At 41.6% G+C, this 70,887-nt stretch overlaps 5 protein-coding genes across 7 annotated transcripts; 2 read left to right on the forward strand and 3 right to left on the reverse strand.

Annotated features, from left to right (window-relative positions):
* Positions 1–8,422: 8,422 nt before the first annotated feature.
* On the reverse strand, positions 8,423–16,638 carry CDKD1;3 (cyclin-dependent kinase D1;3). Of its 2 annotated transcripts, none has more exons than XM_082907745.1 (8): positions 16,218–16,638; positions 14,025–14,323; positions 13,827–13,935; positions 13,424–13,549; positions 11,356–11,591; positions 10,985–11,287; positions 9,567–9,699; positions 8,423–8,813 (listed from the first exon to the last, which is right to left on the reverse strand). In XM_082907745.1, exons 1-7 carry the CDS (start codon positions 16,326–16,328, stop codon positions 9,627–9,629), a joined length of 1,257 nt encoding a protein of 418 aa, XP_082763871.1. In that variant the 5' UTR covers positions 16,329–16,638; the 3' UTR covers positions 8,423–8,813; positions 9,567–9,626. The 2 variants fall into 2 exon arrangements, with proteins under 2 accessions (XP_082763871.1, XP_082763872.1); XM_082907746.1 differs by having other exon boundaries at positions 8,423–9,248; positions 9,481–9,699; positions 16,218–16,553.
* Positions 16,639–21,423: 4,785 nt separating this feature from the next.
* LOC114264640 (uncharacterized) lies at positions 21,424–24,357 on the reverse strand. Its single transcript, XM_082908619.1, has 2 exons — positions 23,543–24,357; positions 21,424–21,427 (listed from the first exon to the last, which is right to left on the reverse strand). The coding sequence occupies exons 1-2, from the start codon at positions 24,355–24,357 to the stop codon at positions 21,424–21,426; spliced, it is 819 nt and encodes a 272-aa protein (XP_082764745.1).
* Positions 24,358–31,480: 7,123 nt separating this feature from the next.
* On the forward strand, positions 31,481–32,926 carry LOC114284853 (glutathione S-transferase U7). The gene is made up of 2 exons (XM_028227801.2): positions 31,481–31,899; positions 32,345–32,926. The coding sequence occupies exons 1-2, from the start codon at positions 31,591–31,593 to the stop codon at positions 32,708–32,710; spliced, it is 675 nt and encodes a 224-aa protein (XP_028083602.2). The 5' UTR covers positions 31,481–31,590; the 3' UTR covers positions 32,711–32,926.
* An 8,994-nt stretch (positions 32,927–41,920) lies between these two features.
* Positions 41,921–44,542, reverse strand: LOC114284852 (microbial collagenase). The gene is made up of 4 exons (XM_028227799.2): positions 44,080–44,542; positions 43,301–43,483; positions 43,129–43,188; positions 41,921–42,338 (listed from the first exon to the last, which is right to left on the reverse strand). The coding sequence occupies exons 1-4, from the start codon at positions 44,344–44,346 to the stop codon at positions 42,048–42,050; spliced, it is 801 nt and encodes a 266-aa protein (XP_028083600.2). The 5' UTR covers positions 44,347–44,542; the 3' UTR covers positions 41,921–42,047.
* Positions 44,543–48,512: 3,970 nt separating this feature from the next.
* LOC114284849 (ATP synthase subunit beta, mitochondrial) lies at positions 48,513–57,462 on the forward strand. 2 transcript variants are annotated; one of them, XM_028227796.2, is made up of 9 exons: positions 48,513–49,219; positions 52,635–52,710; positions 52,832–52,920; positions 53,021–53,138; positions 53,398–53,501; positions 53,636–53,794; positions 53,899–54,123; positions 54,212–54,523; positions 57,123–57,462. In XM_028227796.2, exons 1-9 carry the CDS (start codon positions 48,752–48,754, stop codon positions 57,234–57,236), a joined length of 1,665 nt encoding a protein of 554 aa, XP_028083597.2. In that variant the 5' UTR covers positions 48,513–48,751; the 3' UTR covers positions 57,237–57,462. The 2 variants fall into 2 exon arrangements, with proteins under 2 accessions (XP_028083597.2, XP_082763873.1); XM_082907747.1 differs by having other exon boundaries at positions 48,527–49,219; positions 56,050–57,225.
* Positions 57,463–70,887: the final 13,425 nt, after the last annotated feature.

The following is a 70,887-nucleotide window of genomic DNA, read 5'->3' on the forward strand; positions in this document are numbered from 1 at the left end:
TGCCTGCTCGGATCATAAGCTCCCTCAGCAAAATTCTGCCCAGTCCCAGATTTAACAGACTCATTCTTTCCTAAAATCTGCCCTGCCTTGTCTTCGATGGTCACCACCACCGGCTCCGATTGGGTTTTGGAGACGTCCACCATGCACAAAAGGTCAGTGCAAGCGGGGAGGAGCACCTCCGGCTTGGGTAGGTGGGTGGGCGTAATATAGATGCTAGGATCGTAAGACACGACCCCAGTCTGGATGAAATTAATTCTGTTGGGAGGGGGAGGTTGGTTATGTGGTGGGAGAGGGTTGGTTGTGACATTGGGTTTGTCTGGGGGTGCGATCACCTGTTTGTCAATAAGATCCTGGACCTCATGACGTAATCTGAAACAACGGTCGGTGTCGTGACCGTGTTGTTGGTGATAAGCGCAGTATTTCGATGAGTCAAAGGAGGGAGGGAGTGGATTTGGTAATGGCTTGGGTTCCAGGGGTTTCAAATGGTTTTTCCTGATCAGTATTCCGAGAACTTTGGACAGGGGCATGTATAATTGGGTAAATGCTCTTTGGCCCCGAGGTTGGAATCTATCGGTTCGTGTATTGCTTCCGGACGCGCCGGAGAAGGGTGTGGCAGTTGTGGGCCTTGGAGGAGGAGGGGGAGTGGTGGTGACCATACCAACTTCCGAGGCTCTTGTATTAGCAGCGCCACTCGGGCCCGCATTGTTGCCACGATTGAACGTCCTCCTCGGTTGTTCTCTGTCCTGGTCAAACAGACCTTGTCTCATAGCGTCTTCAATTTGGACCCCCATATCATGCAAATCTGCAAAAGTAGGAAAGGGGACTACGATCATTCTTTGCATCAGCTTGGGGTGGAGATTGCGCACAATCATCCGAATTTGATCCCTGTCAGTGGGCCTTAGAGTCATCGTTGACGCCTTTGCCCTCCACCGGATCACAAAGTCCGAGAAAGATTCCTTAGGCTCTTGCCTTGTTGTTTCTAGATCACGGGTTGTGATCTCGATCTGCGTATTATAGGAATATTGTGTGACAAAGGCCTCAGCCATCTCATCCCAGTTTTTCTTCACCTCATCCGATAATCTTGCGTACCAATGGGAGGCCACACCCGACAGGGTTCGGCCGAATAATGAGAGCTTCTGTTGTCGTGTAAGGCCCATTGGCCGCAAGACATCCGCAAACAGTCGGATATGAACCATGGGGTCACCAGTCCCGTCAAAACGGTCTATTTGTGGCATTTTGAACCTATCGGGGAGTGTCACGGCCTCCTCGGTATATCCATCTCCGATATCCGGCATAGCCTTAGCCCCTTGGGATTTCTTAAAAAGTTTCTCCAGTTTGCTCAATTTCAGAGCTGTTTGATCAACCTCGAGCTCGGATGGAGAGTCCGGGTGATTGGGTGTATGGACCTTGGACAGTTGTGGTGGAATCGGGGGCGGAGTTGGCCCCGTTGGAAGACTTGTGTCCTCTTGCAGAGTCTGGATGGTTGGTAGGGTATTCTGGGTGTTCGGAGGAACGTCATGAACGGCAGGAGCCTTCTCAGGTAATGGGGCCCTTGCCGGGGGAGGGACTTGTTGCGAAGCAGATGCCTCATTCTGCTGTTGCAGTCTGGTAATCAGCTCAGCCTGATGGGTCATAATTTCAGACTGTTGCTTAGCGAGTTCATCCCGGCGAACGGCATCTTGCTGCATGGCCTGCATAGTTTCTTGCATTTGGCGCATCATCTCCTCAATTCCTGTTGGTGCCGTCATACTGTCTTGATTTGTCTGAACTACTGACAGATTTGTCTCAAGGGGGATCTTAGTCCAACTGTCCACTGGTGGGGGATACCACTGTTCTGGTGCTCTCAATTCAGATGTACTGCGCTTCCTTTGTTTCCTTCTTGTAACAGGGGGTAAAGAATGGAACACTGGCTGTCCGTCGATTAGATCCTCAGATCGGTGGAGCCGACGACCTCGCGTCCAAGGTGCTTGGGGAATGCCTGTTGGGTCGGAAGCAATCGTGCTAAAACTGACCTAGCAAAAGATAAATAAAGCGAAAAGGAAATAAATAAACAGATAAACGGGCAGCATAACAGCTTAAAATAAAATGCAAGACACATAGTCGGGCATAATCAACACACAGTCAATAAGCTGAAGTATACACTGTCCTCAAACACTGATTATCATCCCTGTATCATTGTTCCCTAAAACAGAATCTGATATCCGCAGATAAATATTCCTCAAATACTGGCTGACGTCCGCAGGCCTGATACCCGTAATAGAAAACTGATGCCCGCAGGCCTGATGTTGACAATGCTGAACTGATGCCCGTAGGCCTGATACTGTCAATACTGAACTGATGCCCGCAGGCTCGATACTCAAACTCATATACTGATCTGATGCCCGCAGGCCTGATACTGCCGATACTTGAACTGAAGCCCGCAGGCCTGATGCCCAAACTCATATACCGATACATGCATTCCTGTAGAGACGCACTCTAAAGCACATAACAGATAAGTGAGAGCCAAAACACCCCTATGTTGGGGTAAGGTTTCCCTGTCCTATTTTGTCAGGAGCTAAGGTTTCACTAAGCACATAGCGGTTTCAAAACAACCTATAAACGGGTAAGCAACCTGTCCTAATTTGGAATGGTCACTATGGATCCGAATATGCACTAGGTCGAATGGTCAAAAAGGGTGCCCCGGTAAAACCGGGGTTTGTGTTCCCATACTGGCAGAGCCCACAACCGGTCAGCCTTATGGTCATGCCTTGACAAGACAAGCCTCCGGCAAACCGTTCAGGAATAGCAGATGGCAAACACGGTGTCCTAGGCGCACCAATGCAAATGCAATGCAAAGAAACACACAAGTGTAGTCAAAAACAGATATCATGAGTTCGAGTCAAGTTCTCTAAATCCCCAGTGGAGTCGCCAGAAACTGTAACAAGCCCGCGGGGGACCTCGCTACAGCTCGGACTCGACTCTTCGTCAGTCACGGTTCTAAGTCTGAACCAAAGAGTCCAAATCCGGCAAATCGTTTTGAGAAAACAGATTTTTGAAAGAAGTGCCAAACATGGACTGCTTTGCCAGATACAGAGTCGCCACCTAAATATTTTAATTTGGGAAATTTAGGAAACCCTGACTCGGTGCCAAAAGGCCACGTGTCCGTCATTACCAAAGTTGCCTCGGCTCGGGAACTCGGGTACGATTGGGGAAGGTCACTTCGTGAGCACCCCCGCTCGCCCGGTCATAGACCGGCCTCTACTAATCATGATATCAATTTTTGAAAACATTGTGAATTCTTATTCCGGTTATTAGCCTAGATTACTATGTGATGCTCACAGCATATAAATATAGACTGGATCGCCCGAATTGGAACAAAACATTTCATGTTTGTTTTTGAAAGATGGTTTGCTACCCGCAGGTAGGCTTGAAACATTTGATGATTTATTCCAATTCAGATAACCCAACCTTCACCCACAGGCATTCAGGCAGTTATATCAGATAAGCACATAGCCTCATGGTAAGCATCCTATTCTTGGCAACACTCACACGCATGCAAGGATGCTAAAGCATAAAGCTTACCGAGTACTCCAAGCCAAAAACAGAAACTACATTAGAAATCATGCATGATCCTAAGTATACAAAAATGCTTAATGCAACACATGCGAAAATGCAACTATAGTAGGCTCGGCTATTCTAAGATGATATATGAAATGCGACAACTAACATGTATTCAATTTTGAAATTGAAAGTACAATGCAGTTAGTATGATGCGCCGAGCCCGGTGCATGCAATACAGATGAATGAATACAAAACATGCTGTCATACTGTATGCTAATTTAAACATGCCCTAATCTAACCATCATAAGCAGGTAAATAAAAGGGAAGAAAGACGTGGGGTTGGAAGACATACAACACACACACGCACACTTATTACAGTTGCGCCCTTGCTCGGAGGGTCCGAATAAATATACAGTCCCAATATTATAGTCCCCAAAATAAAAGAATATTACAGTCCAAAATATTACAGAATTCTAATTAATTAATGAATTAACTAGAAAGCAAATAAACTGGCGTGCAAGCCAGGGGCTGTCTTGCTTCTGATGGATGATGCATGTCCGGACTGTCTTGCGCGGAAATCCACCGGAATGCCCCAATTAGCCTCTGTTTACACCTCTTCTTGAAATTCGTGCCAAGCCCCCAAAGGTTGCTGATTCTTCATTTTGCTGCAACAGAGAGCAGGAAAGGGGCATAGCAATGTATTTGCACAAATGTATGCATGTCTCGATCCTCGTGCCACCAATCACGCATACCGAGGCATGATGGCCGAGGAGTCGAAATGCACAACTCAATATAGGATGAATGCACATGAAACTACAGCTAAAACCTAACTCCATCATGAATAATCCGGAGTGTCGGTGACTGGGGAATTGAGACACATTCCGTCACTCGGAGTACGAAATGTACCTCGTTTCCCGTGCCCGGGCTAACTCCTATCCCGGATACGATGCGATATGCATGATATGCATGAAATGCAATTAAGATACAACCTAGTATATATTATGCTATGGAATGAAATGCCTCGAAATGCGTGCACGCAGGCACGCAAACCGAGAAAATACAGAATGCTATGAAAATGCGGTGCCTCAAAATACGTGCACACGGGCACGCAAACCGAGACGATGATATGTGTCTCGAAGTACGTGCACGCGGGCACGCAAACCGAGGCAATGATATGTGTCTCGAAGTACGTGCACGCGGGCACGCAAATCGAGGCAATGATATGTGCCTCGAAGTACGTGCACGCGGGCACGCAAATCGAGGTAATGATATGTGTCTCGAAGTACGTGCACGCGGGCACGCAAATCGAGGTAATGATATGTGTTATGAAGTACGAGATGCCTCGAAGTACGTGCACACGGGCACGCAAACCGAGGCAATGGTAAATGCAATGAAAATGAGATGCCTCGAAATGCGTGCACACGGGCACGCAAACCGAGGCAATGGTAAATGCTATGAAAATGAGGTGCCTCGAAGTGCGTGCACACGGGCACGCAAACCAAGGCAATGGTAAATGCTATGAAAATGAGATGCCTCGAAATGCGTGCACACGGGCACGCAAACCAAGGCAATGGTAAATGCTATGAAAATGAGGTGCCTCGAAATGCGTGCACACGGGCACGCAAACCGAGGCAATGGTAAAATATGATGAAATGACATGGAAATGACAAATGGGCTTATACCAACACGAGTGAGCCTCAGCCACACTCACATAGGATGCCGACGGGTGAAAATGAAGTGCCTCGAAATGCGTGCACACGGGCACGCAAACCGAGGCAATGCATACGCAATGCAAATGACATGGAAAATGAAGTATGGACTTATACTAACATGAGAGAGCCTCAGCCGCACTCACATAAGATGCCGATGGCAGAAAATGAAGTGCCTCGAAATGCGTGCACACGGGCACGCAAACCGAGGCAATGCATACGCAATGCAAATGACATGGAAAATGAAGTATGGACTTATACTAACATGAGAGAGCCTCAGCCGCACTCACATAAGATGCCGATGGCAGAAAATGAAGTGCCTCGAAATGCGTGCACACGGGCACGCAAACCGAGGCAATGCATACGCAATGCAAATGACATGGAAAATGAAGTATGGACTTATACTAACATGAGAGAGCCTCAGCCGCACTCACATAAGATGCCGATGGCAGAAAATGAAGTGCCTCGAAATGCGTGCACACGGGCACGCAAACCGAGGCAATGCAAAAGCGATGCGAATGACATGGAAAATGATATGTAAGCATGCTAATGGAATTTCAGCAACAAAATATGGGGGAAAACAGTCCCGAAATGAAGTGAAATGACATGAAATGTAAGGAAATGACCCGAAATGCAACATTAGGCATCCGAAATGGCCTATAGCCATACTAAATATGCACAACATGGACATGCAATGCAAAGACAGAAGCTAGACAGTCCCAAAAGATGCACTTTCGCAGTCATGAACATGGCCAAACAGCAAGCATAGGTAAGGGAAGCATAGCATGCAAGAATGGGGGCCAAAAGAGGGGTAAAGAAGCAAGTGGTATAAGCAAAACTCAAACTGAAAAATTTCCTTCTACAACACTGAAGATGGACCAAAAATATGAACATTTACAGTATATGGCAGCCTCAAAATCAGTATACAAACATGCTAAAAATATGATGCAAAATAAGGCTCAAAAGGTGCTAAAACATGAAGTGTATAAAATAATCACCAAACAGAAAAAAAGTGTGAATGAAACATGAAGTATAGGCCAAAATAAGACCTCTTTCAGTTCGGACCAAGGTCCAAAAACAGAAGCAAAGAGAGCTATTAATTTATGCAAAAATGGGGCTAAATAGGGGATATAACTACAAGTGACATATGGAAACACCAAACAATGTTGAGCCCTTCTCCAATGTTGAAGAGGGGCTCAAAATATGCCTCATATCAGTTTACACCATGCTCGAAAATAAATTGCTCATAGGTCAAAAAAGGCATACAAAATCATGACATACAACATGGTCAATGAAGCAAGTATATTATGGAGAGCTCAAACAAGGTTGAGCCCTTAATGAGAAGTGATGATGAGCTCAAAATATGGTCCTTTTCAGTTAGGACCGAAGCTTGAAACCAAAAAGAAATGAGGCTTAGAAATAGATCAAAGGAAAGGGTCAAAAGGATCAAAGTGGAACTTACCCTTGAAGATCTAGACTTTGGTTGCTTCTTGGATGGATTTGCTGCTCCTTTGGCCTTCAAGAACCCTTCCTAGCTGCTGGAAATGAGATAGTGGTGGTAGAGTTTGGTGGTATAGAAGGAATGGAGGTTAATGGACTTAGGGTTTTTGAAGAATTGAAGAAGATGAAGATGGAGTTGGCTATGGAGTTCTTAAGATCAAATTTTCTAACCCCCTAGAAGAAGGTCCTCAGCTGGTTATAAGGTCAAGAAAGGGGGTGTAAAAGGGGGGTCAAATGGAGAGGAAAACTCTCTCCCAAAATATCCCCCGGATACAGAAAATATCTGGGGGATATTGCCTCACAGCTGGAAGGGGCACAGTGAGGAGAGCACGGCCGGCCGCTCACTTTGGCCGGAGGTGGCCGGCCGGCCACACCCCCTAGCCGGCCGGCTAGGGGTCAAAAGGGTCAACCATCTTTTCTGGCCGGCCAGGTATTGGGGAGGTAGGCCTATGTGTGTACAACACAACCATGTAATTGAAATTCCAAGAAAGTGGGCCCAAGGGGTTCAACAGTGGCTCGGAAAGAGGGGTTCAAAAGGGTCAAGTGACCTTAATGGCCGGCCATGAACTTTTAGGGGCCTCTCAGATGTGTAGATCACAGATATGTGGTTCAAAGTTCGAGAAAAAGGGTCCAAGGGGTTCAACATTAGCCCGGAAGAAAGGGGTCAAAAGGGTCAGGTGACCTTAATGGCCGGCCATGAACTTTTAGGGGCCTCTCAGATGTGTAGATCACAGATATGTGGTTGAAAGTTGGCAACGCTGGCTCTAAGGTATTCAACATTAGCCCGGAAGTTGGAAAAATGGGCGCCGGGAGGCTCTGGAGGAGAGATAACTGGTTGCTGCAACAATTGCTGGCCTCCCACCCTTCAGTGACCTTCCCTGTGATAAAACAGAGGTACCTGCCAAAAATGAACGAAAATCATTGCAAAACGAATGTTCCGGGGCCAAAACACGCATTTCGAGGTCCCGAAAATGGGCTGTTAAGCACCGAAAATTGTATTTGACCTCGAAGTGGGTTTCTCAGCCCTCAGTGTCCCTCAAAATGGATGAAATAGGATGTATGCCAAAAAATCAGAGCAAACGGAGATGGTTAGGTGGTCCCGAACCGAGGCACACGGCCTGACGGCTCCGAAAACCGGGAACCGGACTCCGAAATGGGCAAAATGGCCTACGGCCACCAAATGTAGCCTACGGACATTGAGAGATGGTCTACGGGACCTCTCCCTCCCCTCAGGAAAAGAAACGGAGAAAATCGAGTCTGGCTCGCAAACCGAGACAAGGCACAGAAAAGGGTTTGGAAGTCCGGAGGCAGGGCTCACAGCCGCGACTCTGAAACTTCTGAACAAGCACATTATGCAACATCACCAAGCGCTTAATCGGTGACGTCTGAGTCTTAAGGTCGGTCAAAAATGGGGTGTCTACACATAGTTGTGTTTTCCAGTATTTACTGATATAATAATTGGCTCTGTACATTGTTTTCGAGCAACAAGGATTAAAGAAGATGGCTGAATTAACCCATGAAGTTAATTCCCTAATGCGGCCATGTATTAAAAACTTGATCCACAATCCAATAAGACAAATAACTAACTGTTAAGCTCAAAAGCATGATGTGAAAATATAGAGCAAAATGAAGGAGAAAAACGAAAAGTTTCATGGAAGAAGTAGAAGAGTATATTTCAGAACAAAACAAAGGCACAAGTAAATTACGAAACATTGAATACAATGTCATGGAACAAATAATGTATAGAATGGCAAACTTTGATACCATCAACCAACAAGTTATGAAAAACAAACATCTATCATGATAAAGGTCGCCCTAAAACCGATTTACATACAAAATCAGATGTTGGGATTTTATTACACTGATTCGTTGATCTGACCATATTCAAGCATCATTAATTATAATAAGAAAAATCTTCAAAATCGTCTTGCAGAAGCTAGTGTACACTTATCTCTCAGGATCACAAAAGAGGGTACTTTCTATTTCTTCACCGAATTTTTGGGACTCTCTCTTCAATACTGTGATATGACGATGAGCTATTTTCACTTGTGACTCTGCATTCCCCTAACAATTTCAAGAAGATAAGCGTTATAGAATTCACACAAAAATTTACAAACTCTGTTTGGTTCACTATTAAAAAAGCCACTTTTTAGCCATTTAAGTTTGTTTTTTGTTTAAAAAAAGCCACTAGTTTAGATGACAAGAAAACAAAAAAAAAAAAAAAATCACATTTTTAACAAAGACCCACCCTGTTTGGCAAATGCTAAAAAAGTCACACTTCTCCCAATTTTTTGGCTTTAATGAAATTATTTTAGTTTTCAGGTCCTCCAAGTCTAGAAGGATCTAAAAAGAATTTTAAAAATTCCAATAACAAAAAGCAACTTTTTTAATATTTGCCAAACACATTAACTTTTTTAACAATTTTATCCTCAAAAAAAATGCATGAACTTTTTTAACAATTTTATCCTAAAAAAAAGTAAAAGAGTGAGAAAAAAATTACTAATGCCTCGTTTGGGAACAGGCTAATTTAGTAACTTTTTGGCTATTTGGCTAAAAGGGTAGGTAAAAAAAACTTGTATGTTTGGGATGACTTTTTGGCTAATTACGAAAAGATGTGCAAAAAGTAGAGAGAAAAGAGAATCTTTGACTTTTTGGTATGGGTTGTTGGCTTTTTGGCTAATTTAGTAACTTTTTGACTAATTGGCTAAAATAGCCTCTTGCCAAACGAGGCCTAAAAAAGCAATTGTCAAACCGGCCCAAAAGGACGTCATAATAACCAGGAAGTTAGTTTAATTATTACAGAGCTCCATAGCATACCTCATAAAGCAGTGATCCCTCACAATAATATCCAATCTATGAATAGGTGTATATATTAGATTATTCTTCGTCTTCTTCTTCGGGAAGTTGAAACTCAAGATCCAATTTCCTCTTTAGGTGTGATCTGTCAGCACTGCAGGAGCAGGCAAAAGAGAGGGAAAAAAAAGCTCTATCAATCACAAGCAAGATTACACACATGATACATTCTTGCAAATTTCAACTCAATGACAAAGATGATATTAGAATCCATATTCAATTTCCTAACTTTGCCACCTGATAGCCAATATTAGATTGAATGCAGTTTGTGAGATGCTCTCGATTACAACACTCTCAATTTATGTCAACATGGCATCATGCACTTCCAAAATTACCCGTAGAGTTACAAAGTTTTTGCCATTAAGTTCGTTGAGTAAAAAATGTGTTTACATATATTTATTTGTCCATGACTTTGTGATTTTCCTGGAAGAAATTTTCTGATTGGTAACATTGCTAATTTTCTGTTTACAGAAATTAGGTAACATTAAAAAAATTGAAATCAGGAAACATGTTTGGTAGACAAAAAAATTTCAGCAACAAAAGAAAACAAAACAGAAAAAGAAGTTTGATAACTATAAAAATTGTTTTTGCTTTTTTATTATTTTAACATTAAAAATAAAAAATAAAAAAATAAAAAAAAACCTAGGAAGGGGTTGGGGGTGGCTATGCGTCATGGGGAAGAGGTGTGAGGAGGTGGTCAAGGGCAGGGAAGGGGTGGGAGTAGCCCTGGGTAGTGGGGAAGAGATAAGGGGTGGCGTGTGTGGAAGGGGTGGGGATGTTTATGAGTGGTGGGCTAAGAAGTACAAACACACAACCAAACATGTCGTGCAAGGGGTTTGTTCGACATGTATGACCTATTATTTTTTAAATAAATGTAACCCAAACATGCTTCAAACATTAGGAGTACAGACACGTTCGTTGCTTAAACAAACATGAAACACATTACAAATTTGAAATCCAAAGATAAAAGAAACACAATATAAATTTATACCTATTAATTCCTTCTTTAAGCTTTAGAAATTTGTGTTAAGTCGTATTTATTATCTTTGAATGATATTCATTGCATGATATATAATAACTATAGAAAACTACATACTTGGTGCATGCCCCATGTGTCATGCCCGATATTTTTTGAAAATTCGTGTGTTGGCATCTTTGTGTCGTGTTGCATGTCTATGCTTCTTAGGTGGCGGGAAAGAAGTGCCGGACCGTCACCAAATTATTATTAATTAGCATGCAAGATTCCAACTCCATCTTAAATCAAAATGTAGTTCCCTCTAAACTTAATTAAGATATGTATCTTGGTGGAAGTTCGAGGGGTTGAGACCTACATAATGCTCAGATGGTCATTAGGTAAACATCAAATAGATAATTTGCTTTACCTGTTAATAGTAGGTCTAGTAGGAGGTCTTGATCCAAAGACAGAAAAATCTAGTGGCATCGGCACGTGTTCAGTCCTCTCACGGGCTGCTGGTCTGCCTTCTTTCGCATCATCTAATTGGTATTCATTTCCCTCAAATCCCTCATGATTTGGCATCACTCTTCTTGACTTTCTGGGAGGGGACAACACAGTAGGACCCTCATGTATATTGAAATCCGAAACCTTTGAATTCAGAGATTCCTTCTTTGGGGGAGGTCTTGGGAGCAATGCTGGTTCTGTAGGAGGTGGGCCAGATGAGAAGTACCTAAGGGAAAACAAAAATGAGAGCCAGAAACTCTAAAATTTCCAAATTTAAGTGACAAATTTGCATACCTATGCTCTAATGCCTGGAGCGCAGAAATTCTCGCTTTTGGGTCATATGTGAACATCTTTGACAAGAGATCTAAAGCATCATCACTAGCCATTGGAAATAATTGACGAAGAGGCTGTCCAGGAACATATTGGTATTCCACGTAGTCAGGGAGGTATTTTATATCAGGCCACTGAGACGGCTTTGGAGTCCCAAAAGCAGCAAAGATTTTTCCCAGTTGATCAATATCACTATTACCCTAAAAAGGACATTTAAAAACAATCAAACCAACAAATCATTTAGGAGAATGAATATCACTGAAGTTAGATGTTAGTAAGCTGTTGTTGAAAAATAAAAGAAGAATTAACCCACACATTTAACATAGTAACCAATCCTAGTACCCAGGGAATTATATAAAGAATACAGAAACGAAGAAAACATCTGGTTCAGAATAGTTGAATAAAGTCAGTAAAAAAAAAAAGTAGGAATGCAATATGTATTGATGCAAAAAAGAAACTGATGGATGACAGAGAAGGTTCATGATGAGCTCAAAGAAAAATAATCTATGCTATATTATACAAAGTCAACACATTTCGTTTGATGCTGAAGCTTGGTCACATTTTTGTATTCCCACAATAGCCTGCAACCACCAACTAATTCAAGAGATGTATTAAGGGTAATTTAAAATGTAAATTCAATACGCCTTCCAGAAGCCACCACTTGCATAAACCTCATTATTGAGAAACTGAACAAACCCACTCTTTCACGTGATAACTGTCATATAGGTGGTGGTCACACACATACAAGCGCACCCATGTATCGTTAAACACAACTACTAATCTAACTCAGCAAAGTCAGAAGAGCATGAAGTAGGACACAAGTGCAAGTGGCAAAATTGGTGTCTGGATGCACTTGTGCAGTGTTTCCCAGTGCAACAAAAAATGGTAAAAAAAGAACTTCCTCATCAAATAGCTTGAAAAGGTTCTAAGCATCTTCCATTCTAGATCTTCCAAGTCAAGCCATTTCTAGAAGGCAGCAAAATGCCAACAATAAATCAAAGTGCAGTGGTCGTGTGACTGAATTCACTTGCATATGTCAACCAATTCTTTTTTCCCCTCTTTTAATAAGGTGGTACAATTTCAACCTTTAAGCCCAAGCAGGCAATTTTCAATTCCCACACTCCCAAAAAAAGAAATTAATAAATCAACAAGGGAACTGGTTGGTTAATCAGAATTTGACTTTCCACATAAGGAACACTCCCCCATGTCATTCAATGATTGAAAGAATGATTAAACATGTGCCAAAGCATAGATAAATCAATAGGAAGAGGAAGGGGGGGAAATTTGAGATGCGACATGCAACACCCCATCCCACATTTGTATGACCCACCTCTTGAATCCCATGTGAGCAAGAGCCAAGTGTTGTGCAGAGCTATATAAGTGAGTCTACACCCCTTTCTAGTAATAACACGTTTTTAAGTTGTAAGAGCCTAGCCCAAAACAGTTAATCTTGTTGCGATTCAGGATGGAGGGAAGAAGAGGAGTCTGAATCACTCAATAGTTTCCTGTCATCATAACTATGGCTAGAATTCTATTTTTCTGATAAGTCAGATCCATGGCTAGAATTACACCAGACAATCCCAAAGAGATCTTTAGATAGAAGAATCTCGAACCTTTTCTTCATTGATTTAAAAGACCCATAACTTAGAAGGACTATGATTCTGAAATTTTAGAACTAAGAAACTCACTTTAACAACCAGCTAAAACCAACTAAAAACCACAAATAATCCTAAATAAAGAAAAAAAACAAATTAATAAACAACCAAAATTAGTCCAAAATAGCATCCATGATACTATGCTTCAATTTTTAAATGGTCCAAGAAAAATATCAGACAAAAATCAGTAAGCACAAATGAGAACCAATTACCACACAATAATATACAGAACTCTCATACAAAATTAGCATAGTTATAAATATATAACAAATATAATTACAATTCAAAATGATCCAACCCAAAAGAAACCAATTCTCCAAATTAACAAAAAAAAAACCCTGACGCAGGAAGTAATAACCACGATAATCTAGATTCACCTGCAGAAAAGGTCGACGTAGGAGGAGTTCAGCAAATATACAAGCTGCAGCCCAAACATCCACAGCAGGACCATAAGCCTTGGCTCCAAACAGCAGCTCAGGTGCCCTATACCATCGAGCAAAGACCTATTGAAGAGTAATCAAAGCACAAAATAAGTTGCATTTTCAAGTTATGCAAAGACACATGACCGAAAAAAAAAAAAAAACTGACGTACAAAACAAAAAGAATATTGCTCAAGATGAAATACAAAGATGAAGTCATAACTACAATGAGAACAATAACTTTGTATAGAGTGGCATGGTGATTTGGGATGTTGTGTTTCAAAAGTCTATGCACCTTAAATTGACAATCTACTTGCATACTTGACATGGATCACTGTTCAATACAGAAGGATAAGCATACCTGGTGAGTGAACCTACGATCCGGGCTCCCAAATATACGAGCTAAACCAAAATCCGCAAGTTTAAGCTGTCCACGAGATCCTATCAACAAATTGTTTGGTTTCATATCCCTGAAAAGGACAAGCAATAAATATTCAAGACCAAGTAACACCGAGCAAAGACTTCAAAGAGGTTTCTTGGGAAGAAAAAAGAAATGTACCTATGCAAGACCCATTTCTTGTGGCAGAAAGCAAGTCCCTTCAAGGTCATTTGAAGGTACGATTTTATATCAGATAGTGAAAGAACAATATTTCTATCACGAATGACAGCTTCTAGATCCGTCTCCATGAACTCAAACACAAGATGCAAATTCCCCTTATGAGGGAATGCATCAATCAACTCGATTATATTTGGATCCTTTAGCTCCTTCAGCAATTTAATTTCTCTAAGAGCTGTGAAATTCACCCCTTCCTTCTGCTTCCCAAGCCGAATCTTTTTAATTGCAACTGTCTGTCCTGTCTGTGCAAACAAAAAACTAGATTCTCAGCCAGTTACTTTGACCAAATGAGATTAAAAACAGTAAAACTGTTGATGTAAATGATACCAACATGTTACTAGGATGAAACCCAACCAGTTTGAGAACTGATACCAAATCTATTAGTTACAATATCAAGACCAACATTTAACATTCAAATTAAAACAGTTTGTCGAGTCTTATTATGACATGGGTTGATAACTTGTCTAAACCTTCTTTTCGTTTTTTTGTTTTTGGTTTATTTATTTAACGATAGATAAACTATATTAAAAGGGCATAGAGGGGACACAACCCAATTACAAAAACTAGGCAAAAAGAGAACACAAATCCCAAAACCCGAACGGTCTATAAACCAAAAACTTCTTATAGGTGAAGAGAATCTACATAATCCACAACATGATCAAGACTAGGCACAACCCTCCTTGAAATCCATCTTTATAGAATAGACAAAAAAGAAAATCTTATGCTATAGATGGGATCCTCCATGCCTTGAAAAGTCCTTCTGTTGCTCCCTCTATAAAACCACATCATGCACAAAGGAGTAAGCTTCCACACCCTACATATCTTTCTCCCAACCCCACCTCCTCCACCAATAAAGAAAAACCCCCTTCACACTATTTTGCAAGATCTAATGCATGCCAAAAGAGCTAAAATCCACCACCACATCTCCCTCATCATCCAACAATGAATCATGAGATGGGAAACCATTTATTTGTCCCTCTTGAATACGCAACACAAATTCACCAAGAAATGCAGACATTAAGTAAAGTTATCAATAGTAAGAATCTTCTCATAAGACGCATTCCACATAAAAAAAAAAAAAAAGAAAAGAAAAGAAAAGAAAAGAAAAAAGACTACCTTCGAGGGGGCACAAGACTAATTACCTTTCCACATAAACAACACCTCCCAACATCCCCCCCGATAAAGCTCCATAAAAGGATTTCCTCTCCTATTAGTTGTCCACCAGAAAACATCTGCATCATCGCTAAAGCCTCTAAATCCATAAAGAAGAAGCAGATTAGAGAACTGATGCAACTCACAATCTTACAAATTTCTTCTCAAACCAATGTCCCAAAACCTCTCACCACCAGAACCCCAAACTTAGTCATCCACGGAGGCCTCTCTCTCTGTCAATGGCAACAACAAAAATGGCAGGATAAATCTTTTTCCAGCACATCCTCTTCACACCAGTTCTGGTACCAAAACTTCACCCTATCACCCCTCCCCACCTTCCCCCCCCCCCCCCCAATGAGAAAAGTTCATCTCCAAGACAACCAATCACCCCAAGAATAGCCATATTTTTCCACAACCACTCTCCTCCAATATCCATCTCTTTCACAAGAAAAACACCGTAGCCATAGGCCTCCCAAAATTCAACCTCTGAAACAGTATATAAAGTCTTTTATCGACCTTTGAAACTCTAAAACAGTGAATGTCACTTGTCCACACAAGTATTCATAAAAACTCACTCACCCACTCTGCAGCTGCTGACAAGAAATTTCAACATCGGCTAAATTTTGAACACAAACATTAACTTTCCATAATTTTAAGATTAAAAGAAAAAATATATATCAAAAAAAGAAAAGGGCAACCAACACCCTCAACTGAGCCTAATGCCATATGGTTTTGGGTTTAGTCATCATCTTCAACTTCTGAAAACAAATAAAAGAAACACACAAAACCCTAAAATATTCATTTTAATAAAACCCTTTCCTCCAATTTCTCACCCACCAATCTATACAAAATCAAAAGCAAGGGGAAAAAATGAAATAGGAAGAAGACCCAATTTTTGCTTTTTCCTCCATTTTCTGAGAAACCAAACACCCTCAAAATAGCAAAAAAACAATCGTTCGTAGATCTAAGAAACCCTAGACATACCTTGGTGTCAATAGCTTTATAGACAACTCCATAGGTTCCTTCGCCGAGGACTTCGCGCTTGAGGTACCGATCGGCGACCTTCTTTGACAGCAAGTGATCCACTTCAGACATTGTTAACGTTGTTGTTGCTGTTGTTCTTTGCCGACTCAGGTATGAAATTTTAATGACATGGTAGACTCATTGTGGACTCAGAAAAAGTCGTGGAATGTTGGATTGATTGGATTCCTCCATGAATTGATTGAGAGAGAGAGAGAGAGAGAGAGAGAGAGAGAGAGAGGAGCGTTTCGGGTTGCTGGGGTGGCTGGTTTTGCAGAGAGGGTTAAAGAAAAACGGCTATTTTCGGTGTGGGTTAATGGACTGCTTCGTGGTTTGGAGATTTCGGATCTGGATTCACCCGGTTTAATAATTGGATGGATCGTTTAAGGCTGTGTTTGTTGTGAGGCTAAATCATAATTTGTCCTTTAAGAGCCTTTCCAGTTCTTTAATTTTTTTTCTCCTCAAATTTAAGTGAAAAGTTAGTTAAAAACTTAGAAGTTAATTTTTTTTGATTTTTTAAAACTTGTTTTAAAAAATATATAAAAAAATAGAAAAGTAATGTCACTTAAAATAAATTAAAAGTCAAAATTTGATTTTTAACCATATTTTCAAATTGACCCATAATATGCTCCAATACCTTTTCATCAAATTTTACTAAGGTCAAGTTTGGTAAGTTGCTAAAAAACTAAAAAATCAAAAAGTTAAAAAGTTATTACTATTCATCAAAAGTCAAAAATTATGGTTGCACAACTCTTAATCTTAATTTTTCCCTACACACTAATTTATACAATTTTTTAATACATATTTTTCTATAAAAAGTCAAAAAGTTAACCCAAATATCCATATTTTTTTCCTTAATTTTTTAGTTCAAAAAACAAAAAGTACACTTATTTAGGACACTCCAAACAACCGCTAACTATTGAAAGAATAACTATTTCTCAAAAAATAGATGAAGAATAACTATTGAAAGATATGAAAAATGAGAAATATTATAGTACACATTTCTCAAAAAAATAAGTATGATATGTTTCTTGTAATTAAAAAAGAAAATAACATAATTTTATATTTTTTAAATCATAACTAAAAAAAATCATAACTAAACACCACATGAAATATAATAAAAAATTTCATGAGTTGTGATAGGGTTATAAGTTTCTGCTTCCCGGGTGGATGGGTCGGACCGGTCCAGGCTCTTCAGACTTTGGCTCAGGGTGATGACTCCGTCAAGTGACCTGCATGCAAGCCCAGAGGGGAACGGGGTAGTCCCCCAGTGAACCCTCCAGTGTGAGAATTAGTAGAGTAGGAGAAAAACTGTGTAGAGAGAGATCGAGAGAGAGAGATAGCTTAACCTTATTCTTGTCCTCCTATCCTTGCTTTTATTCTTTAGTTATCATTTTTCCTGTCTCTTATGACGTGCTTTCCTTCTCCGAAAGCCTGTGCCGTAGCTTACCTTGTTCAGGGTGATGGAGGCTCTGTTCCGGCGGGGGGGGTGCTGTCGTAATAAATGCTGTGATGGGATGCATTAATGGTGATGTGTTGTGATAATAACTCTGCAGATCTTTGTCTGCTGATGTGGCCCGTGTCCCACCTGCCATGTGCCCAAATGCCATTGGCCCTCCATGTCTAGATGGCCTCCAGCTGTCCTGGGCTTTGCCAACCAGGTTATGTCATTGGTCCCAAGCGATGGGTTTGGGGTGGTTTACTGTGGGCCGTATGCCTTGTGGGCCTATCCATGTCAGTAGTCCCCCATTTCCGAGTGCAGCTTTAGACCAACGAAGGGAATAGTAAGAAGGAAGAGAAGTGTGAAACGAGTGGAGAGGCCGACTGGAAGGTGTGCCGACCGCAAGGGTGACTGGGCGGGAGGAACTGACCGTGAGGGCGGCCGGGTAGGAGGGGTCGACCGTGAGGCATGCCGACCGCGAGGGTGGCCGAGCGGGAGGGGTCGACCGTGAGGCGTGCCGACCGCGAGGGTGGCCGAGCGGGAGGGGTCGACCGTGAGGCGTGCCGACCGCGAGGGTGGCCGAGCGGGAGGGGTCGACCGTGAGGCGTGCCGACCGCGAGGGTGGCCGAGCGGGAGGGGTCGACCGTGAGGCGTGCCGACCGCGAGGGTGGCCGAGCGGGAGGGGTCGACCGTGAGGCGTGCCGACCGCGAGGGTGGCCGAGCGGGAGGGGTCGACCGTGAGGCGTGCCGACCGCGAGGGTGGCCGAGCGGGAGGGGTCGACCGTGAGGCGTGCCGACCGCGAGGGTGGCCGAGCGGGAGGGGTCGACCGTGAGGCGTGCCGACCAGGACGGCGCGGGGCTCAAAAATGTGCTGATGTGAAAATGGAAAGGACAGGGTAAGGGGAGGGGACAGTGCATCGTGGCCACACACGTGGCAGTATCGTGGGGGAAATGAAGCGTTGGAGCAGAAAATGAAACGATAGGTCACGGGGGGTTTTGAAAAGGCGGTTTTGGCGGTTGATTTGAAAGGTTTTGAAACGGGCGAAAATTAATGTGGATCCATGGAATACGGGTAAAACCGTAGGTTTTGGGTATAATGCGTTTCACCTACCTTTGTACAAAAACTCAAAATATCCAAGTGTTAACTCCTTCACGGCGTGCGACGTATCTGTGTAGCATTCTCTTAACTTCCTTGCGTCTGCGTCAGAAGTGTTTTGTGAGCAAGCCCTAGAAATGGCACAAGAAGAAGTAGTTAATGTGAGGGTGGACCCGTTGGGGGATGATGATGGGGAGGAGTTAGCAGCGCAGTACAGGACGGAGGCGTCGGCCTTGATATTGGCCCCAAAGCCACTAAACCAGGTGGAGTCGGAGCAGTGGCACACTAAGGCGGACAAATCCACACTCACGGTGGCGGATTTGGAGGCGATTAGGGAGCGGTACCAGATTCCGGCGGAGGTAGATTTACGGCTGCCAACACTAGAGGAAAGGCCGTCTATGGTGAAGCCAGGGGAGTTTTCCCTGTACGAGGAGGCGCTGAAAGGGGGGCTGAGGCTGCCATTGCCTCAAGTGGTGGTTGACGTGCTAAATCGCCTGGAGGTAACGCCGGGGCAGTTGATGCCCAATGCGTGGAAGATTCTGATGGCCTGTGCGAGTGCGTGGCCTAAGGCGAATGGAGGGGAGGCCATGACGATCGACGAGTTCTTCTCATGTTACAAAGCGTCGGGGCAGCAAGAGACTTGGGTCACCCTACAGGCGGTGATGGGCAGGGGGTTGGTGGCAGGTCTGCCTACGTCGATCAAGGGGTGGCGGCCACGGTGGTTCTTCGTGTCAGTTAATGGGGGGATGGGGGTGCTCACCATCTGGAAGGTGCCAACTCGGTCGATGGAGTCTAGGTTGGGGGCGATGGCGGAAGAGAGGGTGAAGAGAGTGAGGGAGTGGAAAGAGAGAGAGAAAGCCAGATGGGACGATCTTGTCCAGCCGTCTGCACTGTTTGAGGCGGGGCTGGGACCGCAGCCGAAAGGTGGAGACCTCGACCGGGCGGAGTTGGAGGAGAGAAGAAGAGCACAGGAGGTAGAGGATCGAGCCGTTATGGCCAAGGCTGCGAAGTTGATAAAGGCGCAGAGGGACCGACCGCCTGAACCGATCTCGCGGGAGAGGATCCGACCGCGCCCCAGGCCGTTGGGGGAAAAAGACTTAAGCAGCTTTAAGCTGCGGCCGCCGCCTGTAGACCCTGTAAAAGAAAAGGCCAGAGAGGCGGTGGCGGCTCTGAAGAAAAAGAAGGAGAAGAAGAAGAGGGGAGCCCCAGAGGAGGCTGCAGAGGAGTCTGGGGCCAAGAGGGCGAAGGTGGCCCCAACGGATGCGGAGGTCCCTGCGGCAAAGGACGCCCCAGAGGTGGTGGAGATCATCCCAACGGTGGAGGTTGTGGAGATGGCTCCACCAGTACAAGTGGAGACTGGGGTGGGTGAGACGGCGCCGAGCGGGAGGGAACAGGTCCAGAGGAGGCCTGACCCCCAAGAAGGAGGGGTTCGTGTGGCTACGGCGATTTATCATGCGCGCGCGGTAGCTGGAAGGTTGGAGGGAGAAGAAGGTCCAGCCAGGGCGGGAGCCGACCGCCTGGTGAAGATTGTGGATGAGGGAGCTCTGCGCGCGGCATCTGGGTATAGTGAGGCCGACCTGCTGAGGGGGTTATGCTCCGCCCAAATGGAGGTAACCACCTTGGCGGGGGCTCTTCTTAGGAAACCTGGGGCCGCCAAGTTGAAGGCTGAGGAGGCCAGGACCCAGTTGGCCAAATTGAGGAAGGACAGTGCCGACTGGGAGACTGCCTATGCTGATCTGTCAGCAGTCAAGTTGGAACTGGAGGACACACGCCGTAAGGTTGTGTCGCTGGAGTTCCAACTGGCTGGTGAACAGAAAAAGTTGGAAGAGTCTAAGAGGGCCTGCGCCGTGGCAGTCGAGCGGCACGAAGAGGCTATGACCAGCAATGAAGAGCTGGTCAGGCAAAAGGATGAAGCGGACTCTAGAATTGGAGACCTGTTGAAGGAGCTGGGGGAGGAGCGCGCCAGAGCAGAGGAGGACAAGGGGAGGCTTCTGAGGGAATGGGAGATGGAGAAAGCGAAGGTGGCGGCGGAGCTGGAGAGTCTGAGGAAGGGGATGGAAGAGGAGAGGGCGACGGCGGCTGCTGAAAGGGGGGCCCTGCAAAGGGAGCTAGACGAGGAGAGGGCGAAGGCAGCGTCTGAAAAGGCGGCCTACCCTGATCTATGCGTCGCGGCAGTGGAGCAATATAAAGGGTCCCCCGAATTCCAGATGGTGGTGGATGCTGCCGTCGCCAGGAGTCTGGCTGGTCAAGAGCCTGGGGGGGTGGGCCCATCAAGGAAGACGGCTGGGGGTAGGACGGAATCAGAGGTGATTGAAAGCTTCTAGCAGTCCGACTTCTATAAGCGCGAAATGGCCGAGTTCTGGGACAGCGGTTGGAAAATGTTCAAGCGTAGAGCTGAGGAGCTGTTCCCAAACTTGGACCTGAGTAGTGTGACAATAGGCGAGGATGATGTGGCCCAGACCCCCCTGGACGAAGGCGTTGAAGAAGAGGATCTGGCATCCAGCGAGGAAAAGTAGCCAAGGAGAAGAAGATCTGGACGTGCTCTGTGGTTTGCTTTTTTTTTTTTTTTTTTTTTTTTTTTTTTTTTTTGGTTGTAAACACATTGTAAAGGAATAAATGAAGGTATGGAGAATTTAACTGTAATAAAGTTGTGTACAAAGATTATTTAATTGTAATGGATGAATGTATAGCCAGTTGAATTTTGTGTATTTTGCTTATGCTGCCAGTGTGAGTGAAATGTTGTGATTAAAACTGGTCAAAAAGATTGGGTCAATAAAAAGATCGTGTAATGTGAAAGTTAAACATCATGAATGAAATGTTTATTTTGCGGAGTACGATTGGAGTTGTATGAAAATTGAAAAGATAATGGAAAAAGTGGAGTAGGAGGCAGGTTGTAAATTGTAACTAACTAGTTGGCAAATAATCTGATCATTAGATGAAATACGTGAGAGTATATGGAGGATTTAACTCGGTTGTATTGTAACTAACGAGTTGGCAAGACGTGATCCTAGAACTGTGAAGAAGCTTCAGAATGTGACTAAGTGTTGAAAATGTGGTGCTGCTGGGCGTTGAAGTGTTCAGTCAGGCTGAGGCTTTTGAAGTGCTCAGTCTGGCAGGGACCTTCGAAGTGCTTGGTCTAGCAGAGGCCTTCGAAGTGCTCGGTCTGGCCGAGGCTTTTGAAGTGCTCGGTCTGGCCGAGGCTTATGAAGTGCTCGGTCTGGCCGAGGCTTTTGAGGTGCTCGGTCTGGCCGAGGCTTTTGAAGTGCTTGGTCTGGCCGAGGCTTTTAAAGTGCTCGGTCCGGCTGAGGCTTTTGAAGGGCTCGGTCTGGCCGAGGCTTTTGAAGTGCTCGGTCTGGCTGAGGCTTTTGAGGTGCTCGGTCTGGCCGAGGCTTTTGAGGTGCTCGGTCTGGCCGAGGCTTTTGAAGTGCTCGGTCTGGCTGAGGCTTTTGAGGTGCTCGGTCTGGCCGAGGCTTTTGAGGTGCTCGGTCTGGCCGAGGCTTTTGAGGTGCTCGGTCTGGCTGAGGCTTTTGAAGGGCTCAGTCCGGCCGAGGCTTTTGAAGGGCTCGGTCTGGCCGAGGCTTTTAAAGTGCTCAGTTTGGCTGAGGCTTTTGAAGGGCTCGGTCTGACCGAGGCTTTTGAAGTGCTGCAAGTGGAAAAGTTATTGGGGCCACATAGAAACAATTGAATTACGAAAACCGAGGCCATCAGTCGGGATTTACATTATGTATGGAAAGGGGAATACAACAATGTTGACAATACAAAATATGAACTTATTGGTAGTAACGCTTCAAATGTTCTGCATTCCAGGGATGGGGCAGGTCTCGGCCTTCCATGTCTTGAAGTCGGTAAGTGCCTGGTCGTGGTCGGGCTTTCACAACGTAGGGCCCCTCCCATTTGGCTGCCAGTTTGCCCTCAGTTGGATTCTTTGTGGCAAGAGTCACTTCTCGCAAGACAAGGTCCCCCACGGAGAACTCTCGTGGTCGAACTCGGCGGTTGTAGTGTGTTCTCATTTTCTGCTGGTACGAAGCCAATCTGATGGCAGCGGTCTCTCTGAGCTCTTCGACGAGGTCCAGGTCTGTTCGGTGGAGTTCGTCGGCTGCGGCCAGATCCGGATGTAAAATCCTGGGAGTGGGCAAACCAACTTCTACCGGAATAACCGCATCAGCGCCATATGTTAAGCGAAAAGGGGTTTCACCAGTGGGAGTGCGAGCAGTGGTTCGGTAAGCCCAGAGTACATTTGGCAGTTCCTCGGCCCAAAGGCCTTTAGCAGCTTCGAGCTTGGTTTTGATGATTTTCAGGAGGGAACGGTTGGTGACCTCAACTTGGCCGTTTGCTTGGGGGTGACCGGGGGAGGAGAAGCACGGTTGGATCTGGAGATCTGCATAAAATTTTCTATACTTCGCGTTATCGAATTGTTTTCCATTGTCAGAGATGATGGCTTGAGGGATGCCAAATCGACAAATGATCGATTGCCAGATAAACCTGGTGGTGTTCCGCTCGGTGATTGTGGCAATGGGTTCAGCCTCGACCCATTTGGTGAAGTAATCAATAGCAACGATTGCGAACTTGGTCTGACCTCGACCGGTGGGAAGCGGACCGACCAGGTCGATCCCCCACTTGGCAAACGGATAAGGGCTGTAGAGTGTGATCAACTCTGTGGGAGGGGCGTGAGGGATGTTGGCGAAGCGTTGACATTTATCGCATTTGAGCACGAAGTCGGTCGCATCCTGATTGAGAGTTGGCCAAAAGTACCCAGTACGGAGTATCTTCTGGGCAATGGACCTGCCTCCTGAGTGATTGCCACAAATCCCCTCATGGATCTCCTGCATTACGTAAGTTGCTTGCGCTGGATTGAGGCACCGTAGATATGGCCGGGAGAAGCCGCGTTTGTACAATATATCATCGATAAGGACGTAATTGGAGGCGCAGGATCGGACTTTGGAAGCCTGCAGCTGGTCATCTGGGAGTGCTCTTGTGGTCAAGAATAGGAGGATGTCGGACGCCCAAGGGATAGGTTCATTTTGAATGCACTGTATGGCTTGTAGATCGGGTGAAACGACCGGGTGGTGTAGATATTCAACGCGGACATCATGGCTGAGGGTGGGATGGTCAGCCGAAGCCAATTGAGCCATCTCATCTGCTTTGGAGTTTTTTGCCCGAGGAATATGCCTGATGTGGAAGGTAGTGAAGAGGCGAGCAAGGGGGAGTGCCAGGTCTCTGTAAGCTTGCATCGTATCGTCCTTGGCGTCAAAGTCCCCCGTCATCTGACCGACGACGAGTTGGGAGTCGCTGAAAACTCGAAGGTGGCTGACCCCTATGTCCTTGGCAAGGTGGAGTCCTGCTATTAGTGCCTCGTACTCGGCTTCATTGTTGGTTGCTTCAAACAGGAAACGGAGGGCACATTTGAAGTGGCCGCCCTCAAGAGAGGTGAGGATGAGGCCGGCACCGCTTCCTTCTCTTCGGGACGACCCGTCAACATTGAGAGTCCAAGAATGAGGATCTTCTGGCTCTGTTGGAGCTGATAGGGGCGGAGGTGTGGTGGTTGGGGTTGGCCTGGTGAACTCCATGATGAAGTCAGCTACAGCCTGCCCCTTGATTGCTGTCCGAGGGCGATAAGAGATGTCAAACTGGCTGAGTTCTACGGACCACTGCATCAGTCTGCCTGAGAGTTCTGGTTGCTGCATGACTTTCTTCAGGGGCTGGTCGGTGAGGACCACTATGGAGTGAGCTTGGAAGTATGGGCGAAGTCGTCTAGAGGCAATGACCAAGGCCAGGGACAGTTTTTCCAGCAAGGGGTAGTTCTGCTCCGTGCCCCTGAGAGCTCGGCTAATGTAATAGACCGGTCGTTGGACCGAGCCATCTTCTCGAAGGAGAGCTGCACTGACTGCGGTTCCTGATACTGCTAGGTAGAGAAAGAGGGGTTCGCCCGTGATTGCCTGGGAGAGAAGGGGGGGTTGGCCATGCATTGTTTTAACTGTTGGAAGGCCTCCTCGGATTCGGCTGTCCATTCAAAAGTCTGCCGAAGAACTTTGAAGAAGGGCAAGCACTTATCTGTCGCGCGGGATATGAAGCGGTTAAGGGCCGCCACTCGGCCGGTGAGCCTCTGAACTTCTTTGACCGTCCTCGGCGACTGCATCTCGACTAAAGCCTTGATCTTCTCAGGGTTAGCCTCGATGCCGCGCTGACTGACCATAAAGCCCAAAAATTTGCCAGACCCTACGCCGAAGGCGCACTTCTCTGGGTTGAGCTTCATCTGGTATTTGCGCAAGGTGGCGAAGGTCTCACGTAAATCAGTAAGGTGATCGGAGGAGTACTTGCTTTTGACTAGCATGTCGTCGACGTAGACTTCCATATTCCGGCCTATTTGGTGATGGAAAATGGTGTTAACCAGCCGCTGATAAGTGGCCCCAGCATTCTTCAATCCGAACGGCATTACACAGTAGTGGTAGGTACCTCGGTCGGTAATAAATGATGTGTGCTCCTGGTCAGATGTGTGCATCAAGATTTGGTTGTATCCAGAGAAAGCATCCATGAAGCTGAGCATTTGATGACCGGCTGTGGCGTCGACCAGCAGATCTATGCGGGGAAGGGGGTAGCTGTCTTTGGGACAAACTCGGTTCAGGTCAGAGTAGTCGACACAGAGTCGCCACCTGCCATTGTGTTTGCGGACGAGGACCACATTGGACAGCCATTGAGGATAGTCCACGTTTTTGATGAATTGGGCCTCGAGGAGTTTGTCAACTTCGGCGGCTATAAGGGTGTTGCGCTCCGGATGGAAAATGCGTTGTTTCTGGCGGTGGGGTCGAAAATGGGGTTCGATGTTGAGGCGATGGGTTATGAAGGAGGGGTCGATGCCTGGCATGTCAGAGTGGGTCCAGGCGAAGACATCTCTGTGCTCGGTTAAGAGAGCAGTAAGGTCGGCCTTGGCCTGGGCGGGTAATTGGCTGCCGATCCTGGCTGTTCTGATTGGGTTGGTGGGGTCGATGTTGACTTCAACAAGTTCCTCTACAGGTTCACCTCTGACCAGCTCATCTTCGTCTCGGACGTCAAGCCCTTCGATGATCATGGCCTCTTTTAGCTTGACTTCTTTGAGCGAGGCGACATAACACTCCCTGGCCATGGTTTGTTCGCCTTTGACAGTTCCGACGCCGAGATTGGTGGAAAATTTCATGGCCAGATGATATGTGGAAGTGATGGCTTGGAAGGCATTTAGGGCTGTGCGGCCAAGGATAATGTTGTAAGCGGAGGGGCAGTCGACCACAAGGAAGGTGAGCAGCTTGGTGGTCTGCCGCGGGTGCTCGCCGATGGTGATAGGCAGATCGATGGAGCCGATGGAGGTCACTCGGTCGCCGGTGAAGCCGACCAGAGGGGTTTGGAGAGGGGACAAGCTTTCTTCCCCAATCTTGAGTTGGCGGAAGCAATTGAGGAAGATGATGTCTGAGGAGCTGCCGTTGTCTATGAGGACTCGTCTGACTTTGTAGTTGGAGAGGATGGCGGAAATGACAAGGGGGTCATCATGTGGGTAACGGACTCCTGCACAGTCGGTATCGGTGAAGGTGATGGGTTCGATCCATTATTTTGACTGTTTGGGAGGTTGGTCCACTGTCGCCACTGCTTTGTCTGAGCCTTGTCTGATTTTTCTGAGTTCTGCCTTCTGAGCCGAGCGGGATGGCCCCCCGCAAGCAAGGCCCCCCGAAATGACTCTGATTTCTCCGACTGGTGGAGGGGGATTGCCCGGAGGCCGAGGCTGTGGTGGGGGGCGATCGTGGCCTTCGTTTGGTGGGGCTTGATTGCGGGGTGGTGTGCGTCGGCGATTGTTCCTGGGATGGTCAGTTCTTTGTCTCTGTGGGGGACGGGGGTCTGTGAATCGGCTGAGGCGGCCCTGGCGGATGAAGGTCTCGATCTGGTCTTTGAGGTTAATGCACTCGTCGGTGGTATGGCCATGGTCTTGGTGGAAGCGGTAGTATTTGGACTGATCTTTCCGGGTGGAAGGGTTTCGGGACGGTAGGGGCCATTTGAGGGGGTAGTCCCGCTGGATCTGATTGAGGACGTGCTCCATTGGGGAGTTGAGAGGGGTATACCGCTCGAACCGACCGGGCGGTCGGGTCGGAGTCGACCGGTCAGTTCGGGGAGGGGGCGGTCATTATAGTGGGGTGTTTGGCTATTATACTGGGCGATTCTGGGTTCGGAGTCTTTCCTCTTTTCTCTGGGAGTCGGATTTTTAGGAGTCGGCTCTTGCCGAGCGGCCAGGGAATCTTCAGCATTTATGTATCTCTGGGCTTTGGATAGTAGAGCTGCCATGGTGGTTGGAGGGCTTTTGGAGAGGGAGAAAAGGAAATCAGACGACCGCAGGCCGGCTATAAAGGCGGTGAGGATGACCTTGTCGTCATTCTCCGCTACTTGAAGGGCTTCGGTGTTGAAGCGGGTGACAAAGCTGCGGAGCGACTCCCCCTCGGTTTGACGAATGTTAAGGAGCTGGGTGGCTGGGCGCCTCTGACGCTGGGCTCCAATAAAATGGCTCAGGAAGGAGTCACTAAGGTGTTGAAAGGTGGAGACGGAGTCCGCCGGTAGTTGGCTAAACCACAGCTGAGCTGATCCCTTTAGTGTCACTGGAAAAGCTCGGCACATGATCTCGTCAGGGAAGGCATGGAGGACCATGAGGGTGCGGTAGGTTTCCAGATGGTCGACTGGGTCCGTCGTGCCATCGAAGGAGTCAATGGTAGGCATCTTGAACTTGGCAGGCAATGGTTTGTCGCGGATGGAGGCAACAAAAGGTGAGTTGGTGGTGGCTGAGGGCTTGTGCTGAATGTTTTGCATGACGCCTTGTAGTTGGAGTTTCATAGCTCGGATTTCAGCGTCCCAGAGGGGAATGTTGTCGCCATGGTCGGCCAATGGAGGCTGGACACTGCTAGCTTCCCCCTCAGGGGTCAGTGCTGCGACTGGCGGGCGTGGAGGTGGAGGTGGTAGGTTTTCATGTTGGGGAGGAAGGAGCTGCGAACCTTCTGGGTTAGGCGGAGGGGGTTGTGGAGCAGTATGGCCTGGGGTTGTTCCTTGGTTGGGTGGAATGTTTGGAGGTGGAACGGGGGGGGTTTCTTTGGAGTAACGCATTGATCAGGGCCTGGTTTTGTTCGGCCATGCGGTTGATGCTGTTGGTGAGTTCGATGATGTGTTGTGGTGGGTTGGTTGGGTGGGAAGGATCTGTTTGGTGATCGGCGGCGTTGTGGTGAGAAGCCATGGACCTAGTCGTGACCATACACCTGGACGGGCAAGAGGGGAAGGTGATGGTGAGAAGGGAGGGCTCCGGCGGTAGTGAACACAACTAGCACACGAATAAACCACTAATTTCCCACAGACGGCGCCAACTGATAGGGTTATAAGTTTCTGCTTCCCGGGTGGATGGGTCGGACTGGTCCAGGCTCTTCAGACTCTGGCTCAGGGTGATGACTCCGTCAAGTGACCTGCATGCAAGCCCAGAGGGGAACGGGGTAGTCCCCCAGTGAACCCTCCAGTGTGAGAATTAGTAGAGTAGGAGAAAAACTGTGTAGAGAGAGATTGAGAGAGAGAGATAGCTTAACCTTATTCTTGTCCTCCTATCCTTGCTTATATTCTTTAGTTATCATTTTTCCTGTCTCTTGTGACGTGCTTTCCTTCGCCGAAAGCCTGTGCCGTAGCTTACCTTGTTCAGAGTGATGGAGGCTTTGTTCCGGCGGGGGGTGCTGTCGTAATAAATGCTGTGATGGGATGCATTAATGGTGATGTGTTGTGATAATAACTCTGCAGATCTTTGTCTGCTGATGTGGCCCGTGTCCCACCTGCCATGTGCCCAAATGCCATTGGCCCTCCATGTCTAGATGGCCTCCAGCTGTCCTGGGCTTTGCCAACCAGGTTATGCCATTGGTCCCAAGCGATGGGTTTGGGGTGGTTTACTGTGGGCCGTATGCCTTGTGGGCCTATCCATGTCAAGTTGTAATTAAAATATATATATATATATATATATATATAATTAAAAATATATATGATACATCATTTTCAAAAGATTTGTATAATAAAATTTCCCTTCAATATCTTATAATAGTTCTCTCTCTCTCTCTCTCTCTCTCTCTCTCTCTCTCTCTCACACACACACACACACACACACACACACACACACACACACACACACACACACACACACACACACACACACAAAACAAAAAATCAAAAATCTTTTACACACACACAAAACAAAAAATCAAAAATCTTGTTTAAAAGTAAAATCAAGACCAGTCACATTCTAAGAAAAAAAAAACAGAAGCCAAAAGTCATTCCACGACATTTGTAATGTTTTAATTTTAATCAAAATATGTGTTATTATCTTATAATTTAAAAGGAAAATATTTGAAATCCCTTTTGGAGATAATTCCCACACTCCCAAAATATTTGAAATCTCTTTTGGACTCACTCATGTATGTGTAAGGTCTACATCATGACTGATTCAAATTTGTAGGGCCTTACGGATCTCAATCATTGCTCAATTTAAAAATAAGAACCATGTTTCTTTCTGGTTTAAAATCATATTAAAGCGTGCTATTAAGCTTTGTAGACCCACCACAAAGTCTACATCAATTATTTGAACTGTTTAATATTTAGGAGTCGTCAAGTGCTTTATTCTTACAAAAAATTATGTTAATCAAATATCAATAGCTTCTTGATCAAATCAAATTTGTGTTGATGGAAATTATGATTTTAAAAATAAATTATTGATACAAATATGATCTGATCAAGTGGTTATTGATATTCGATCTACGTGATTTTTTATAAGAATAAAGTATTAGATGAGTTCTAAATATTCAACGGTTCAAATAATCAATGTAAGCCTACAGAGACCCCACATAACGCTCGAATTGAGATACCCAGCTGGAGACTAGCACTGTCCTAAAAATAATCAAAATATATATTATTATCTTATGATTTAAAAAATCCCATTGATACACAACTTCAAATTTGTTTTCCGTTTGGGAAGTGGGTTGGCTTTTTGGCTTTTTGACTTTTTTGGCTATTTTAGCCTGGGCTAAAAAGCTTGGTTTGGGAAGGGCTTTTTAGCTTTTTGGCTTTTTTGACTTTTTTTGTGAGAGAAGAATGTAATGATTATAGGTTGGATGTGATGTTTTGTTTGTTATGGCTAAAATAGCCTATTTTGTTTTTTGTGGCTAAAATAACCAAAAAAACCTGAAAAAGCCCTTGCCAAACACAGGCATATAAATGATGTTCCTAGGTTTGAGGTTGCTTATTTTATTTATTTATTTATTTTTGTTTATTTTCGTCTTTAGTAATTTTTAAAAAAAAAAAATTCAAAAAATTTTAAGCATCTAGATTTAGCTCGACAAAACGAATTGAATTTTTTTTTTAAAAAATGTTTCAATTTTTTTTTTTGAAAAGACAAAAATAAGCAAAAAATAATAGACTTTGGCATAGTTTGGGAAGTTGGTTTTGGTGGGTTAGGGGCTAAAATAGTCACAAAAAATAAAATAGGCTATTTTAGCTACAAAAAAATAAAACATTAAATCCAACCCATAATCATTACACTCATCTCTCACAAAAAAAAGTCAAAAAAGCTAAAAAGTCAAAAAGCCCTGCCCAAATCAGGCTTTTTAGCCAGAGACTAAAATAGCCAAAAAGTCAACCCACTCCCCAAACAGAGGCTTTTTAGACTTATTTTGGCTAATGTACTTTTTAGATTCGTTTCAATAATCCAGACCAAACAGATAAAAAAAAATTTGGCATAATTTTAAAAAAATCACTAAAAATAAAAAATCTGCGACTTTTTTAAATGTTGCCAAGCCTCCATCTTCAACTTTTTTTTTTTTTTTTTTTTTTTGTAATTTTATTGGACCAAGATAAATATAATTTTTATATTTTTTTTTAAAGATCTTAGAGAACAGAATTTAAAATAACATAAGAATATGATTGTGAAACTTAAAACTTAATTTAATTTGATTTGATTATAAAAATATCGGGGTACGTAGTTCAAATTTTGTGGCTTAAAGTGGCTCAAATGGCCAAAACGACGTCGTTTTGAGTACAGAACAACATAAAAACGTCGTTTTGGCCATTTGAACCACTTTTAAACCATAAAATTTGAGTTACGAGATATTTTCCTACATTTAATATGGATCCTTCTAGTAGATTAGATTTTTGGTATAACGTTAAATGAATGTAGTTACCATAATTTGACTTCTGAAACCATTGACGCCAAGGACACGCAACGAATTCAACTCCAAAATCTAAATCAATAGTTAAATGTGTCTTCACATTTATAGACTTTATATTACTTCTATTCAAAAAAAAAAAAAAAAAACCTTTATATTACTTTACTACCTTAATGATGAATCAATAGTAAATGGTACATTAGACAGGAAATGAACTATTTTACTTTTGGATTTCACTCTAATTTCTAAATAAACATTATTAATTGAATTAAATTGACATAATGTTAAAATTCAAGAGTAAATTTGATTCAATCAGACAAGAGTAAATTTGATTCAATCAGACAATAATGATCAAATTGACAAAAACAAACTACAAAAATATTACAAGTTCATTTACCCCCCCAACAAAAAAAAAATAAAAATAAATAAATAATGAAAAAGCAGTCTAATTTTTATTTTGATCTTTCTTTCACAAGTCAAACACGTGTGCCTTCCATGAGCTTTCTCTGATATAGATTAATTGACCAACAATTTACTTTTCAAAACATAAATCAGACTCATGAATCTCTCTATAAATACAACTAAAAGGAATGCTATATAGTTATCAAAATAATGGGAGGAGTGAAGTTGATAGGTACAACCACAAGCTTTCCCTGTGCCAGGGTTGAATGGGCTCTGAAGCTAAAGGATGTGGAGTATGAGTTCATTGAAGAAGATCTAATGAACAAGAGTCCATTGCTTCTCAAGTACAACCCTGTTCATAAGAAGGTCCCAGTGCTTGTACATGATGGTAAGCCTATTGCTGAGTCACTTGTCATCCTTGAGTATATTGACGAGACATGGAATGTCAACCCTTTGCTGCCTCAAGATCCATATGAGAGAGCCATGGCTCGTTTTTGGGCTAAATTCAATGATGAGAAGGTACATATGAATTCAATTTCTTGAACTTTTGCTTTTAATTTGGTTCTATTTTGTGCTATGGTTTTGGTCATGGCTATGTTTGGATCTTGAATCTGAATCGATTTGCAAAGACCAAAGAAAAGCTTTTATATTTCTGAATTCAAGATCCGCGTACAGTGTTGAATCTTGAATTTGAAAAGAAAAAGTAAAACAGTTTGTACACTGTGATTGTACATAAAAAATTTACCTCCATATTCACGAAGAATGTTTATTTTCTCTTCTATTTCCTTTTTCTTCCCTTTCAAAATTAAGATCCAGACATTAGAAAAGAAGGAAAAAAACAAGAGTTTCTTTCCCAAATACCAAATTTCAGGTGAATAATTAATCAAACGTATAATCTAAATACCTTCATAATTTATGTAATTTTAGGCTCCTAAATGTGTTTTTTTCTACTTTCTCTGTCCAGTGTGTCCTTGGTGCATGGAACACTTGTAGTGCTGAAGGAGAAGAAAAGGAGAAGGCAATAGAGTCTGCAAAAGAATCATTTGCCTTTCTTGAGAAACAGATCGAAGGGAAAAAGTTTTTCAGTGGAGAAAATATTGGATTTTTGGATCTAGTGGTCGGTTGGATCCCTATTTGGCTCAATGCCATGGAAGAAATTGGAGGCACGAGTCTTGTAAATGCCGCGAACTTCCCTTGCCTCCATGAATGGGCTCAAAACTTTGTCCAAGACCCACATATCAAAGAATGCTTGCCGCCAATAGAAAAGATCGTCAACTACATCCAAGGTGGTATCAGCTACATGCGTGCCTTAGCTGCCAACAAGCAGTAATTTTTTCACTTCTTGAAAAAATTGAATCCGTGGTTGCTTGTGATTTGATCAATCAAATTCCTAAGATTGGTTTGTGTCCTCTTTGTTTTTAGTTGTTTGTTGTTTTCCTTTTCGGTTTTGTTTTTGGGTAGTGATATTGGCTTGATGGGCATATTTGTGCCTTACATCAGTGGACTGTTATAGACTCTAATAAGATTTCATCAATTGTGATCCTCACTTGAAGCTTTAAACCTTTAATTTTTGAAAATTTTCAATTTTTGTTTTTTTTTTTTTTTGGGCATAAAAGATAACTCCATTAAATTAAGATTGAAAATTTTCAGATCTTGATTATTCTCAAGCTAATTCATATTCATATCTACCTCAATTAGAATGAGTTTTCTAACCAAATAGATACAGTGGCGAAAACTTATGCTACACAGACTTGTGTACGAGTATGGGGTGCGGGTATATCCAAGCGTCAGATCTTCATAAATTTAAATCTTAAGATCTTGAGATATGTATTTAAAATTAGATATGGGTACAGAGACGCGTTATATATACATATATTTCATATTATATAATATTTTTATATGAGATGTTGTAAATTATGTAAAAATATATAAGACATTAAATAGGATTCAAAAAAAATATGATATTTCTATATCTAATTCATGTGAAAAGGTAAAAATATTACTTTACTAGCAAATGTAAGTTTCATCTTCTTCATGTATTGTCATTTGTAACAAATTAAATGATCCAAGAGTCTAAATTGGATAGAATGTTAGACACATCCCACACCCTTATCCATGTCATATCTGATGGACGCAGGTACTCTAGGGGAAATAGCAGAGTTAATGTAACATAAGTATGCAAACTAAATTCACAACCAAAACAAACAGTTGAGATGAATATCAATCCAGACATTCCCATTGTTTAGTGTATGTGCAGTGTTTATCAGCAAAATGACCAAGAAACATGTATGCACCAGGAGAATTCTCAAATAGTTCATTAAACAATATGAAACCTTATGAGTTTTTTTGAATTTTTCATTATTTTAGATTTTAGTATGTTTCAGAAAGCGGATTGTGAAATCGAAACCAAACAAAAATAGTGCACCTAATCTATAGCTTCAATATGCAGGTTGATATTTTAAAGTTTCCATTTCCTATATGAGAGGGTAATTTTTGGGAAAAATTGGGCCGAGCTGCAAGTTGGGCTTTGAGGCCCAAAACGCGAAGGACTAAGTAAGAAGGCCGTAAAGGATACTCCGGCCCAGAGAGCAATGTTACTCCGGCTGGGAGAAGTAAATGTTACTTCGGCTCATGGATGTAAAAGCTACTCCGGCCTTGGGAAGACAAAGTTACTTCGGCCCAAGAAAGAGTAAAACTACTCCGGTCTGGAGGCAACTCACAGTTAGGCCGATCTCAGAGTTAGTCCGGTCGTGACTTACAATGGTTAGGTCGGTCAGAACTTGTTACTTGGAAGTCTGATCTAAGCGCATCAAGGTTGAACAGGGCAGCCGAAGTAAAGATTTGGAGGAGAGGACCGAGCTAAGGATAGTTCGGCCTTCTGTGACTCGATATAGCCAAGTTTACTTCGGTCGAAAGGAAGTTCGGCCGTAAAGAAAACCATCCCACTTGGTTTGAGCAGTGGGGGAGGGTGTAAAAGGATAAGCATTATCCTTAAGAGATTGAATCCTAGGAGGACTCTGTATGGAGAAATACAAGTCCTACTAGGATTGTGCCATATGAAACTTATAAAAGCTCACAAGCATCACCTTGGAGGAGGTAATTGAACAAAATCTTTCTGAGAACTTTGAGCTTTGTCTATTTGTCAAGTTTTCTGACTTAGGCATCGGAGAGGTTTCCGGCACACACCCGCCGGCTAGCTCACGTTTGTGTTTTCAGGTGACAAAGCGACGTCGTACGGAGGAGCGTGGACTTGGTCAACAGGATTATACGAGGAGAATTATTTCCTCCCCGTACAATTGGCGCCGTCTGTGGGAAGAACAGACAAGAACAAAACCTCTTGACTAAGCTTCTCCTTTTTCTCAAGTCAATGGCACACATTGAAGAACTACCACAGTCCGCCGTCGACGGACTAACTCCAGAGGGGGGCGCAAGGCGAGAAGGATTACCTTCCGTCCCCCCCATGGCAGAGTTGGAACCCCAACAACATAACTCCAGGAGGAGTGGCAGGGGAAGGCGGAATAGCAGCCCTCGTCACTCTCAGAGTCCTGACAGACAAAGGAGGAGGATTGATCCTCAAGCCCTGGAAGATCGCGTAAAGGAACAGGATGAACTAATTCGAAGGATGGCGGCGGACATGGAGACTTTAAAACGCCAGATAAAGACCAAAGATGTGGCGACAGGAGAGGGGCGCAAGCATAAAACGCCCCCTCGCCACTCAGAGAATCGTAGTAGGAATACTACGCCCTCCCAAGGAGAGAGCAGAAGCCTCAGGACAGGCGACACTCACTCCTTATCTTCAAGAACTCGTCACTCCAGGTCTGAGAGGACGAGATCCGAAAGATCATATACTGAAGGAAGTACGTATTGGCCTTCACATTCACACCAAACCAGATCCAGACAAACCGAGCTACCCAGGTCATCCGACTTACGAACCGTGCTAGAAGAAAAAGCACGATGCAAGGAGGATGCCAGGGCAAGGGATCCACACCGAATTTCGGCCCTACAACGGTTGGCTCCTCGAACGCATGGAAGCGTCGAGGTTGGAATGCCAATACCGCGACCGGCCTACGAACCAGCGGACAAAGCATTGGCAAGACTACAGACTTCGCCGTTTGTCCCAGCGATCGAAAACGCACCCCTACCATCAGGCTTCCTTCAGCCGAAGTTCAATACATATGAAGGGAAGACGGATCCGTATTCTCACCTGAGCCACTTTCGCCAAGTCATGGCTGTGTACAGGCGAAACGAGGCCCTAATGTGCATACTCTTCCCATCAAGCCTGGGCGACTTAGGCTTGACTTGGTTCGAAAAGCTCCCAGAGGGCAGCATAGCCTCCTGGGCCCAATTGGCAGAAGCATTCGTAACAAGGTTTCGGACAAATACTAAAACACCGGTGGAGATAGACCAGCTACTCTCCATCGACATGGGTGAGAAAGAAACCCTCAGATCTTACAACAGTCGCTACTGGGAGACATTCAACCAGATTGGAGACTGCCCCACCAATCTAGCCATTGCGCAATATAAAAGAGGCCTACCAGTAGGGAACCGACTAAGGGATTCAATTACCATGACGCCACCCCTCACCATGGAGGCCCTGATGGAGAGAGTACATCAGCACATCAGGGTAGAAGAGGATGGCGCACGTGCAAAAGCAAAATCTAGTACAACCACAATGCCAGAAAAGAAGACCTCAGCAAAGGTCAATACAGTAGATCGACAGAATAAAAACGGACGCGGCAGACGAGATAACGGAGAAGATCCAGATAAAAAATGGTTGAGAATCCGCACTGCCATAACAACGGTGTTCAAGAAACCAATATATCGGATTCTGAGCGAAATAAGAGATGAGCCTTTCGTCAAGTGGCCAGCCAAGCTAGGAGAAGCCCAGAAAGACTACGATGACAGATCACGGTGCACCTTCCACCAAGAAAAGGGGCACCGAACTGAGAATTGCACGCCACTGAGACAGCACTTGGAAGAATTGGTGGCAGCAGGACACTTGGATAAGTACATTGAAAGAGGGACGCAGCCAGCCCCCCAGGACCATAATAACCACCCCAATGGAATGCCAATAGACGCCCCGCCTCAAGGCGTCATCAATGTCATACATGGAGTCTTTGAACCTGAGCGTGTATGCGAGCTCAGGGGATCGATCAAAAAGGCAGAACACTTTAGAGAAGTACTAAGTGCCCAACCAGCCATCAAGAAAGGGAAGACGGAGGCAACAAACGTCATGACTTTTTCTGACAAAGACTTGGAACGAATTTACTGCCCCCACAATGATGCCCTGGTCGTCACTCTCCGAGTCAAGGATTTTGACGTCAAGCGGATTCTGATTGACCAGGGTAGTTCATGTGAAATCATGTACTACGTGACATTCAAGCAATTGAAGCTGCAAGACAAAGACTTGGCACCTGCCGTATCTCCCCTAATTGGGTTCAACTCCATGCCAGAATGGCCCGTCGGCAAAATCATTCTTCCAGTCAGAGCAGGAACCGTGACAAAACAAGTGGAGTTCTGGGTATTGAAGGTCCCCTCCACTTACAACATCATCTTAGGCAGAACATGGCTGCATGCCATACGATCACTGGCGTCATCCTACCACCAAGTAATGCGGTTCCCCAACAACACCGGCATAATTGAAGAAGTCTATGGAGATCAGATCATGTCAAAGCAATGCTTCGTCACGGCGAATGGCAGCCGCGCTGCCAAAGGATATGTTCATTCGGTGGAAGAACCAGAGAGTAATGAGCTATTCGCAGATGTCGGAAAAGCGGCGGATCGGAAAGCAGTGGAGGACCAGGAGATGGCAAGTTAAGGCCAAACTGGGACGGTCCTTACAAAGTGGTTTGGTTAACAGACAAAGGGGCATACCACCAAGACAAGGACGGCAAAGCAATCCCTAGGCCATGGAACACGGCCAATCTCAAGTTATTTTATTTTTTCTTTTTCAAAGACGTGTAATTTTTTCTTTCTTCAATAAAACAAGCGAATCTTTTCAGCATGAGTTGTTCTCTGTAAAAGTTAGCTTTAGTGAAGATTAGGTACATAGCAAGCATTTTATTCTAAGTTGGCTGGAAAAACTAACTTAGAGGTTGGCTGGAATAAACCAACACCCCTCCTAAGCCTAGGATAAGGATCCAGGCTGCAGGACGTTTGGTCGGAATAACCAAACTTTATTCTAAGTTAGCTGGAAAAACTAACTTAGAGGTTGGCTGGAATAAACCAACACCCCTCTTAAGCCCAGGATAAGGATCCAGGCTGCAGGACGTTTGGTCGGAATAACCAAACTTTATTCTAAGTTAGCTGGAAAAACTAACTTAGAGGTTGGCTGGATTAAACCAACACCCTTCCTAAGCCCAGGATAAGGATCCAGGCTGCAGGACATTTGGTCGGAATAACCAAAAACTAGAAGTTAGCTGGAAAAACCAACTTCAATAGTTGGCTGGAATAAACCAACACTTGTTACTCTTCAGCCGAAGTAAGTGTAAGGCTGAAGAGTGGTTGGCTGGAATAAACCAACACTTTGTACTCCTTAGCCGAAGTAAGTGCATGACTAAGGAGTGGTTGGCTGGAATAAACCAACACTTGTTACTCTTCAGCCGAAGTAAGTGTAAGGCTGAAGAGTGGTTGGCTGGAATAAACCAACACTTTGTACTCCTTAGCCGAAGTAAGTGCATGACTAAGGAGTGGTTGGCTGGAATAAACCAACTCTTGTTACTCTTCAGCCGACGTAAGTGTAAGGCTGAAGAGTGGTTGGCTGGAATAAACCAACACTTGTTACTCTTCAGCTGAAGTAAGTGTAAGGCTGAAGAGTGGTTGGCTGGAATAAACCAACTCTTGTTACTCTTCAGCCGAAGTTAGTGCAAGGCTGAAGAGTGGTTGGCTGGAATAAACCAACTCTTGTTACTCTTCAGCCGAAGTAAGTGTATGGCTGAAGAGTGGTTGGCTGGAATAAACCAACCCTTGTTACTCTTCAGCCGAAGTAAGTGTAAGGCTGAAGAGTGGTTGGCTGGATTAAACCAACACTTAGTACTCCTCAGCCGAAGTAATTATGTCGGCTAAGGAGTGGTTGGCTGGTAAGTATAGTTTAACCAACCAAAAACCGAAATAGCACTTGGAGTAATAGAAGACATTACAAACCCAAGCATACACACAAGAACCGAAGTAAGAGTTGGAAAAATTTAGACAGGAAAAAGCAGACAGCTACTTACCAAGACCATGGACTTGGAAACAGACCGAATTGATTTCATTTCGGTATTCAGTTGCTTCAAGTGGTGCTCCATGTCCTTAGGGAGGCACACACTTTTGGCCAGGTTAAAGGCCAGTTGGTGGTCTTTTTCACCCACGACCGAATCAGTGACTTTGATGTTTCGGTCGTTGAAGATCAAAGGCGGAGCCCACTTCGGAGATCGGGCTCGGTCAGTTTGTTCAGGTTGGGAGGCAGGTTGAGGACTTTGGGGGACGGTTTCGACTTCGTCAACAAGTTGTTGTTCGGCTGACATAGATCGGGCGCGTTTTGAAGGGCGAGACGAAGAGGGCCGTTGTGAAGGAAGGGCCACGACGGCAGGCTGCACCTCAGTAGTTGGTGTTACTTCGGCTCTAGTTGTTGAAGTTAGAAGGGCCCTGACTCTGCTCTTCTTTGCCATTTCTTCCTCAGCGGTTAATGGAACAAGTCTTATCTCGGGCAAAGTGGGGTCCGGCTCCGGTGCTTCCTCGAGAAGAAAATCGGTTACTTTTGCCTTCCGTCGACCGCTGTAACGGTAGGTCGGTTCGAAATTTAGAAGCTTGGCCCAATCTCTTTCTTTAACCCGAAATGCGGCTCGCAAAACGCCGAGGTTAGGATAGCTATACAAGGAGTGGAGATGGGCGAAATCTGCAAAAAAAAAAGACAAGTGTTAGTTCGGCTAGCAGATTAGGCAACCGAGATAACATACAAAGCAGAAGACCGAAGTAAAATTACCAGGCTCTCCCATTTTCCAATTTATAGGTCGGCCAGGAATTTGAGCTTGAAAATCCTCAAAGTTCCCAGAGACCCAAAAGAAATCATCATCATTGAGATCTTTGTCCGGAGTATGCTTAATTATCTTCTCTCGGCGGCGGCGAATTCTAAGGTAATATACCCACCCAGCATTCTTTGAACCGATGGAATACTGATGGAATATTTCGGCCAGACCAAGATTCAGTCCGGTTTGGTGGTTTAATGCGGCTATCCCCATTATAATACGATATGTGTTGGTGGATAGTTGGGTGGGACATAGCCTAGTCTGCCTAAGGAATTCGCAGATTAGCGGTTGGACAGGAAACCGTAGTCCGGTTTCAATTATTGATTGAAGGGTGAAAGGGACGAAGCCTTCATTGTCCCAGGGAGTAGCATCTTTCTTGGCCAACTCCAGTTGAACATCATCAGGAATCTGGTAGTCCTGCCTGAATTCGGCCATGCCACCAGGGGTTTCGACTAAATATCTATACTTACCCATTTGTTGTATAAATTACGGATAAGTTATTTCGGTACAAAAATTTGGCTCAGTAAGCTCGGTTGAGCACACGCAGGAGGGCCTGGGCAACCTAAGTCTGCAAAGTAGAAAGCAAGGGGGTTAAGCACAGATCGTTGGACCGCGCTACAAAATTATAAGCAAGATATACAAATCCTACTTCGGCTTAGTTGGCTGGTTCTACCTTGGCTCATCAGAAGGTTTCTTAGCTCGGTTTTTGAGCAGTTTAGACCGGTTTAACGTCTAGGGGCAGCTTTCCTGAGTTCGGTCTAAGAAACTAAGAAAGCTGGTTTAGTCCCAAGGCCTAAAACGGTTACAGTATAATTACTTCGGTTGAGCTCTCAGGGGCGGCTTTCTGAGTTCGGTTTGAGAACTAAGAAAGCCGGCTTGGCCCCAAAATCTTAGCTCGGTTATAGACCGAAGTACCGAGTTCGGTATGAGCAAGCCTGTTCGGTGATCTTATCTTGGCTAGAGTGGGTCAGAAGAAACTACTGATATTCCTACAAGTTCTAGTTCGGTTATGTTCAGAATCTATCCACATACATAACACAAACAGTTTTCTAGTCCGGTTGCTAGGTGATTTTGGATCTAAGATTCCTACAAAATAGTTCATACACATACAAGTTCTACTGGTTTCTTCATAGAAAGTACAAAAGCAGAGCAGATAAATGGAAGAAATGTTTCGCAAAAGCATACGAAAACTAGATATACAGTTGCACAAAACGAATGTAAAAGCAAAAACATGAAGGGAAAATGGATTTGCTTACCAGAATTAAATAAGGAAGGACTGAAGATGAAGACTGTCGCAGTAAAGAAAGAGCACGAGCAGCAAGAACACAGAGAGAGAAGATGGAGAAATGGCAAAAGTAAGGGGACCCTAGCCTCAGGGATTGATTTTGTTAGAAAGCCCAAAATTTGGGCGGGACTGTTCAAATTTCACGAAGTACGAAAGACGGCGTGACGGCCGTCCTTAGCCAACCAAAACAAGCCACGTGTCATAAGAATGGGAAGCGTTACAGACATTATGATTGAAGAGACGTTTTTGACCGGACAAAACATGGCCAGGAGTAAAATTAGCTCGGCTTAAAACTCAAGAGTTTTTTAGCTCGGCTGGAGAGGCTAAAGTATTTTTTAGCTCGGCTGGAAAAGCTTAAAACGACACTAGCTCGGCCAGTGGACTGGTAATCCCAATCATGCTATGCAGATGGAATTAAGGGGCAATTGAGAGGGTAATTTTTGGGAAAAATTGGGCCGAGCTGCAAGTTGGGCTTTGAGGCCCAAAACGCGAAGGACTAAGTAAGAAGGCCGTAAAGGATACTCCGGCCCAGAGAGCAATGTTACTCCGGCTGGGAGAAGTAAATGTTACTTCGGCTCATGGATGTAAAAGCTACTCCGGCCTTGGGAAGACAAAGTTACTTCGGCCCAAGAAAGAGTAAAACTACTCCGGTCTGGAGGCAACTCACAGTTAGGCCGATCTCAGAGTTAGTCCGGTCGTGACTTACAATGGTTAGGTCGGTCAGAACTTGTTACTTGGAAGTCTGATCTAAGCGCATCAAGGTTGAACAGGGCAGCCGAAGTAAAGATTTGGAGGAGAGGACCGAGCTAAGGATAGTTCGGCCTTCTGTGACTCGATATAGCCAAGTTTACTTCGGTCGAAAGGAAGTTCGGCCGTAAAGAAAACCATCCCACTTGGTTTGAGCAGTGGGGGAGGGTGTAAAAGGATAAGCATTATCCTTAAGAGATTGAATCCTAGGAGGACTCTGTATGGAGAAATACAAGTCCTACTAGGATTGTGCCATATGAAACTTATAAAAGCTCACAAGCATCACCTTGGAGGAGGTAATTGAACAAAATCTTTCTGAGAACTTTGAGCTTTGTCTATTTGTCAAGTTTTCTGACTTAGGCATCGGAGAGGTTTCCGGCACACACCCGCCGGCTAGCTCACGTTTGTGTTTTCAGGTGACAAAGCGACGTCGTACGGAGGAGCGTGGACTTGGTCAACAGGATTATACGAGGAGAATTATTTCCTCCCCGTACACTATAGCTTGGGAAAATGTTTTAATTCAATCCAACGTTCAATTAGAATCGAGTTCAATGTACTTGTTGTAGTGTATCAACTACTTTACATGCCTCAGAGAATCTACTTACAAGTATATATAGCTTTGGAAGAAATCAGTAGCTCGCGATATGGCGACAGCGGCACCAAAAAGCAGTCCCTCCACTTTTGCCTCGAGCAACAGCTATTTCCTCATCAATGTAAAACCAAATGAAGAATGGATCTTTGGTGCTTGGCTCTCTCTCGTCTTTTCCTCCAAACTGTATTTCGAAAGGGTTAAAAGGTCCGATTTTTATACGGACGCGCTCAAATATGAAAGCAAGTATTCTATTCTTCCATGAAAACCTTCCTTCAAACGTTAAACGTCCAAGTTGTCCCAGATAAACTCCGTTCTCAATCCTCTTTGCCTGGATCAAGATATGTTAGCCTCCAAGTTGATAAAGTAAAAATACTACTATTGTCTTAGTACAATGTTGAATATTAGGCATCTAAAACCTCCTAAACGGGTATACAATGTAGTAGGCAAGCAAGAAATTCTCAATCGTTGCTTTCCATACTCCAAAGAGATGCTTTAAGTAATAGTGATTTGCAGGGAAAAAACAAAGAACAAATGAAACTGGAACCATTTTTAAAACAATGGGTAGAAATATAGAGACTAAAAACATTCGTGAACTATAAACAACAAATGTTTGTGAACTATAAACATGAAAAAGAGGCCTCGTTGAGGACTACAATACAGATTGTACAGTTAACATTTCACTCTATGACCTAAAATCAACATGGCTGAATAAATGGGAAGAGATTCTGAATTTTCACCTACAAAATCAAGTTTTAAAGGCAGCTGTAAATCTTTAAAGCCATGCTCGGAATTACATCATGGAATAATGACATTGAAAATATCCTTCTTTACTGCAATCATTTGACTAAGCTCTTTTCTTTACAGGGTCCATGTATAGGTCCCAATTCAATAATATATTCAAGCAACTTTATGATTAGAAAGCCATTCGTCAAGAGGCACAAGCACATGATGTATGCTCAAGTTAGAAAGAGTCATTTGTAGCTGCAACAAGTGCATTCTTAAAATGAACAAACATTTTAAACTCCCAACTTTTTTTCACCTCTAAAACATAGATGTGTGAAAATACCCCAAGTTTAGAAGCCATTGCAAGTAAAGAAAAAAGACATAAGAGTGCTTACAGCAGCATCAAACCTCTGAACAGCTGTGATGGGGAAGTATTTACCACTGTTTAAACTATTCTGCAAAACATTACAGATGCAGAATAAGGCGTTGATCTTTTGTGAAAAGGTCAAGGAATAAATAAGATCATAGAGGAAGAGGAAGCAGAACAAGAAGGGGAATCAATTTAACCTCTGCAGTGAAAATAAGCATCCAGGTTCTCCCAGGTGATTTAGACCCGCCAAGAGTCTGAAGAAACCCTGAGGGATTGAGTTTTGCCTTCTCCATCACAGAGAGAGCAGACAGAACCTCCTCCGGTGCAACCCGTCTTGTTTTAGCAGCATTCTTGAGCAATTTCACACACTCCTCTACTTCCTTGACAACATCAACAACATGGTTTAGACTAACTACCCAAAAGAAGGGTGGGAATGCATCCATTCAAGAAATTGTTTTCTGAAAAATACAAGAAGCTAATTTTGAAGAAATAAACACCAAATGATGTTTTTCCAAATTCAAAAACTAATTTTTCACAAAAAAGAAAAAACAATATGAAAATATGAGTGTTTTCGAATTTTCATTTTTTAAAATAAATTAGTTTATATTGTTTTCCAGTACTGATTCCTAAAACAAAACCAAACCGAGCAAATGAAGTCCGTTGGTCTCAATCAGCACTTTCACCAAGCAAGAACAGCATAATTGATATACAATACCCAAAAAATCAAAAAAAGCAAAATTATAAGCTTCAATATGTGACATATAAATTTGAAGTTGGTCTCAAACAGCACTTTCACACTCTCATTGAGTCACTAAGCAAGAACAGCATAATTGACATACAATACCCAAAAATAAAAATAAAAAATAAAGGGAAAGTAACGAATCCATAGATGACACTGAAATTCAAATCAATTGAGCAAATGGTCAGAACTCAGAACTGAGAAACCCAAAAACAGATACAAGGAGAGGAGGAGTACCTTGTTGGGTTGCTGTTGTTGTTGTGGTTCTTCTTCTTCCTGAACAAGAAGACGACTACTGGTTTCTTGGCCTGTCTCATCAGGGGTAGCTCTGACCTTTGCTGTGGAGAGCCTTAGGTGATTGGTATTTGTGTCAGTGAGCTTAAGATGGAGATGGGTTGTGAGAGGAAGTTTTGAGGGATTGAGGAAAGAGTGAGATGAATTTGGGATGACAAAAGAGGAAGGTTTTGAAGAGAACAAATGGGTTGAGGCAGTTGGTGATCCCATTGAAGTTGTCCTGTGACAATTGGGGCTTTTTTCAGTTGGATTGTCGTGGCCATTCTGTCTTGATTTTCTTGATGAGTCATTTCATTATTGTGGATGCATTTTGCCCAACCATTAACAATCTAATCCACTCTCATGATTTTCTTGATGGGGCTTGCGGGCGTTCGTTAATCTTTCTTTGTGGGTTTTAGTCCGAATTTTTATTTTGTCGTTAGTGATGTTTTAAATATTTTTTTCTGTTGCCTTTTAATGCGTTTCTTTTAATTTTTTAAATTTAGAGATTTGGTGAAAATTTTATTTTGATGGATTTGTAATCTATTTGCTTCATAACATTTTGTCCAATCTAATAATATTTAAAAGTGATTTTTCTTATAAATATAAAAAAAAATACAAAGAAGTCCACAAAAAAATTTTTTTTTTTGAAAACAATTGTCAAGCAATTTCTTTTTGTATGGGAGGTTGCTTTTGCCATTTTTTTTTATAGAATTAAAGTTATAATATTTTAAAATATAGACAAATATATTTAATTGTAAAATTTTCAATTGTAAAATTGGGATAAATATATTTAATTGTGCGTTTTGAAATTATAAAATGAAAGTAGATTTATTTAATTATCATTTTTTTTCCTTTAAAATTTCGTATTCGACATTGATCTTATTTAATAATTAAAAAAAATTCAAATCTAAACAAATTAATTTTATTAAAAATGAAATTATAACATGTTAATTTTTTTTTTTTTTTATCATAGAATACATATAAACGACAAAAATATCATGAAGTATTTTTACATTTTTCATGTTTGAATCTAAGAGCATTCACAATGGACTTGTTAGTGTCAGTGGCCAAATTTTTAGCCAGCCACAATGACTTTTGTCGCCACAGTGACTTTTGTCTTCACAATGGAAGTGTTAACGAATGTGTTAGTGTCAGTTATTAAGTTGTGTGTTTAGCTAGTGAGGGAGAGAGAGAGAGAGTTGTGTGCTTGGCAAAGTCCTCCTGAATGTTCGGTCGAAAATCCCCCTGGACGTCTCACCGGAAGTTCAACCCAGATGTTATGTAATTTTTTTTTTTTTTATACTTGTTGAGATTTTTTTTGGGCTTGAATTTTTTGATTAAATTAAATTATTTATTTATTTTATTTGTTATATATATATATATTCTTAACACACCCCTTAATACATACATCAATTGCACCACCACGCACTCTCTAAAATTAACAAACTCTTAGCACACCTTAACACACATTTTTAGGTCTCACTTTTATCATTTTTTGTCATATAACACACATTAACACACTTGTTTAGCCATTCCACTGTGGATGCTCTAACACTAAACAAATATTATATGCATGTCCTACTTAGGACCATGCAAAATATCATTCAATCCGCTAAAATCACATCGATCCGTACCAATTCGTATCTTCTTCTTTTTTTTGATTGGCACCAATTCGTATCGCTTTATCCGTTAATTGTGGTTTGAACTTTAAAATTTATAATCTGCTTTCTAATTGCTCTGCTCCTCTATAGTTAATACATATATATTTTTTAACCTCTAATAAAATATCAAAGTAAAAATGAGTGTGAAAAAGATTTAAGATATAAAATTTATTATAAATTAGTAGTTATATTTATGAAAAAAATTATTTAAAAATAATTTGTGTTATATATATGAAAAATATTATACAAATTAATATTATATATAATGTAAATACTTAATAATTGATTAAAAATATTCTTTAATCCACTTCAAACTGTCAAAATCATAATTTGTCAATCTATTAAACAGCTATTTAATTTTTAATTTTATTCCTAAACTGCCTGAATCTCACTATGCATATCTCTATTTCTACCTAACAACAAACAACAATTATTATAGATTGGACCTAAAAATGCTATGCTTGATTTCAAAATCAGAATCAATTTTTTTAATTTTTTAAGAAAATATACACTAAAATAATATTTTAAAAGTTTAAAAATTAGTTTTTCTTAAAAAATATAAAATTAATTTCTAAATCAATTAATTTCTAATTTTTCTTAAAAACTTAATTGCTAATTTTTTTAAAAATTATTTAAAAATAAATTGTGAAAACTAAATCAAACAATTATACTTGGCCACTTATTATTATTTTTAAATAAAACTTAATTTTAACATTTTCTTTGAATTTTATTACATTGATTTGGCTATATTTAAGCACGGGTATGTCGTAGCTAATTTTAAACTAAAAGATGCTCATTGCTCACATTCTACTTTTCTCGGTAAATGGCCTGCGTTTCTTTTCTTCACACGTAGCATAAGCCTTTTTCTCACTCGTTCTGGTCCACAAATTACGAGAATCACTTTTGCCTGGCTCATCATGTGAAGAAAGACGTCCGCTTTATCAACGGGTCGTGGATTTCACGACCCACTCATAATCCAATAAAACCAACCCACCCACCCGAACTACACCCTCCTGATTCTTCACTTTAAAATGAAGCCAATGTACTTGGTGCAAGATTGAGTTTTTTTATTTTTATTTTTTAAGACAAACGATAAGATGCTAGTAAGTTAGTAAATTATATTACAATGAAATGATTGTAGTTACTCCATTGATTTATAGGGCTGAGTAAAGAATTCGTAAAATACGTAATTCGATTCAGTTCAGTCCAATCCAGTAGGTTTGAATTAATTTTTTGAATCCGTAGTTCAGTTCCAGATTGAAAAATTAAGAATCCGTAGTTCACAGATTGGTTCCGGATTGAACCTCACGGTTCCGGATTAGAACCGATCCGGACCGTATACAAATAGTCTATATTTTTATTATACACCCTCCTGCATAGTATCTTCTCTTATTTTATATAAAACTTAAATCCAAACCTAAACTCGCATAGTATCTTCTTTTATTATTTTTGTTTGCTAGTTTTTAACGTTATTTTGTAATGGTCTAAATACTTATGGTGGAATCAATTTTCTTATGGTTATTTAAATTCTAGAATAGTATGTTGCTATTATGAAAAGACATCTTATTGTGAAACTAGTATTGTGCTATATTTATATTTTTATGAAATTAAAGTGTTATATATATATTTTTGTTATTTAATTATGTAAATCCGTAGTCCTAAACCGATCCAATCCGTATTTAAATGGATTGGTTCGGATTGATTTCACGATTTAAACGGATTGGATTGGTTTCAATTTTTCAAGAACCGTATATAACGGATTAGTTCTGGTTTTATCCCAATCCGGACCATACTCACCCCTATTGATTTAAATCTTGAATTTCTAACATTCTTATTATAGATTATTAAACCAATTACTCTATTTATAGAAATTGAGTTTGTTTACTGAACTTTGTTTAAACTGGAAGTAGGCAATTAAAAAATATACGATAATACTAGGTAGCTCAATTTTTTTTGGCTCAAATAGCTCAAATCTGTCAAAACGACGTCGTTTTGACAGATTTGAACCATTTGAGCCACAAAATTTTGAGCTACCAAACATTTTCCAAAAACAAATAAATAAGTAAACTTTTTTTTTAAACTTTCAAAAGCTATTTTTTGATTATGTTTGGTGCAATTTATAAAATAGTTTATTATTTTCGTATCATGAAAATATGTGTTAAAGTATTTAACGTAATTTTTATTTATGATACAAAATTATCTTAAAATAAATGTTAAAGAATAATTATCGAAAAACAGAAAAATGATAGTTTTAAACTTTTTGATTTTTAAAATTTTAGTTAGTAATAAATTGTACAAAATACGTTATTTGAACTAATTTAAGATATTTTCTACTAAATTATAAAAGTTAAATATTCTAATACAAATTTTTGAAGAAGAAAAAAAGGGAAGACCAATTTCGGCCTATTTTGACAAATAAAAAAAAGAAGAAGAAGTTAATTGATTTATTAACTTATTTGGATCATATTATCTTTTTATTTTTTTTTACATTTTTTTTATAAAAAAATTAATAAATATTAAATAAAAAAAAACCTATTTCCCAAAATAAAACTAAGTTTGACATAACATAAAAAAATCAAAAAGTCAAAAAATTCCTATCCTATTTAAGTCACATTATCTTATTTAAATCATATCACCACTACATCACTTCAAACCCAACTCATATTTTATAAAAAAATTAAAAAATACGCTTATTTAAATCTATCCTAAAAAACTCGTTATAAAACCCGCACCAAGGTCGCGTTGACAACTTTTAAGTTACTTCATCTTCATCGTTCACTGCTTCACTACCTAGAGAGAGAAAGTAGAGAGACAGAGACGGAGTCGACCTCTAATGGAGAGTCGCTTCGTCATCTAATCAACCCACACCTTCAAAATCAAAACAATCGTCAAGCGCAGATCACACACCAATTCAAACAAAAAAAAAAAAACCCTAGAAATCATCACCACCACCACCACCACCACCAACAACAATGGCTTCTCGGAAGCTCCTCTCCTCTCTCCTCCGATCCTCCTCTTCTTCAATTCGCCGCTCTCTCTCCAAATCCCCAAACCCTAGAGCACCGTCCACCTCCCGCCCCTCTCCGGCGGGCTACCTCCTCTCCCGCGCCGTCAACTACTCCACCTCCGCCTCGGCCCCGGCTCCGCCGCCTCCGCCGCCGGAGAAATCCGGTAGTCCGAGCGGGAAGATCACGGATGAGTTCACCGGCGCGGGATCGATCGGGAAAGTGTGTCAGGTGATCGGAGCTGTTGTGGATGTGAGGTTCGACGAGGGGTTACCGCCGATCTTGACGGCTTTGGAGGTTCTGGATAACTCGATTCGGTTGGTGCTTGAGGTAGCTCAGCATTTGGGTGAGAATATGGTGAGGACTATTGCTATGGATGGGACTGAAGGGCTTGTTCGCGGACAGAGAGTGCTCAACACTGGCTCTCCTATTACTGTAAGAACTGAACTCTGTCATTTGCATTTTTACTACACGTAAAAAATGTTTTTGTGAAGTGATCTTACTTGGAATATGCTTGTTTAATGGTAATGTGGGTCGGTGTAAGTGGGAATGGTTGTAATCTCGGTGTTGATGGCTTTAGATTCTGTTTGTATAAATCCGATTAATTAGTGCTTTGTCTTGATATTGTTATAAGTCGTTAACATATCACCCGTGATGTATTGAAATTCATCTTGAAATTTTCTTATTGGGTTGATTGAAGGTTTATTGGGCAAATTATAAAAAAAAATTCAGGATGTTCGTAAAAAAATAATTCCTCAAATTTTAATTTTGTCAGTTGAAACCTAATTAATTTTTTTTTTTAATCTAAACTATCTATCTATTTTGGCTCGCTAAGGAAAATCATTAAAAAATTAATATTTTAATCATTAAATACAAAGGAAAAAAAGAGAGGATATGTTAGACATTTCATGGATAATTACGTTGAGTTTATTGGTTAAAATATTATTTTTCTATCAGTTTTACTTAATGAAAATAAATAAATAAATAATTTAGATAAAAAACAAATAAAAAAAATTACAATTTAAATTGACAAAATCAAAATTGAGGGTTTATTTTGTTGCAAGGGTGAATTTTTTTTTTAACAATTATCCCAAGTTTATTTTGTTTGACTTATCACAGTGGGTTTGCTTATTTAGTGTATCATGGTAGACACTTGGGATGTGTTTGGTTTGGTTTTGGGAGATAAATTTAGAAAAAAAAAAAATTGGGGAAAGAGTTTAGAAATTTTTTTAGTTTGTTTGGTTGTATACTAAGAAGCACGGACACTTCTAATAAGGTGACGTATCTGTGTCGTGTCCGTGTCCGTGTCCGTGTCCGTGTCGGACACCGACACTCTTTGGACACTCTTAGGACATGTGTCTGACACTCTTCAAAACGTGTCTTATTTTTTTAATTTTTTTAAAGATCCAGATACTCTTTGTACACTTGGAGGACACACGTATCAATCGCTTAAACATATGTGAAACAAATTATAAATTTGAACAAAACAACTTAAGATACAATAATAAAACAAAACTCATATAAATTTATAAGAATTAGTGTTATATTTTGTATTTTTTATTATCTTTGAATGATAAATTTATATATATATATATATATATAACATATAATAAATATTAAAATTATATATTTCATGCGTGTCCCTCACGTGTCGTGTCCTGCATTTTTTGAAAATTAACGTGTCGGCGTGTCTATGTCGTATCCGTGTCGTGTCACTTGTCCGTATCCATGCTTCTTAAGTTGTATATTTTGGAAATAGGTTTCGAGTATGGGAGTTTGAGATGATTTGATATTTTGTTGTAGTTGAGTAGATGTGTGTGAGAGAAAAAGTGATTGAGAAGGAGAGAGGAGAGAGGAAAAGTGATTAATTAATATGTAATTGAAAATTTTGGAGAAAATTTTCCAAAATTTTATTTAGTTTAGTGATTTTGGAAATTTTGGAAATTTTTTTTCAAAATCACTAAACTAAATAAAATTTTAGAAAATTTTCTTCAAAATTTATTTTTCAAAAACAAACCAAACAAAGCCTTGATCTTTGTATGCTTAATTCCTGTGGTGATGATGAAAATTTACGTAGATATGTAGGTTTTATTTTTTGCGTAACGGTCAGTTTGATTTTGGTTATTGTATATTTGGATTGGGTGATTTGGAGAAAGAAGAAAGAAAAAGGGAAAATTAAAAGTCAGTGCACCTTTTTTTTTTTTTTATAGAAAAAAGTTCAAATAAGTAATAAACTTTATAAATATTGGTAATTAAATTCATAAACCTTTTCATTAATCTGTAAATATTTTGTAAAATATTTTGACAATCACCGGTTTGGATAGCTTTAAAGGGAGAGAGGTGAAAGAAGTATAGAGAAATAGAGACAAACAAACTTATTGGATCTTTTTAGAAAGTGGGGAGATTTGGAGTGAGGAGAAATTCGAAGTGAAAAAGATCGGAGAAGTTTGCACCTCTCATAATTTGTAAGAAGCATAGTTTTTTTTATTTACACCTCTTATAATAAAACAATTTTATTTTATTTTAGAACAAAATCTATTTTACCTGTTGTCATATGATCCTAGAGTGTTTTACCCCCTTTGGTATGTCCTAGAGCCCCCATTGTCTTTTAAAAATAGTCAATACCTATGTGATTTGAACCAAAAAGCAATACAAACACCGTTAGCAGAAAATGTAAATTGACCTTTGTGCCCTTCTTAATTTTTGGGGCATTTGGCGATGATCCTAATTTCAATAGTGACAAGAATCACCATGGTGTCTTTGAAGTATGAACTTAATTGTAGGAAGAAACCATTCTAATTATAAGGTTTTGTCATAAACATGTATGCTACAAATTTTCAGAAGTTATGAATCATATTTTTGCTTTAGAAAAAAACCTTGAAGCAATTTCTCTGTATATATAATATCCAAAATAAGCATTAATTATGGGTGTAAATTAAAGTAGGTAAATTGCCTAATCATTTAGTCTGTGTTTAGATATTGAAAAGAAAAGAAGAAGAAGAAGAAACAAAGAAAGAAAGGGAAAATATTACTAAGGTTAGGGTAAGGATTTTTTGTGACGAAGATGAATGTATTTTGACTTTGACTTAAAAATTTTTTATCTACGAACTCAAAATTTAGGAGCATGAGGTACAATTCCATTTTAGGGAGGTAAAATGCAAAATCACCAAAATTATTAGAGTCTATTTGGCTATTATTAAAAGACAGGGAGGCAAAGTGCTCTAGGGCCATACCACAAAGAGAAATGGATTTTGCCTTTTATTTTATGAGTGGTGCTACTCTAGCCTAAAAGTTACTCACTTTTCCAACCTAATGATGTGACAGTCTATTAGAATATGTAAGGCAACTCTCTCTCTCTCTCCCTGTCTCATATCTTCTCTATTCATTATCCAATCATTTCTTTTACGCATTACTGGGCTTAGAAAGCGGGCTTCTATATCATTTTTCGTATTTTATTTTCTCCCCTCAAGCTTTACCAAACAAGAGGAAATGATAGAACCATCTTTTCATCTCATTTTTCCCCTTCAGTTATCTGAACAAGAGGGATGGATAATAATCTCATTTCTCTTCTTTTCTTCTCTTCTCACCTATGTTATCTTTTATTCTCTCCAAGTTTCCCTAATGGACAAAGTTGAGGGAAGTATATTTGGGACTATTTCAGGATGTTTTTGATTAGTGTCCTGGAAACATGTTTCAGTCTTGGTTTGTAACAAACCTAGTGTTGGAGCTCTCTTGTGCCTAGTTTGCAATCGGTTTACATTTATTTTTATGCCGGTGGGGGTAGGGTTGTATATAACTAGAAAATGCTTTGGTGCTAATATCCTTTTGTTCTTTTTATTTTGGTGTTTAGGTGCCAGTTGGTAGGGCCACCCTTGGCCGCATCATGAATGTTATTGGAGAGCCTATTGATGAGAAAGGAGACTTAAGTAAGGAAGCAGAAATTTCTGATCATGTTGAATATTTGTTGTTGCTGTAGTGTTTTTTGGGATATGAATTTCTTGCTTTGGCTGGAGACCGTTACAAACATTTTATCTTCAATTGTTGCAGAAACAGACCACTATCTGCCCATCCATCGAGAAGCTCCTGCCTTCGTTGAACAGGCAACTGAACAACAGATCCTTGTTACTGGAATCAAGGTATCTCAACTTTCCTCCTCTTCTTTCAAAAGATCTGCATATCCCATCTACTAGGTGTTCTATATAATGACTGATTTTTTCTTGTTGCAATGTTTTTCAGGTTGTTGACCTCCTTGCACCTTACCAAAGAGGTGGAAAGATTGGGCTCTTTGGTGGTGCTGGTGTAGGGAAGACTGTTCTTATTATGGAACTTATAAACAATGTTGCGAAAGCCCATGGTTGGTTCCCTGTAAATGTATTCAAAAAAATTGTGTTTTATATTGTTACTTTAATTTGATTATTTCTTTTTTACTTTTATGATTTTTGGGTCCCCTGCAACTGCAGATGCACTATATTGTTACTGTAATTTGTTTCTTCTTTTTTATTTTTTGTCTGGCAGGAGCTATTCCTTTAACAATTGCCACGACTTTTCTTTTTTCTTTTCATTTTTATATTTTTACTTTTTGGCATTAAATGTTGCATATTTTCTTTGTTAAGGTGGTTTCTCTGTTTTTGCTGGCGTTGGAGAACGTACTCGAGAAGGTAATGATTTGTACAGGGAAATGATTGAGAGCGGTGTGATTAAGCTTGGAGAAAAGCAGGTCCATACATACACTTTTATATTTATTTCTTTATTTTTTTCCCCAATTGATCGCTGATTTTGTCAAGTGCTACTCCCTTGAGGAATGATTCCTTTTGTTTTTCCATAAACCTTAAATTTTCCCATGTATTTTAGAGTGATAGCAAGTGTGCCCTTGTGTATGGTCAAATGAATGAGCCTCCTGGTGCCCGTGCTCGTGTGGGGCTTACTGGGCTAACTGTGGCTGAGCATTTCCGAGATGCTGAGGGGCAAGATGTGCTCCTCTTCATTGATAACATTTTCCGCTTCACCCAAGTAAGAACTGCCTGATATCCAGTTCTTCTCCTCAGAAAAATAATGATTAATTTGTGTTGTCTTATAGCTAATGTGGTCGTTCCTTTTTGTTTTTAACACTGCAGGCTAACTCAGAAGTGTCTGCATTGCTTGGCCGTATCCCATCTGCTGTTGGTTACCAACCTACCTTGGCTACAGATCTTGGAGGCCTTCAAGAGCGTATTACAACCACCAAGAAAGGTTCTATCACATCTGTCCAAGCTATATATGTGCCTGCTGATGATTTAACAGATCCAGCTCCGGCTACCACTTTTGCACATCTGGACGCTACAACTGTGTTGTCCCGACAGGTACTCGTTTTTCCTTTTATCTGAAGCAGTGGAATTAGTTTCTTTTTGTTCTTGATTGTTAACTCAAATACTGATTTTATGTGGCCAGATTTCTGAGCTTGGTATCTACCCTGCTGTGGACCCCTTAGATTCTACATCTCGCATGTTATCTCCCCATATTTTGGGAGAAGAACACTACAACACTGCTCGTGGTGTTCAGAAGGTTCTTCAGAACTACAAGAATCTTCAAGATATCATTGCCATTTTGGGGATGGATGAGCTCAGTGAAGATGATAAGTTGACTGTTTCTCGTGCTCGTAAGATCCAACGTTTCTTGAGCCAGCCTTTCCATGTTGCTGAAGTGTTCACTGGAGCCCCAGGAAAATATGTAGAGCTAAAAGAGAGCATTACCAGTTTCCAGGTAATAAAAAATTTGTGATGGTTTTGCACAGTAGACTTAATTTGCCTTATCTTATGAGGACATTATTTAGATATTGTAGCTAGTCTACTCTCTCGATTTTTGCATTTGTTGTGCACATGTTATTTTGAATTAAAAATTAGGGCAAATTGCCAATACCCCCTTGAGGTTTAGGAAAAATAGAGATTGTCCCCAAAGGTTCTAGAAATTACATCTTCCCCCTTGAAATTTTAAATCACATTACAATTTCTCCCCTATATTGGTCCACTCCACCAATAAGGTCAACTAACGGATTTTGCTAACATCGACACTAAAAAATTCCAAAGTCCCAATTTTGATCCTAATAATCCATAACCCAACCCCTCACCGAAAACCAACCCTAATAACCCATACCCAAATCCAAACTCAGGGAAGGGTACAGAGTGATAGTGAGTGGGGTCAGAGCAGTGGCGGAGGGAGTGAGGGCCTGAATCCGGATCCTCGGTCGCGTTTTCCTGTAGCGCTTCCTGCGGCGCCCCCAAAACGACGTCGTTTTGGGGCCAAATTTCAATTAAAAAAAAAAAAAAAACGCAGAACTGTTGACAGAAGAGAAGAGAAGAAGGAAGGCCGAGAAAGGGAGGAGGAGGAAGAAGAAGAGGAGAGGAGAGAAGAAGGATCGCAGGAGGTTTTGATGTTAATCACAGCTTCATTTATTTAAAGTTTGTGAAAATGGAGAAGCAAACAAATTTTGGTTGTGGGTCTGTCGTGAATTCGGGTAGAGAAACGAAATTAGAAGAAGATTTCTAGAGTTGTTGCGAAGATGAAGATGAATTGATGGAGAGGGAAGAATCAGCGAAGGAAAGTTCGAAGGCCATCTTCTTCCCTCTTTCTCTTTCTCTGTTTTAAATTGAATTTTTGATGTTTTTTGTATTATTTGTAGATCCCATTTAATCTGTATCCCTCCCTCTCCCTCTGTTTTTTTTAAATTGAAATTGCCCTGAACCCAGCAGCTATCTGGATCTGTGAAATTGCCCTGAACCCAGAATCCAAACTGAAGAATAGATCCAAAAAATACCAACACAGAGAGAGAAAGAGAGAGAGAGAGAGAAGCAAAGTTTTGTCCAGATTAAGTCCTCTCTCTCTCTGGTGATCCAATCTTGTTTTATATCTATATCCAATCTTGTTAACTTGAAAAGGAAACAAAAGTTAATATATATCACCAAAGTTATATATATATACAAAAATCTGAGAAGAAGAGAAGGGAACAATTTTGAAGAAAAAATTGATTTTATATCTATATCTAGATGGGTTTGATTTTATATATATCTCAGATTTTGATTTTATACAAAAATCCAGATGGGTTTGATTTTATATATATATACAAAAATTGCTTAAATATTGAACATTTTTATATATATATATATATATATATCTCAGATTTTGATTTTATAATCCTTCTTCCTTATTGATGTTGATCAACAAAATCTTGAATGGGCTTAAATATTGAATTGTTGTCCCTCTGTTTTTTTTTTTTTTTTTTTTTTTTTTAGATCTAGAAGAAAGAAAGGAGGAAGAAGAAAAGCAAGGAGGGGGTGATGTGGCTGGGGGAGGATCGCCGGAGGGGGAGGGTTAGGGTTGTCGTCGGAGCTGTTGGGGAAGATAGAACCATGAACTGAGACAACAGTTTTGCGTTTTTTTCCTTCTTCTCTTCTCTTCCGTCAACAGTTCTGCGTTTTTTTTTTTTTTTTTTTTTTAAATTGAAATTTGGCCCCAAAACGACGTCGTTTTGGGGCGCCACAGGAAGCGCTACAGGAAAACGCGACCGAGGATCCGGATTCGTGAGGGCCTGGGGGTTCATGTGCCCCCGGATTTTGGGATGTTTTTATTTTTTTGTTTTGCAAACATAAAGAAAATATTTTAAATAAAAAAATTACAAAAATATTATTAGAGCGAAATGTCAATGACATTTTAAAAATTATGAAAACAATAATAGTTGTTTTGATTGAAAATGAAGAGATTACTATATATCATATTATCTATGAAAATTTTATGAAAATTTTTGAATGTAATAGTATGCAGGTATAAGTAATCTCATATAAAAATATAAAATTTATTGGATTGTTAGTTACATTTGACATGTGAGGTTTTCTCTATGTATTTATTTACTATTAGTTGGTGATATCACATACCAGTGATGACGTGGTATTACCATTATATTAAATTTTTAATCAAATTTTGTATAAAAAAATAATTTATCATTATATAATTTATTTTACGACTTATATCCATATTTCTTTTGTATTGTTCATGATACACTAGTTACAAATAACATATGTTTTTGATGTTTCTCGAAATAAATCGTAAAAACTTATGTGAAATATTTTTGTAAAAATTTTGATATTGTAATTAGTAAGTGTCTCTTCTAATTTAACTTTTTGACTCCGCCATTGGGTGAGAGGGAGGGGGTGGTGGGTAAAGGTTGGACAGAGTGATGGGGCTGGGGGATTGGTGGCTAAAGTGGTGGTCGTGAAACTGGTGGGAAACAATAATTACTATATTGAACCATTTTCTCGTGTTGTTTTCCAAATCATTTAACCCGACATACACATGGTGATTAATGCAGGGAGTCCTGGATGGTAAATTCGATGACCTTTCAGAGCAGTCATTCTACATGGTTGGTGGCATTGAAGAAGTTATTGCCAAGGCTGAAAAGATTGCCAAGGAATCTGCTGCTTAATCTGCTTCTCTGTTTTTTTTTGTTTTTGTTTTTGTTTTCTTTTTTCTCGAGTAGCTTCAAAAAGATCAATAATGCAATTGGCATTGGTCATGCCAACATCGAGAGTTGTATTATTTTTGACACAAACAGTATTTGCATCTCATTCGAGGTTACAATTTTTAAACTGATTGAATTGTGTTATCAAGGATAGGATTAAGGCAGTGCCAGTAAGTACGGTAAAAAGAAACTCGGATGTGTTCATTTGATGGGGTGGTATTGATGAAATTTGATTTGTGTAGCATTATACCAGGAAGAACTAACAATTTTCCCTCAGATGTGGGAAGGTTAGTTTAAAAAGATATTGATCATATCTTCAAAAGGAGACTAATGTTAAATATAAAATTTAAAAACAATACTTTAAAATTAATAAAAAAAAAATTACATTGTTTTAAAAAAATACATAATTAAAATGTTATTTTAGTAACTAAGGCAAAGATTAAAAACAACACAATTGAGTTGGGAGCAAGTAAAAAAAATTAAAAATTAAAAATTAATTAGAGAGTAAAATAAATAAATAAATAAATAAAGAGTAATAATTGAGACCCCTACCCCTATAAGATCCTCTCAAATCTAGACCACTCAAGATGTGGACTCCACACATACATGAGTAGGTCTCACACATACATAGAGAGCCATGATCACTTTGGGGGTGTAGGGGTCATCCCCAAAGGAGTTCCCAACATTTTTCATAAATAAATAATCATGTTTTTTTATTTGTATGATTCTCTTCTTTTTTTTTTATTTTATTTAAATATATAAATATTTTTATATATTTTGCCACTACTTCCTCCGCCCTCCCTTGCCACTACTTCCTCTGCCCTCCCTTGCCACCTCCATCACCCTCCACCGACTGTTTTATCAATTCCAAATCCAATACCTCAGTTGATCCAAACCGTAATTACCAATACCATCCAAAACACTCTAGCCTTTTCCTTTTTCTACCTAGCACATCTTTTGCCCCCACTAATTCCTGTCATTATCTTATATTCTCACTTCGCCCCAATCCCTTTCCACTTTACATGACACCCTAAATGACCCAAACGTTAGTCATTAGAACCTCTCAAACCCTCAAGTTCCTTCCCGTCATAGTCTTATGTTCACTCTCATTTCTATTGTAAAAACAAGTATGTTGCAAGTCCTATATGTACACAGTGCAAGTCCAACTTGTGTAGGGTAAACCAAACCAAACCAAACCTTAAGTCCCATCAAATGAGGTCAGCTGCATGAATCTTTTTTCTTCATTTGATCTGTCAAATTAAGGAGATTCATATATCTATTTACTATACTAGTCCAATTAATCTAGGTCTACCCCTTTGTAGACGCGCCCGAACGTCCCGGGAAAATCCCGTTTCGTTCATTGGGCTCACTATAGTTCGGACTCAAATGTCACGGTTCTTAATCTGATCTCATAATGTGCAATGTGAGATTGATAAATCACCAAAGAGTCCAAATCCGACAAATCGTTTTGAAAAACTGATTTTTAGAAAGAAGTGCTAAACATGGACTGCTTTGCCAGATACAGAGTCGCCGCCTAAATATTTTATTTTTGAGAAATTTGGGAAACCCTGACTCATGCCTAAGGCCACGTGTCCGTCATCACCAAAGTTGCCTCGGCTCGGGAACTTGGGTATGAGAGGGGAAGGTCATGCAATGAGCACCCCCGTTCGCCCGATCAAAGATCGGCCTTTATTGACATGATATCTTATTTTTAAAAACACATGTGCTCTTATTCCGGTTATTAACCTAGAATTACTATGTGACGCACACAGCATACAAGTATAGACTGGATCGCCTAAACTGGAACAAAACATCTCATGTTTGTTTTTGAAAGTGGTCTGCTACTCGCAAGTATGCTAAAATGCGGATTTTGCCACCCTCAAGTGGGCTTAAAGAAAATATGGTGATTTGCCACTCCCAAGTGGGCTTAAAACTCGCAATCAATGAATTATTCCAATTCAAGTAATCCAACCTTCACCCACAGGCATTCAGGCAGTTATATCACATAAGCAGTTAGCCTCATGGCAAGCATGCTATCATGGTAGGCACTCACACATATGCAAGGATGCTAAAGCATAAACACTTACCGAGTACTCCGAGCCAAAACAAAAGCTATGTTAGAAATCAATGCATGATCCTAATGATACAAGATGCCTAATGCAACGCATGCAAAATGCAACTAGAATAGGCTCGGCTAGCTAAGATGGCATATGAATGCAACACTCGATAACATGTTGTTAAACACGTATTCAAGTAAGTATTTGAAATACAATGCAGTTTGAATGATGTGCCGAGCCTGGTGCATGCAAGACAGATGAATGGATGCAAACATGCGAGCATAAGGATGCTAATTGAAACATGCCCTAAAACTAACCATCGTAAGCTGGTAAATAAAAGGGAGAAAGAAGTGGGGGTTAGAAGGCATGCATCACACACACGCACATTTATTTACAACAGTTTTGCCCTCTCGACGAAGGGTCCGAATGAATAAAACAGAACTAACTAGCTAACCTAAGCTAATCTAATTAAACTAGTTATTACACAACAGAATGAATAACAACCTGCATCTAATTATTACACAACTCTAACCAATTAACAAATTAACAAAGTTAGCAATTAAATAAGCATGCAAACTATGTGAAATGGGCTACCTCAGCTCTGCCTTGGATGATGAAGGATGCATGCATGCCCGAATTGCCTTGCTCGAAAATACATCGTGATGCCCCGACTTGCCTCTATTTGCAATTGATCTCAGAACACTGCACAAAGCTCCAGAAGGCTGAAACTCCACCAAGGGAACCTATGGGAAGGCTGCCGACCAGTTGTTGGCTTTGGAGACCACCTGCCGACCACTTTTTGTGGTGAAAACCAGAAAAAATGGTCGGCCTGCTACTTTATCTGGCCGGCCGACCAGTTTTTGCTTCTGGTTTCTGGTTTGCTGCAACAGAGAGCAAGAAAAGGGCATGGCAAAGTATTTGCAAAACATGTATGCACAACCATCCTCCCTATCATTACATAAGCTCAAGAGAGTATAGTTCTCGACCCTCGGGCCACCAATCACGCATCTCAATGCATGATGGCCGAGGAGCCAAATTGCACGACTTAATGTGATATGAATGCACGCACGAACACATAAAGCCCAAAACTCCATTATGTATAGTCAAGAGTGTTGATGACCGGGAATCGAGGCACGTTTCATCACTTCGAGTATGAAACATCCCTCGTTTCCCGTGTTTGGACTAATGCCTATTCCAAACACAATGCAACAAACATGGCATACCTAATGCGACTCAAGCGTGCAACTCGATGAAATACAACTAAACAAGAATGCAAACAACATGCAAGGGACAAGCATGCAAACATGCAATGTAATGTAATTAGCATACTCAATGCTAATGGCATGCACAATGCACAATGCCAAGAACCACATGGCCCACTCAATGCAATGTGACATGATTAACTTAACAAAGCTAATGACATGCAAATTATGCTAATGCATGCATACTCAATGCAAGACAACATAAGCCTGCAACAATATGAACAACAACTAGCATACACAATGCGAATGGACATGGCATACACAACGCAATGAACCATATGGCATACACAATGCTCGATGGACTTAAACCAAAATGGACTGACCTTAGTCATGCCCAAATCAGTGGCCATACATGTTAAGATAGAAACTCAAAATGCTATACAAACATGCATGCATATTGGCCCAAGCTCAAGGCACAAAATACAACTCTCCAAAGGTATTGAAAGGATGAAACATGGAGTACAATGACATATGTTCCAGCACTGAAATGGCATGCAAAATGACTTAGAATCATGCAAACAACCCATGTAATGCATGTTGAAAGGCTCAAGCATCGAAGCTAGTGAAGTGTATTACATTAGAGGCATGCAAGACAATGCTCAAATGGCCAAACCAGCCCCAAACAGACCTTATGCAGGCCAAAACAGTAGCCAAAATGGACTGAGATGATGGCTTGAAAGGCACGAAAATGAGGCTCATGCAATGGCTCACAAACAAGGCATAAAAGTGCAACTCTCAAACACATTGAAGGAGTGATAAGCATGAGAATATGATAAAGATATAAGTCTGAAATATCATTCCAAATGATGCTAAATCATGCAAATAGCCCAAGCAATGCATGCTAGTGGCTTGGAAACTCAAGGCTAGTGAGCTAAAATGCACTATGGCTATACAAAGCATGGCATGCATAACCAAAACAACATAAATCAGACCTTAAGCATACTAAAACATGAACAAATTCTTCTCAGAGCAAAGCCAAAAGCATGCTAAAATGACATGTCGAAGCATGATGCATGTTAGGCTATTTCATGGAAATGCACTACAAGTGCATGGAGCATGCATGGGGCCATCAAACCAACCCAAAAGAGAGTTATGAAATGTCAAATGATGGCCGAAAATCCACTGAAATGGAGCCAATACATGCTAGAAAGACATGCTACTTTGATGAGCCACAAATGGGATTACACTACACATACAAGAAGCATGCAAAAGGTGATCAAACCAGCCATGGACAGAGTCAAGGCAGGCCCTAGAAGTCACAAAAAAAGTGCCTGAACTAAGCCTCAAAATGGTAGAAACACATGCTCCTTTGATAGGCCAATAATGTAAGCAAACAAAACAAGAAGAGAGTGGATCAACCCCCTCTGATTTGAGGTCTCAAAACCACATGCCTACCACTGAAAATCCACTGGATTTCAGTGGTTAAAAGGTCAAGTAAAGACTAATTCAAAGGCCTCAAGGCATGGCACAAAACAAGGCCAAACAAGACCTAAGAGGGGGTGGACCACCCCCAATGCAAAAATGACCTTAAACAAACATCACAAGGACTGAAAAATAGAACTTTTTCTAGTAGAAAGTTAAGCTCAAATCAGCATGCAAATATGGCTAGGAGAGTAACCAAAAAAAACAAAGCTTAAAGAGGAGAAAAGGGGTTACGCTTGAAGCACTGCAACAACAGCAATTCCTCCAGCCCAAAGCCAACTCTTATGACCCAAAAACCACCTCCAAGGATCTCAGCTCAAATATGGTGGTGTGTGGCTAGGAGTTGTAGTGCAAAAGTGAAGGAATAACACTCTTTAAGGCACAAAATATAGAGGGAGAGAAGAATTTAGAGAGGGAGATGTATCTATCACTCTTAGCAAATTTTAGAACCTGTGGAATGGAGAGGGAGGCTCTTTCTTATAGAAAAAACCAAAGCCAAAGCTTCTTGGAGAAGCTAGAAGCTTGGATAAATCCCTCCATACACGTGTATGCAGGATACAGTCTGTGACCTCCAGCTAGCACAGCTGGCATCCACAACACCTGTAGAATATGCAGGAAGGCCGCCGACCAGTTAAAGTGGTCGGCCGACTACTTTTACTGGTCGACCGACCACTTTTTCAGGAGAAAGTGGTCGGCCAGCTACTTTTTTTGGTTTTTCGGAAGAGAAAGTGGTCGGCCAGTGGCTGCCAAGGCCAAAAAGTGGTTGACTAGTGTCTAAAATGAAGCCCCAGAAGTTAGCTTTCCAATGGCACCAGCCTTGCATCAAAATTCCAATTGTGTAAAAAATTATGCCTGTTTTGGTAAAGCCGTGCAGTTTCAGTCCAGCCGGATTGATGCCCTACTTCAACCAACCATATCTCCCCCATCCAGACTTGGCTTTAGGAGATTCTTGAGTGCAAAATGAAGCCCCGAAAGTAAGCTTTCCAATGGTGGTGGCCTCATAGTTAAAATCCAAGTGTATAGACAGATAGGCATGATTTAGCGAGGATCGCTCGGCTCTCTCTCTTAGCGATTCATACCCACCTTTTTCTTCAACTTGGTTTCTTCCATCTTCTCCAATTTTCCTCAACTCCAAACCCATAAACAAAGTGTTTTGAAAGATTTTTCAAAGATATCAACTCTCTTTCATTCATTTCCACTTCGTCCTTACTCGGTTTATCGAAAAGCGCGACATTTAACAAAATGCGAGCGTCGGAACATTGTAGAAACTTCATTTTCAAAAATGTTTTGAAAGAGAGGGTTTTAAGGTCTAAAAACCATCCAAAATAGCTTTGGTCCAAAATGGGGAGTGAGGTTAGGATTTGACTCTCCTTTTGCCGAAGAAATCGAACCTTTGCCCTGCATATCTCTTATCACCAAGTAAACCATCAATAGTGCATAAGTCTTAAGGGCGGTCAAAATTTGGGTGTCTACAGTTGCCTCTTTTTGACAGAACTTAGAAGTCAAGAAGTGACGAGAGTGAATCTCAAAGCCCAGAGACGACCCATTTTTGATAAGGTCGAAGACTTGGACAAACAAACAAAATACAGATGCAGTTGGTTGAACCCACAGGCTGCCTACGTATCCCTTTGCAAGGAATCAAACCAGCGTAGTTCAGGGTAGGATGCAAAATGTTATGCAGGAAAATTTTGATAATTAGACTTGTACGCTACGTGAAGCCGATTTGGGTGGTGCGAACAGACAGGCGCACCTGCTATTGTTAACCAGTTTTGATAATTGGACTTATACGCTACGCGAAGTCGGTTTGATAATTGGACTTATACGCTGGGCGAAACCGGTTTGATAATTGAACTTATACGCTGCGCGAAGCCGGTTTGATAATTGGATTTATACGCTGCGTGAAGCCGGTTTGAAAATTGGACTTATACGCTACGCGAAGCCGGTTTGAAAATTGGACTTATATGTTGCGCAAAGTCGGTTTGATAATTCAAGATTTATGCAATGCAATGCAATCTAATAGCTAGGAAGTGAAGGTACCTTACAGGGGCAATTGGCAATGACCTACCTCATGCTGCTGGGGACCTTCCCCTTCTTCTCGGTTAAACTGCAGGTACTACTTTTCTCCCTGACTATGGTCGCAACGTTCCCTATTCTCTAACAGGATGACAGACTAGGTTGGTTCAGTATCCAGAATTGAGACGCATACACATGCTATCTCAATCTATGGGGCTGTCATACAAATTTCAAGCCAAGGATATACCCCTGGGTATTTAAACCAGACTTTAGTATCGGAAATCCCAAACCTTTGCGTTCTAAGCATAAGCCATTCGAACTCTAGTTTCCACCGTCTCAGTTGGTCTCCTAGGAACTCACCGCAAACACAGGCAGGTGGCTATACCAGACCACCGAAAGTCGTTCGGGTACAACAAACACCAAAGGAATTGCACCTTTAGAGGATTTAAGGTCTCCTAGACCAGAGAGTGCACAAGACAGTGCGAATGAAGATGCAAGATTTAAGGTCTCCTAGACCAGAGGATTTAAGGTCTCCTAGATCAGGGAGTGCACAAGACAGTGCGAATGATACAAAAATACAATGTGCACAAGACAGTGCAATGTAGAGTGAATGCATAAAACAGTGCCAAGAAGATGGGTGCGCAAGACAGCATGAGCAATGCAATACACTAACAAGTACAGGTAAGATGCGCAAGAAAGCGCGAACAATGCAATGTACTAACTAGTGCAAGTAAGGTGCGCAAGACAGCGCGATGCAAGGCAATGCACTAACAAGTGCAGGTAAGGTACGCAAGAAAGCGCGAACAATGCAATGCACTAACAAGTGCAGGTAAGATGTGCAAGACAGTATGATGCAAGTTCAATGCAAAAGATACAAGCATTTTTTTTTTTTTTTATGCAAGATGAGAGTATGTAATGAAATGCACAGGATAGTGCGATACGCAAGAAAGCGCGAGTATGAACTGCACAAAACAGTGCGATGCGCAAGAGAGCGCGAGTGTAAACTGCATGCACAACGCAAATAAGATGCATAACAATGCAAGGTAGACATGCGTGATAATGCGACGAGTAGTGTGCATAACAATGTGCTTAAAATGTGCATAATAGTGCGAGAAAGGCGTGCATAACGATGCATTTTGCATTTCTTGCACATTTCATGCTTTTGCTATGTATTATATCTGCTCGTTCTGAACACATTCATATACACAGTACTTTTGCTCATTCTGGCAGAAGTATTGTGCATGACACAATACTGATTTGGCACGCAGCTTATTTAGAATACGATGCTGACTTGGCACACAGCTCGCAGCACAATATTCTGTTAATTTGGCACACAGCTCACTTGGGCACACGACACATTTGGGCACACAGCTCATTTAGGCACATAGCACATTTGGGGCACACAGCACATTTGGGCACATAGCTCATTTTGGCACACAACTCATTCTTCGGGCACACAGCTCATTCTTCGGGCACGCAGCTCATTTTCAGGCACGCAGCTCATTCTTCGGGCATGCAGCTTATCTTCGGGCACACAGCTCATTTTTCGGGCGCACAGCTCATTTTCGGGCACGCAGCTCATTTGGGGCACACAGCTCATTTCGGGCACATAGCTCATTTTCGGGCACACAGCTCATTTTCGAGCACATGACTCATTCTTCGATTTTTGAACACCCAGCTCAGTGTTTTTTTCATTCTGAACACACATCTCATTCACTTCACTTTGAACACACAGCTCACACATTTCAATTCTGAACACGCAGCTCATACATTTTCATTTGCACGCAGCTCATTCTTAATTCTGAACACGCAGCTCATAAATTTTCATTTCTGAACACATAGCTCATTCACTTCATTTTGAACACGCATCTCACACATTTCAATTCTGAACACATAGCTCATACATTTTCATTTACACGCAGCTCATTCTTAATTCTAAACACGTAGCTCATAAATTTTCATTTCTGAACACACAGCTCATTCACTTCATTTTGAACACGCAGCTCACACATTCCACTTTGAATACGCAGCTCACACATTTCAATTTTGAACACGCAGCTCATAATACAACACTGCTCGATCTAAATACACGGCTCATAACACGGTATTATTTTAATTTTGAACACACAGCTCATTCTGAACATACAGGATGCGATGACGGAACTTGCAGAAGTTGAAACAAACTCAGATGCCCGACATGTTCCCTTTTTTCTTTTGTTTCGAAGTCTGGAACCTATATAGCTTCAGATAGGTCCTGGTTTTACTGTTCCCATATGACCCGGGTTGAACCCTGCGGTTTTTGAAAGAACAAAATCTTGTTTTGCACAAATGTGGAGAACGGCACGGCACTCTGAGCACAAAACGATTTTTTGAAATTGAGAGTGAGAATAAGTTCTCAACTGGGTATTGAGCCTACGACTGAACACAACACACCACAACTAAACAACAAAGAGAAAGACAAGGTAAGACAACCTAAACACATCTATAGACACTCGAAACGACTCAAAACAAGAATCGAGACAAACAAAACGACTGACACGACACACAGACGTGTTCCAATGGCAAGAGACCTCTTAGTGCACGAGGAGCCAGTTTCTCCGGGTATTGTTTCCCATCCTTTCTCATTTGTGATTCTCACATCACTCGGCCCTCAGGCTCTGTTTTTCTGAAAAAGCCCTTATCCTCACTTTTTTCTCTCAGCGCACATCTCTCTATTCTTTAATCTCTCATTTTTTTATCCCTCCCCTGGGTGGTTGATGGATAAGCAGGAAGTTGTGGGTTCTTGCCCTTGGTATTCTACCAGATTTTCATTCTTCTTCACAACAGTGAGTTTCTCCCACAGAGGGGTTGCAATGCGACTAGACGCGCAGCAGATCTGCAACTGACATCGGTTGATGATGCTCTGCTGGGGAGTTTGGACGTGATCAGATCTGTCCAGATGAGGGAGTGGAATACCTTGCTCCATTCCAGTTCGTGCTTCGCAGTTGGCTTGATACCTCGATGCTCGGAGGATATAAGAGCTTTCAGCCCTTTTTTGTTAGCTTCCGTTATGCCCTTCTTGGCGAATAGGGTGCCCTTTCCGGCAAGTATGGTGCCCTTTCTGGCAAATGCATTGACAACGGGGGAAAGACAGGAAGCCTGACTCAACTGTGCCCCTAGTTCATCATTTTGACCAATTTTTTGTTTTGGTTTTCTACTTAAACAATTTTGACCAACATGAGAGTTAGATTAACATGCTTGTTCGATTTTCCAATTTAAAATCATACAAGTCAGGCTATGGGCATTGAAAATTTTCCTTTTTGGGTCCAAGATATGGTCCATTTTTTGGAAAAATAGAATAATTTACGAGAAAATTAGTCAACTTCATTAAAAATTCTCAAAAACTATTTTTGCAAATGGCCACTGCTTGACCAACACGGAACTTACTCTTGAGGTGCACAACCTTAGATCCAAAACAATGGAAAATTGTCCCTTGCCCGAACGACACTGCCCGGCAACGGAAAGTTGCCCCTTGTTTGAATAGCACCGCAGCGCGCTGTATGGAAACGGAAAGTTGCCTCTTGTTTGAATAGGACCGCAGCACACTATAAACAGTTTTCAAGGTGACATCACAGCCGAACTCTCGGATACAGAGAAGACAACGATGATCAGAACCAATACATGGGCACAGTCGATTTGGAAGTGTTTGTGGCTGGACTTCAAAATGAAGATGCCTATGTATCCCAAACATGTGAATCAAGTCTTACGTAGTTCGGGTTAAGGTACACTTGGGTATTAACCTCTCCTTTTGCGCTCTAACTTTTGCCAAGGCCGCCCTTCCGATTTTTCAACCTTGCGAGCTTTGTTTTTCTTTTCTTTTTAATTCATTTTCATTTCTTTTCTTCTTCTTTTTTCATTTTTCATTTTCTTTTTTTTTTCATTCTTTGCATTTTTTCTTTTTTATTCTTTTTCTTGCTCTAACTTTTGCCTGGGTCGCCCTTTCGGGTTTTCGGCCCAGCGAGCCTCTCAAGGGTAAAAGTATAGCTTTGTCCATGTCAAATGGTTTTGAGATCTCAAAGCCATCTGAATCCAGGAGAGTGGTTGTTGTTCGCTGATGATGTTGGAGTCCATCCAATGGGGGGGCTGAATTGCCCCAGTGTTGTGGATAGGAACTCAGTTGTCTTTCAGCAATACTTCATTCTTTTCCTCCCTTCTGGGACTTGGCATTCTTGTCGATCTTCATTAGCTTGAGAAATGCCCCAACTTTTTTGACTCTTCGAGCACCTTTGACATTTTTGCCCCTAGTTCGAGGGTTGCTTCTGATCTAACTTTGCAAGCTTCTTTTGACGACATCTGATCTTCTTGATCTGACTTCCCTGTCCCTAGATCGAGGGCTGCTTCGAATCTGGCCACATAGGCCTCATATTGTAGTTGACCGTTGAACATTCTGAATTCAAGTTCAAGGTTTGAAAGTGAGGGGTCGAGTCTTGGGGCTGAGAGCGATCCTAAGCTGCACAATCTCAAAAGCGATTCTACACAGGTCTTCACAGGACCACTCAAAACATTTTTTGAAATCTTTTAAGAAAGCGAGTAGTCGCTCGCGCTGAAGACAGTGCGGAACCAATCTGAATCAAGTCAGGATTCTTCTCAGTACTCATATTAACAAACATGATCTTATTCATTAAGGGCTTAGCACGCCTCTCTTTCCCTCAATTGATCAACTTTTACAAATCCCGAGGAATTCTTTCCTCTTCGTTTTTATCACAATGTTAAAAAAAAAAGCTTTGAAAAACTTAGGTCGATGCAATGAATTCAAGGCACAGAAAAGACACAGCTTCTAGTCAAATACTGCCATCTCATTTAGAATTTCTGGCACAACTGGCATAAGGAAGAAATAAACACAAAAATGTGAAAATCACCGCTGTTTCATTCATAACTTCTGGCGTAACTAGCTCCACGGCAGAAACAGACTCAAAAGAGTGTAAGAGACAAACACCAAAACAAGCAGGTAATGTCCGAGGTAACACTCCCGAAATCATCTGACTCTAACAAAACAGGACTGACTCGATACAACAAGACAGACCCAACTGACTCAGTTTAAAAAGACTGACTCAATAATAAAAAAAAACAAGACTGACCCAATACCCAAGTCAGAAAGTACAAAAACCAGCATTCGCAAATGCTCAAAACAGCGCGTGCCATACGCCACATCTAAAGTAAACTGAACGTCGCCCGCAGGTGGTTCATCCCTTGATCACATACTCGTACTATCCCCCAAGTCCACTGATCCAAAGACGATAGACTTTGCTGAGCTTGGTGGGATGATGACCTCATTGTCAAACAAATCCTATACTTCGTAGCGAAGACGAAAGCAATTGTCAGTGCTATGACCGGTTTGTTGATGGTACGCACAGTACTGGGTAGTATCATGACCGGGTGAAAGACGACCAGGGAGAGGTCGAGGCTCAATGGGTTTGAGATGGCCTTTTTCAACAAGGATTTGAAGAGCCTTGGACAAGGGCATATAGAGGGCATGGAAGACCCTGCGACCTCGGGGTTGGTAATTTGAGATTTGTGGATTTTTGCTAGGCGCACTAGCGAAAGGGTCAACCGGCGCTGGCTTGGTTTGCCGATCTCTTCCGAGTGCAGGATTAGAGCTCAAAGGATCGTTTCTGGTACGGCGGCCCTTCTCCCGATTTGCCCCTTGACTCAGACTGCTCTCATTCTGAGTGGCAAAAGTGCCATCCATAATCTGTACAATAACTGCGATCGCTTGCTGTTTGTTCAGCCCCTTGGCTTTCAAAGCCTCAATAGCCCACCGAAGGTGTTCATGGGGACCAATGTCCGCCCCAACCTTGTTCTTACCACTGGCCTCCACTTTGCCAGGAGACTGGCCTTCTTCCAATGTAGCTAGTCCCAAGATTGGAGAGCCCTTTGGTGTGAAATCCCTAGTAGGTGATGTGGTTGATGATGGAGCCAAAACTTCATAGGCTAAATCCACCACTGTTCTCTGAAGATCTTCAATCATCCTCATCAGCTCAGAAGTGGTGGGTTTATGGGTTTGAGATGATTGGGATTCCGAGACTGGATGTGTGGTAGGTGCCCCGAATGGGTGTTGCATTTCGACATCGGTCTCACCCTGCATGGCGATTCCCTAGTTTAATGCTGCTACCATGGCCACAACTTATTTCGAACTCTGTGCCATCACGGTTTGCTAAGTTTGGACGAAGGTGATGCGACTGGTGACTGACGGATCAGATGAACCAGTAAGCCTTGACTGGCCTTTCTTTAACTTGCCTTAGCGAAGGAAAACACTGGTTGCTTTGAATTGAATCTCTGACCTGACAAAGTCTATCAACACAAGTGTAATGAATCTGGGGGATATCGGAGCCTTCTGAAGCTATGGTTCCAGGACTACCCTAGCAAAAGAGAAAACAGAGAGCATCTCAGCCTAATTTCACTAGAATGGACATGAGCATAGCTGAATGACTGTACTCTTTTACTGAATTCTGTCCCAAATTTGCCTATAAACCGATACCCTCAGGTAAAACTGATTCCCCAAATACTGACGCTGATGCCCGCAGGCCTGATACCCAGACTTGCAAACCGATACATGCATTCCCGTAAAGACACACTCTAAAAGCACACAGCAAGTAAGTGAGAGCCAAAACACCCCTATGGAGGGATAGGGTTTCCCTGTCCTAGTTTCGTCAAAAACTAGGGTTTCACTACGCACACAGCGGTTTCAAACAACCTACGATCGGGTAAGCAACCTGTCCTAGTTTAGAATAGTCACTATGGATTTCGATATGCACTAAGTCGAATGGTCAAAAAGGGTGCCCCGGTAAAAATCGGGGTTTGTGTTCCCATCATGGCAGAGCC

This window comes from Camellia sinensis, chromosome 15, assembly GCF_055761805.1.
Source record: "Camellia sinensis isolate YWXY chromosome 15, ASM5576180v1, whole genome shotgun sequence".
Lineage (NCBI taxonomy): Eukaryota > Viridiplantae > Streptophyta > Magnoliopsida > Ericales > Theaceae > Camellia > Camellia sinensis.

Excerpts from the sequence above, each read along its gene's own strand:
- LOC114264640 (XM_082908619.1), bottom strand. The coding sequence starts at position 24,357 with ATGGAGTTCACCAGGCCAACCCCAACCACCACACCTCCGCCCCTATCA.
- LOC114284849 (XM_028227796.2), top strand. The coding sequence starts at position 48,752 with ATGGCTTCTCGGAAGCTCCTCTCCTCTCTCCTCCGATCCTCCTCTTCT. Across the intron at positions 52,711-52,831 it reads TGATGAGAAAGGAGACTTAA|AAACAGACCACTATCTGCCC; the intron begins GTAAGGAAGCAG and ends CAATTGTTGCAG. Across the intron at positions 54,524-57,122 it reads AGAGCATTACCAGTTTCCAG|GGAGTCCTGGATGGTAAATT; the intron begins GTAATAAAAAAT and ends TGATTAATGCAG.
- LOC114284852 (XM_028227799.2), bottom strand. The coding sequence starts at position 44,346 with ATGGGATCACCAACTGCCTCAACCCATTTGTTCTCTTCAAAACCTTCC. Across the intron at positions 43,484-44,079 it reads AACAACAGCAACCCAACAAG|GAAGTAGAGGAGTGTGTGAA; the intron begins GTACTCCTCCTC and ends GATGTTGTCAAG. Across the intron at positions 42,339-43,128 it reads TTCAGAGGTTTGATGCTGCT|GCAAAGAGGATTGAGAACGG; the intron begins GTAAGCACTCTT and ends ATCTTGATCCAG.
- LOC114284853 (XM_028227801.2), top strand. The coding sequence starts at position 31,591 with ATGGGAGGAGTGAAGTTGATAGGTACAACCACAAGCTTTCCCTGTGCC. Across the intron at positions 31,900-32,344 it reads CTAAATTCAATGATGAGAAG|TGTGTCCTTGGTGCATGGAA; the intron begins GTACATATGAAT and ends TTCTCTGTCCAG.